The sequence below is a fragment of the Triticum urartu genome, chromosome 5 (genome assembly GCF_003073215.2).
Source record: "Triticum urartu cultivar G1812 chromosome 5, Tu2.1, whole genome shotgun sequence".
Taxonomy (NCBI): Eukaryota; Viridiplantae; Streptophyta; class Magnoliopsida; order Poales; family Poaceae; genus Triticum; species Triticum urartu.
In genome coordinates, this window is record NC_053026.1 from 195,034,597 (window position 1) to 195,106,685 (window position 72,089).

The following is a 72,089-nucleotide window of genomic DNA, read 5'->3' on the forward strand; positions in this document are numbered from 1 at the left end:
ACGTAACTACTCACAAAGCATATTCATAATCATAATCATAGGAGTATTAATTATCATTAAGGATCTGAAAATATAATCTTCCACCGGATTGTGACGCCCGGGTATTTGAGCTACAGTAAACCTCTGTTAATGATGCCACGTCACGATGGTTACTGTTGCTAATCTCGTGTTAGTTCGAAACTGATTCGAATTAAAAATTCAAATTCAAGATAAACGATAGAAGTTTTCAAAATATTAAACTAAAATGTTCGGAGTGTGCAGTTAAATGCCTAGGTAATTATAGTGCAACAAACACCCTTTTAGAACATGTCTAATTATATTAAAGTGAAATAAAACAAAAAAGGAAATAAATAAAAGGAAAAGACAAATCTAACAAAAAAAAGGGGCAGACCCTCCCCCCACTAGGCCATCTGTGGCCCAGCTAGCCAGCCCAACTGGGCAAAGGCCCAGCCGACTGGCCCAGCCGGCCACTCCCCACACTACCCCTTATCCTCTCCCTCCCGTAACCTAACCCAATCACTCCCCCACTCCCCTCCTCACGACGCGCCCCCTCCCCCCCGATCCAGATCGGATCGGGGATCGCGGCGCCAACCGCCGCCTCGCGACCAAACGTCGCCGCCGCCGAAGCTCCTCGCCGGATGGCCTCCCCGGAGCGCTCTCTCGCCGGTCTGCCTCGTCTACGTCGACGCCATCGTCTCCGACCACCACCCCGACCCCCGTTGCCACGAACCCTGCACCCCGCCGTGAGCCTTGCTCCCTCCCTCTCCCTTTTCCCACCGCGCTCACCGCGACCTGGGGCCATCCCGGTCGCGCCTGTACCTGCCGCACGCGCCGCCCGTTCCGCCGTGGCCTCTTCCTCCCCGCCTCGCCCGGCACGGCCAGCCGCCTCGCCTCCATCGATGCGCGTCGCCGCTTCCCTGCCACCGTCCTCGCCTCCAGCGCTTCGCGCTCGTCGGCGCTGACCGCACCCTCCATGGCACCGCACCGTCCCGCCCTACCACGCAGCAGCAGCTGCGGCTCCTCCTCCGTCGCCCACCCCGCTGCTCTACGCCACCCCCGGCCGCCTCCCCACTGCCCTGCCCGGCATGCTTCCTCGTCGCCGGTGGCCTCGCCTCTTGCCCCGGCAGCCTCATCCTGCCCTGCGGGCGAGTGCCCGCTCGGGGACGCCCGCATCCATCGCCCGTCGCCCGCGCCCGTTTGGCCCCTCTGGGCCACAGACACATGGGACCATCCCCAGAACGTTTAAAAAAAATATGAAATGAAAAAAAAGATTTATAAAAAAATTAAAAATAAATAAAATAATAAATAATAAAATTAATTAATTAATTAATTAATCAACTAATTAATTAACTTAATTAATTCTGATTAAATTAACCAATTAAGATTAATTAACCTAATGATTAATTAACCTAATGAGTAATTAACCTAATTAACTACTGTTAATTAGCTAATTAATTAGTATGACAGTGGGGCCCACCCCCTAATTAATTTTGATTAGTTTAATTAAACTGTTTAATTAAAATGTGACACTGACCAGTGGGACCCACTGGTCAGGTTGACCAGTCAACCCCCGTTGACTGCTGACGTCAGCATGACATCATGCTGATGTCATAAATCCATTTCGAATTAATTTAAATAATTAATTAAATTCCAGAAATTAATAAAATCTTTAGAAAATCATATAAAATAAACCGTAACTCGAATGAAAATAATTTATATATGAAAGTTGCTCAGAACGACGAGACGAGTCCGGACACGCAGCCCGTTCGTCCAACACGCATCCCTAGCATAGCAAACACGCAACTTTCCCCCTCCGGTTCATCTGTCCGAAAACGCGAAACACCGGGAATACGTTCCCGGATGTTTTCCCCCTTCACCGGTACCACCTCGTACCGCGTTAGGGCACTCCTAGCATCACACCTTGTCATGTCATGCATCGTCATGCCTTTGTTTGCATTATATTTATTGTTTCTTCTCCCTCTTCTCTCGCTAGACACCGAGACCGACGCCGCTACTACCCAGTACGACTACGATGTTGACGACCACTCTCTCTTGCCAGAGCAACCAGGCAAGCCCCCCCCTTGATCACCAGATATCACCTACTCTTCTCTATACTGCTTGCATTAGAGTAGTGTAGCATGTTACTGCTTCCCGTTAATCCTATTCTGATGCATAGCCTGTCATTGTTGCTACAACTGTTGATACCTTACTTGCAATCCTAATGCTTAGTACAAGATGCTAGTATGCCATCAGTGGCCCTACATTCTTGTCCGTCTGCCATGCTATACTATCGGGCCATGATCACTCGGGAGGTGGTCACGGGTATATAATTATATACATAATATATGATACATGTGGTGACTAAAGACGGGTCGGCTCGTAGGAGTACCCGCGAGTGATTCCGATGTTGGGGGCTGAAGGGGCAGGTGGCTCCATCCCGATAGAGGTGGGCCTGAGTTCCCGAAGGCCCCCGACTGTTACTTTGTGGCGGAGCGACAGGGCAGGTTGAGACCACCTAGGAGAGAGGTGGGTGACGGTGTCCTGGACTAGGGGGTACTCACCACATCGTCTCCCGATCTATTAGATTGGGCCGAGGACCCCCCGTGGCCGTATACTCATGGGCCAATTCGGACGACTGCCGCATACAAGGAAGATTCCACAAGACTTGGCGATCAAGACAAGGATTTCTCCCCACCGGTGTATTCGGCTAGGACTCTTGTTATCCTAGGCCTTCGGTGCATTATATAAACCGAGGCCAGGCTAGTCGATAGATATACAAAATATACAACAATCATACCATAGACTAGCTTCTAGGGTTTAGCCTCCTTGATCTCGTGGTAGATCTACTCTTGTACTACCCATATCATCAATATTAATCAAGCAGGATGTAGAGTTTTACCTCCATCAAGAGGGCCCGAACCTGGGTAAAACATCGTGTTCCCTGCCTCCTGTTACCATCCGGCCTAGACGCACAGTTCGGGACCCCCTACCCGAGATCCGCCGGTTTTGACACCGACATTGGTGCTTTCATTGAGAGTTCCGATGTGTGATCGACAAAAGGATTGATGGCTCGCCTGCAGATCAACTGCGACTTCGGCATCTTCGTCACTAGCTCGACTGGTCACCTTGGTTCGACCAAGAATTGCGCCCCGTGTTCGGATCACCATGTCCGGACGAGGGCCTTCATCAAACATCAACTCCGATCTCTATCAAGATCATGGAGAAATCATCTATGGAGCTCGGGGGCTCAACGTCAACATTGCCCTCAAGCGACCGTGCTGTTTTTCTGGACAGCGAACTTGTATCTGCCACCACCACCTCCTCGAGTATCGCTTTGGTGGAATTGTGCGGAATTGAGTCTACAACAAACCTGGAAAATTTCGTCGAGTTCCGATGGAGGAATCTCTAGCAATCCACGATATACCGGAGCCCTGTAAAATCTGGACGGGAATTTGGATGAGTTTAGGGAGTGGTGTCCAGCTTCTAGCTCGGACGTCCTTTGGAAGATCCAACCGTTGATCGGCTGCGTAATTCCTATATCTACCACCTCTCAAAATTTCAACTCGATCCGACCGTCCAAACTCCGGGAACCTTCTGATTAGTGCATCACTTTTCGGATCTGTTTTCTGCGCGAAAACGAATCCGACCCAAGTTCATCTTTTTTATGAACAGGATTTCGGACATCCCTTTTGAAGGAAGTTTTGTATGGGGTATTGTGTTTTGTGCCCGAACACATCCCACTAACTGTAAGATCTTTTGAACATGATCTTCAACATTATGCTGGTGTCAAACCAGTCCGGCAATATTACACGGTTGCCGACCTGCGCTAGACACGGCGTCACTTTGTTGAGCCGAGCTCAACTTCTTCGGATCATCATCTCGGCAGGCCGAACAAGAGCCCGGCATCGCGAAGGATAAATCATCACCAACATCGCAGCCCCACGGATTACACGGAGCGGGCATACCGGCATCACCGCACGATCGCTTCATCAAGCCGGCATCGACCACGTCACGACCTGCATCGACAGGGCCGCACTATTGCTTCTTCAAGCTGGTGTCCATCACGCCGACCTACTTCGACTCATCGGCTGACATCGAGGCTTCGACATCTCGGCTGGATCGGGGGCTTCGCCATCTCTTCATCAACCTACTCCGGACACTTCGACGTCACTAGCCGACCAGCTCCGTCACATTAGCTGGGCCGAGGGCTTTGCCTCGGCGAGTCAACCTTTACCAGCATTGCCATGCCGTCGTTTTATCACCCATCAGGCAATGGGTGTGCGGAGCGGGTCCCAATTTTAGGAATCACCTTCCTTCGGATTGCTACAACAAATAAACCAGGTGCTATTAATCCCAGTATTTTTTACTTGTTTGGGTTCATTTTTCCCAAGGAATTATTACTCTGGTTTGTCCATCATATATACACAGATCTATCAAATGGTGGCTGCATTAGCGACAGTCGCATGGTGGTTCGGTCAGTTTCCGTACATAGTCCGGCGAACGCCGCACTCGGAGCTCGGACCGACCTGCGAATTCAGGCTTTGCCACGCCTTTACCGCATCACGCCGACGCCCTGCATCGACTTGACTTCAGCGCCAGGCCATATTTCTTTTATTACTCACTTTGCATAAATTATTTATTATGCAACGATTTTTTTAATTATCATTATTACTATTATCTCTGGTTTGCACTATTTTTTGTGCATAGGAAAATGATCCGGGGATTTCGGCGTCACTCTGCCGGTCTGCATTGATCGTGCTATGTCACCACTTCAGCGTGTCAAGCTCTCCGCTCCGCCACCTCGGGACCGGCTTGAGGGATGGAACCTTGCCCCACATCAAGCTCGGACCGCGTCATCAATACCGAACACATTAACCAGCTAAGTCGCTTTCATGCTCAAAGCTTTAATTTCTAACTTGCGTTCGGTTCGACCAAGCATTATACTTTTTTGGAAAAAAGTTGCTTCTAAAAAATTTCCTTGTCCAAACTTTGTTTGTGACGCATAAATTCAAATACCCCATTTACTTGGGGGCTTCCTTTATGAAGTTTTTTCTGTTGCATATGATTATACTTGTACGGCTTCGTTCCTTGTTCGTGTATTACGCCACAATATGCACCACATTGACTTAAGCGATTTGCAAGCTGGGTTGCCTCGCTCCCGTGTTTACCCCTACGTTCCCGATTGTTCGGCTAGGGAGTAAAGGGAGCACCTCTGCGATTGTCACGATCGGGTCACCCGAGCCGGACCTCAGACTAGGTGAAGCCGAAAGCTAGCGCTCTTATAGTTATTCAATGATGGTCGGCACACAACGGAACTCATGAGTACAAAAAATCTATTGCACAAGTCTCATAATAACAATGAGCACCGAAGAAAGGTATCGGTGGGGGTACTATTTTCTTCGAAGATGCTTCTTACTCTTCGCAGTAATATAGCATAAGTTCCCTGAGTGCCCTTTGTCTGTTACAGCCTTATGGCCTGATTGCCTGGTTATTGGAAACACCATCGATATTCTCGACCGATGGAGTACATAACACTTTTCGGTCCTTAACCAAAGAGGGAGAAGCCGACGGTCGGTTAAGACGCATTTAAAGTTCGGTTGAACATAGATATGATATAAGTACTTCGGTACATGCAATCATTCTTCTACCCAATTCACTTGGGGGCTCTTAAGTTTATTTGAGCCATTTTATAATAAGTGTTCTTCTTCTCAGTCGTTGCAAAGTTCTATTATTATTATTTCTCATTCCTTTTTTCGATGCGAGTGTGCATTCACTAGCTGGGGAGCCTAATTTCTCTCTCAAAGCCACTAGAGTTTAGTTTGCTAAACTGGCCTAATGAGAAGTACTCCGCCCTCGGGATAGGAGGTTGAAGCCGTAGGCTGACCCGCTCGAAGTCTTGAGATAGGATGTGTCATGTTAAAGGACGGCAGAAGCACTTCTTTTTTCTAAGACCAATTTTCGGATTGGCACCGAACACTTGATCTTGTTCGGACGTCATGTTTTTACTGACGTTTCTTGGTTTTCCAAGCTTTTTGGCACTTTTAAACTATTTGTGTTTTTCCAGCATTAGTCTCGCAGTGCAACGCCGGACACCTTTAGGGATTCGGCAAAAACATTCTCAGATATTGCTATATATGCATCGGTTTCGAATTGTGTCTTCGGTCAATAGTTGGGTTGCCCGGCTCCTGCACTTGCTTCCTACGTTCCGTTTTGTACGGCTAGGCGTGCAAAGGGAGAACCACTGCGATTGTGCTTCCAGCTCACATGGTTAAGCACCTTAGTGGAGAAAGCCGAAAACTGACTGTCACAATAAGCGTAAACTGGTCAGCGATCCGATGACTATGACAGGCCATTCATAACATTGGCCGAAGTGTTTACGGCTTGACCTCGACTGTCGCCGAACACTACCGGGGGCTATTAACTGGCCTCCCAAACTAAATCCTCGATATTTTGCTCTTACGTTCGAGCTGAGGTTTCATGATCATGCTTAGCATGACAACCCAAAGAAAGGAACCGATAGCGGGACTATTTTCTTTGGAATACATTTCTTCTGTTAAACAGTAATATAACATATCTCTCTGTGTACCTTTGTTTATAAAACCGTGTGGCCAAATTGCCTTGTTTGTCGTAAATCTTTGCCCTCATAAAGGCTTTATAAAGTAGGACAAACACTCCTCGGCTACTAGCCAAGGAGGTGGAAGCCGATGGTCGGTCAACAAAGTTTTGTACAATGCGGATCCGAGCATTAATGATGTAAAGTACTTGGATACATAGAGTCATTACACATAATTTGTGATTTTACTATGGATATTGATCCTTAATTCGGCGACCCGTGCCCGCATTAAGGCTCGGGGGCTACTGGGCTTCGGGCTTATTATTTACAAATATTAAAGGGGCACATCGATCCCCTGATCTGGTGTTGCCACCCGACCAGTGTCTCGGGGGCTACTGCATTGCTTGTCCAATGCAGAAAATTTTATGTGCAATATAGTTTTTGAGGAGATTTTGATCCTCAGGTTGGTCGGCCGCACCCAACCTGAGTCTTGAGGACTGAGCACGCCGCTTTTGTGTCCCGAAGTATTCTGCCGAGCTAGGACTTAATCCTCAGGCCGATTTTGCAAATCAACCTGAGTCTCAGCGGCTACTGGGATCAGCGGTCTTATGTCATCCTTCATGTGCATCTCGGGTTTTAGACCGATACACACCTTGAGGGCTACTGACTACATATCTCGGCAGAGAATAAATTGCACCAATAAAAAATATTGACAAAAAATCGGCCCATAGTCGGGGTGGTGCACCACCTCGGAAGCAGTCCGACATAAAGCTCGGGCGCTAGTGGCTGGCTCCATAGAGGGCATTTCCGGCATTAAGCTCGGCTAAACTCCTTCAACTTTTTTGAACCAAGGTGATATGACACCTCGGATATAGTCTGGCATTGGAGCCTGGACACAGTCCGGCGTTGGAGCTCGGATATACAGTCCGACATTGGAGCTCGGATACATAGTCCGGCATTGGAGCTCGGATAAATTCCAGCGCTAGAGCTGGGAAGCGGTCCGGTGTTGGTGCTCGGCTGCAAAAGATACCTCGAATGCAGTCCGGCGTTGGAGCTCGGACGCAAGAGGACCCTGCCTCCCGGGAACAACTTCAAACCCGAGGTGTGGCATAAAAATAAACAAGGCATTGATAAAGGCCGGAAACTTAAAGGGGCTCCTCGGATACCCGACGTGTAAACTCGTCGAATGCATTTCGGCGATCCTCAAGATCGAAGATAAAGAAGATTTGTTGAACCAGTTTTCAAGACCGGCAACCGAAGATGAAGAACAGTTCGGAAGAATCGAGGAGCGTCCCTAACTTGAAGACTGGTTCAGGGGGCTACTGACGGTGTCCTGTACTAGGGGGTACTCACCACGTCGTCTCCCGATCTATTAGATTGGGCCGAGGACCCCCGTGGCCGTATACTCATGGGCCAGTTCGGACGGCTGCCGCATACAAGGAAGATTCCACAAGACTTGGCGATCAAGACAAGGACTTCTCCCCACTGGCGTATTCGGCTAGGACTCTTGTTATCCTAGGCCTCCGGTGCATTATATAAACCGAGGCCAGGCTAGTCAATAGATATACAACATATACAACAATCATACCGTAGGCTAGCTTCTAGGGTTTAGCCTCCTTGATCTCGTGGTAGATCTACTCTTGTACTACCCATATCATCAATATTAACCAAGCAGGACGTAGGGTTTTACCTCCATCAAGAGGGCCTGAACCTGGGTAAAACATCGTGTTCCCTGCCTCCTGTTACCATCCGGCCTAGACGCACAGTTCGGGACCCCCTACCCGAGATCCGCCGGTTTTGACACCGACAGTGGGCCTGGCCCTGGTCGACGTTCGCGGTTATTTCAAAATAACACATTTAACGAGATCTTGGTATTTGATCTGAGTCTGGCTACTGGCCTATACACACTAACCATCTACGCGGGGACAGTTATGGGCACTCGACGTCGTGGTATCAGCCGAAGCCTTCGTGACGTCAGCAACTGAGCGGCGCGCGCCGGATTGGACTGGAACACCTGCTAGGCTAGGTCTGCTTTCGGCCGCCCACGCAACGTGCAGGTGTGCTAAGGGCGATGGGCCCAGACCCCTGGGCGCTTAGGTTTAGACCGGCGTGCTGACCTCTCTATTGGTCTAGGTGGGGCTGCGACGTGTTGATCTTCCGAGGCCGGGCATGACCAAGGAAAGTGTGTCCGGCCAAATGGGATCGAGCATGTTGGGTTATGTGGTGCACCCCTGCAGGGAATTTAAACTATTCGAATAGCCGTGATCTTCGGTAACAGGACGACTTGGAGTTGTACCTTGACCTTATGACAACTAGGACCGGATACTTAATAAAACACACCCTTCCAAGTGCCAGATACAACCGGTGATCGCTCTCTCACAGGGCGACGAGGGGAGGATCATCGGTTAGGGTTATGCTATGCGATGCTACTTGGAGGACTTCAGTCTACTCTCTTCTACATGCTGCAAGACGGAGGCTGCCAGAAGCGTAGTCTTCGACAGGATTAGCTATCCCCCTCTTATTCTGGCATTCTGCAGTTCAGTCCACCGATATGGCCTTTACACATATACCCATGCATATGTAGTGTAGCTCCTTGCTTGCGAGTACTTTGGATGAGTACTCACGGTTGCTTTCTCCTTCTTTTCCCCCTATCCCTTCTACCTGGTTGTCGCAACCAGATGTTGGAGCCCAGGAGCCAGACGCCACCGTCGACGACGACGACTACTACTCGGGAGGTGCCTTCTACTACGTGCAACCCGCTGACGACGACTAGGAGTAGTTTAGGAGGATCCCAGGCAGGAGGCCTGCGCCTCTTTCGATCTGTATCCCAGTTTGTGCTAGCCTTCTTAAGGCAAACTTGTTTAACTTATGTATGTACTCAGATATTGTTGCTTCCGCTGACTCGTCTATGATCGAGCTCTTGTATTCGAGCCCTCGAGGCCCCTGGCTTGTAATATGATGCTTGTATGACTTATTTTATTTGTAGAGTTGTGTTGTGATATCTTCCCGTGAGTCCCTGATCTTGATCGTACATGTTTGCGTGTATGATTAGTGTACGATTAAATCGGGGGCGTCACAAGTTGGTATCAGAGCCGACTGCCTGTAGGAATCCCCTTTCCAACTCCTTGGCCGAAGTTGAGTCTAGTCGATGAAAACTGTTTTTCTAACATGGTTGTGCGGCCCATGGGCCCACGTCACCATCTGGGTGGTATTAGGATCTTTTACTCCTCGATCCTTACTCTGATCTCTCTTCTATTCGGGTTAAATAATTTTGCTAAAATCTAACTTTAGGTTCTCGAAAATACTTCCTCCCGGAGAGCCCCATTTAGGCCAGATGATCGCCTGCTGCACCAGAAAATTTCGTAGTTACTCTCTGCTACTCTTTCCAGACTTTGTGCCCATCGCCTTTGCAAATTCCCTACCACTGTTATATCATTATGGATAACTACATCCACTTGCCCTTTCAAATCCCATTGGTCTTGTTATTACAAGATACACCGAAAATTCTCTGTATTGTTCCGAGAATATTTTGTGCCTACTGCCTTGCAGTTCCTTGCCACCTGAATACCCCTACGGATAATATCTCGCCCTTATCGAGTATCCGCTCATCCCCAGTTGTTCATGTGTTTCACAATGGTCATCAAAATACTATTCGATACTCCAAAAATCCTTAGTAGCTTATTGCTCTGCAATACTTGTCTGCTTGCATGATGGATGCTTTCCATATGTCTGGCAATATTCGTTAGTATCCTTAGGCACCGTCATTTTGATCCCTTTGATTCAACATGAGTGCGAATGCACGCAATCATCAGTTGATCCTTTTAAATTATCTTTCTGGCTCAGACGTCATTTTTGAACATGAGCTTGTTCTCGACCAATCGGATTGCCACCGATTGTACCCTTAAGTCTACGCAACTTATCCATCCTTAATCAGAGCGTTTGCTTTTGATCCCTTGATCAAAAATCATAATTCTTTTGCATTTGAGCTTTGAGTTAGTCGGTTGTTTCTATAATCTGATCTCCTTGCATCCTTTCTTCAATTGATTGTGTGCCGATGCTCACATCAGCTCCGCTATGGACCGTCAGATCCTTTATTGGATTATTATTCGACAGTGTCCTCCTTATTCAATAACCTCGTGATCCTTTCCCCTGATACATAATGCTTTTGGTAAATTGTATCCTCTGTTTTCTCAACCATGCTCTGTTTTCGAGCTAGTGATATTTACGATTGAAGCTTGTGGTATATGTTTCCACGATACCCTAACGGGTTGAACCTATGCCTTTATTAATCTGTGTGAACCCAAAAGATTTCACGGGTCATACTCCTCTGGTAATTCACCAGGTAGGTTTTGACACTGAAATCATTTTTATCTAGAGCAGTGAATGAAAGGTTATGCATTGAAGAAGTGGGAGTCGACCTTGAACTTGTGTTCATGCCCATGGACACGATGTATACCCTATCATGGAAGCTTCTAGTAATAATAACTATCCTCGTTGATATAATATCATTTGGTATCTGTGAATTGATCCTTGCAATCGTGGTTCCGACCATATGTTCTTCTTTGATCCCATTTCTCGGGCATGTTTAAGCACTTGTCTTGTGTGGACCAATACACCAGTCCAACCTTTACTTTGATCTACTGTCGAGTATTACACCCTGGTATCTCGGGAATATCATGGGACATCATAACTTCTTATGGGTTCTTCATAAACTATTATCACTCGCCGGATCCAATTGTTCCTAGGTTCTGGGTTGTCGTCAACCGAGAACACCGAATAATGAATCGAGTCCGCACTCTGATTCAATAACTCTTAAGTAAATGTTGTTGCTTACGAGTTAATAAACATTTAAGTCATTCCTAGCCTGATCGGCTATATCATCATTGTGCTAAATTTTAACTGTGCTACCTGGTCCTTCTTCACGGAGCACAATTCTCGACGATGAGCTAAGCTTACGTCGATTTTCCTCATCATATCATTTCTCCCTGAACAGCAAACTTGATTTCGAGTTTGTGTCATACCCATGGTTCCAATAACCATTCGCTTCATCATTCCTTTCACTTGATGTCATCGCCGATCGATTACATCTTCGTGGAGCCTCTCGACTAAATTTGTTGTGGTCATCAAACAACATTTTGATTCCTTCCAGAATATCAACCAAATGGATGATGACAGGTAACCATCCTTGTCCCTCGATGATTTGTGTTATCACCGACAACATTATTGCTTTCCCTCCAACACAAACTTGTTCGTGTTTTGTGTTATACCTGGAGACCCGTGCTATCCAGCAATTATTCTTCGATACCTTGGAGTATTACCATCTTTTATGTCAAGAATGTTGTGAGAATTTCACCACCTCCTAAGAATTCTTGATATAGGTAATACTTATCACCATCACCATTCTTTCTTGGTCCCCGTGTTGGATCTAACCGGGATACCAATAGGTGAACGGTGCTGTTTGGATTCTGCCCTTCTAGCAATCCTATTGCTTTGAAGTTAATGGTCGAACATTCATTCTTGGACTATTGATCACTGAATCACCATTCTAACATTTGATCATGCTACCTAAGGCCCTACTTTGGGCACCCTTTTCCACTAATGTTTAATTGTGTATGTTTTTTTCCTTGAGCATACATCATTATATCATTTGATCCGACAAATGTTATCTCCTTGTTCACATAACTGTGGAAATCCATCTTTTTGGATACCTCGTTGTATTATCGCTGAGTCCATCAGCCACCTCCTCATCCTCTCCTTGGCTTAATGATGAATCCCTTCGTGTATCCAGAGTCTGACCTTTGATTGAAGACCATGCAATGCTATCTCGAAGCATGTCTGTGGTACTCTGATTTTAAACAAGAACATTTGAAGCCTAATGCTAAATGTTACTTTCTCAATTATCCAAACACCGTTGTATGGGTAATGTCATGAAAATTCTCTCCCGTACCTAAAGAGTTTTCTACATTATATCCTGTCATGGATATCATGCTCTACCTGTCCTTGGGAAGGATATACCTTTGAAATATGTGTTTAAACCCATTTTCCTTTCCATTGTTCTGTTTAATCTGATAATCATATTTGCCTTTCCATTGGTTGGTTTAACGCGTCTTGTGATCTATATGATCTAAGCGGTAATATTCTCCTGCTTATGTAAACACCTCGGTGTACAATTCGGTCAGCAAGACCCTGTTACTATTGTTGATGACATTTCGGTAGCCACCGATGGACGAGAACCTTGCCTATTGGCCCGCCTCGTTCAACGAGCAGGAAAATGGTTCTCTTCGTCCCTCGCCCTTGGTATCGATGTTGTTGCCGACATAGCTTACATGCTATCCTCTGACATGCCTTGCTTACATGATCTTGCAGGATGTCACTGCCCTTCCTACTTTAACCCACATGGTGGGCCCATAACCCACAGTTCCACAGGATCGAAACCTGACTCTCCTGTACACCCCATGTTCCTAAAGTTATTCCTCGTGCGTGGCCTTGTATGTAATTCACAGACCACCGTCCTAGTGATCTATTCTGGTAACAGACGCAATACTCAATCTCGTTTCTCTGGACCCCTTTCGCGTGTTGTTTTAGACATCGAACGATTGCCTATCCGTTTGAAACTTCTCATGGTACCTTCGTACCTTACTCTTGATGTATTTTATATGTTCAACTCGAGATAAAATCTTATGTTCATTCATGGGTTATCCCCAGATTGTTTCCCTCATAAGCATTCTGTCGTAGCCAAGTTGCCCCTTACCTATTCGTAAGTACATTGGAGTTCCCGAAGAAAAGGACGACTTCACCATGATGACCTGAAGCGGAGAAATGAAAACATCAACGTAATGGATCGACCATTTCGAGAAGAGAAAGCAAGACCGAGAAGACTCGTTAGAATTTCGTAACCAGATCTTTCCCCCTTACTCCCCTCTTAAATCTCGGGACGAGATTTCTTGTAGTGGAGGAGAATTGTGACGCCCGGGTATTTGAGCTACAGTAAACCTCTGTTAATGATGCACGTCACGATGGTTACTGTTGCTAATCTCGTGTTAGTTCGAAAGCGATTCGAATTAAAAATTCAAATTCAAGATAAACGATAGAAGTTTTCAAAATATTAAACTAAAATGTTCGAAGTGTGCAGTTAAATGCCTAGGTAATTATAGTGCAACAAACACCCATCTAGAAAATGTCTAATTATATTAAAGTGAAATAAAACAGAAAAGGAAATAAATAAAAGGAAAAGACAAATCTAACAAAAAAAGGGGCAGACCCTCCCCCCACTGGGCCATCTGTGGCCCAGCTAGCCAGCCCAACTGGGCAAAGGCCCAGCCGACTGGCCCAGCCGGCCACTCCCCACACTACCCCTTATCCTCTCCCTCCCGTAACCTAACCCAATCACTCCCCCACTCCCCTCCCCACGACGCGCCCCTCCCCCCGATCCAGATCGGATCGGGGCTCGCAGCGCCAACCGCCGCCTCGCGACTGAACGTCGCCGCCGCCGAAGCTCCTCGCCGGATGGCCTCCCCGGAGCGCTCCCTCGCCGGTCTGCCTCGTCTACATCGACGCCATCGTCTCCGACCACCACCCCGACCCCCGCTGCCACGAACCCTGCACCCCGCCATGAGCCTTGCTCCCTCCCCCTTCCTGCGCCCACCGCGACCTAGGGCCATCCCGGTCGCTCCTGTACCTGCCGCACGCGCCGCCCGTTCCGCCGTGGCCTCTTCCTCCCCGCCTCGCCCGGCACGGCCAGCCGCCTCGCCTCCATCGATGCACGTCGCCGCTTCCCTGCCACTGTCCTCGCCTCCAGCGCTTCGCGCTCGTCGGTGCTGACCGCACCCTCCATGGCACCGCACCGTCCCGCCCCACCACGCAGCAGCAGCTGTGGCTCCTCCTCCGCCGCCCACCCGCTGCTCTGCGCCACCCGCGGTCGCCTCCCCACTGCCCTGCCCGGCATGCTTCCTCGTCGCCGGTGGCCTCGCCTCTTGCCCCGGCGGCCTCGTCCTGCCCTGCGGGCGAGTGCCCGCTCGGGTACGCCCACATCCATCGCCCGTCGCCCATGCCCGTTTGGCCCCTCTGGGCCACAGACACATGGGACCATCCCCAGAACGTTTTAAAAAAATGAAATGAAAAAAAGACTTATATAAAAAATAATTAAAAATAAATAAAATAATAAATAATAAAATTAATTACTTAATTACTTAATTAATTAACTTAATTAATTCTGGTTAAATTAACCAATTAAGATAAATTAACCTAATGATTAATTAACCTAATTAACTACTGTTAATTAGCTAATTAATTAGTATGACAGTGGGGCCCACCCCCTAATTAATTTTGATTAGTTTAATTAAACTGTTTAATTAAAATGTGACATTGATCAGTGGGACCCACTGGTCAGGTTGACCAGTCAACCCCCGTTGACTACTGACGCCATCATGACATCATGCTGATGTCATAAATCCATTTCGAATTAATTTAAATAATTAATTAAATTCCAGAAATTAATAAAATCTTTAGAAAATCATATAAAATAAACCGTAACTCGGATGAAAATAATTTATATATGAAAGTTGCTCAGAACGACGAGACGAGTCCGAACACGCAGCCCATTCATCCGCGACGCATCCCTAGCACAACAAACACGCAACTTTCCCCCTCCGGTTCATCTATCCGAAAACGCGAAACACCGGGAATACATTCCCGGATGTTTTCCCCCTTCACCGGTACCACCTCGTACCGCGTTAGGGCACTCCTAGCATCACGCCTTGTCATGTCATGCATCGTCATGCCTTTGTTTGCATTATATTTATTGTTTCTTCCCCCTCTTCTCTCGCTAGACACCGAGACCGACGCCGCTGCTACCCGGTACGACTACGGTGTTGACGACCACTCTCTCTTGCCAGAGCAACCAGGCAAGCCCCCCCTTGATCACCAGATATCGCCTACTCTTCTCTATACTGCTTGCATTAGAGTAGTGTAGCATGTTACTGCTTCCCGTTAATCCTATTCTGATGCATAGCCTGTCATTGTTGCTACAACTGTTGATACCTTACTTGCAATCCTAATGCTTAGTACAAGATGCTAGTATGCCATCAGTGGCCCTACATTCTTGTCCGTCTGCCATGCTATACTATCGGGCCATGATCACTCGGGAGGTGGTCACGGGTATATAATTATATACATAATATATGATACATGTGGTGACTAAAGACGGGTCGGCTCGTAGGAGTACCCGCGAGTGATTCCGATGTTGGGGGCTGAAGGGGCAGGTGGCTCCATCCCGATAGAGGTGGGCCTGAGTTCCCGAAGGCCCCCGACTGTTACTTTGTGGCGGAACGACATGGCAGGTTGAGACCACCTAGGAGAGAGGTGGGCCTGGCCCTGGTCGGCGTTCGCGGTTATTTCAAAATAACACGTTTAACGAGATCTTGGTATTTGATCTGAGTCTGGCTACTGGCCTATACGCACTAACCATCTACGCGGGGACAATTATGGGCACTCGACGTCGTGGTATCAGCCGAAGCCTTCGTGACGCCAGCAACTGAGCGGCGCGCGCCGGATTGGACTGGAACGCCTGCTAGGCTAGGTCTGCTTCCGGCCGCCCACGCAACGTGCAGGTGTGCTAAGGGCGATGGGACCAGACCCCTGGGCGCTTAGGTTTAGACCGGTGTGCTGACCTCTCTATTGGTCTAGGTGGGGCTGCGACGTGTTGATCTTCCGAGGCCGGGCATGACGCAGGAAAGTGTGTCCGGCCAAATGGGATCGAGCGTGTTGGGTTATGTGGTGCACCCCTGCAGGGAAGTTAAACTATTCGAATAGCCGTGATCTTCGGTAACAGGACGACTTGGAGTTGTACCTTGACCTTATGACAACTAGAACCGGATACTTAATAAAACACACCCTTCCAAGTGCCAGATACAACCGGTGATCGCTCTCTCACAGGGCGACGAGGGGAGGATCATCGGTTAGGGTTATGCTATGCGATGCTACTTGGAGGACTTCACTCTACTCTCTTCTACATGCTGCAAGACGGAGGCTGCCAGAAGCGTAGTCTTCGACAGGATTAGCTATCCCCCTCTTATTCTGGCATTCTGCAGTTCAGTCCACCGATATGGCCTTTACACATATACCCATGCATATGTAGTGTAGCTCCTTGCTTGCGAGTACTTTGGATGAGTACTCACGGTTGCTTTCTCCTTCTTTCCCCCCTATCCCTTCTACCTGGTTGTCGCAACCAGATGTTGGAGCCCAGGAGCCAGACGCCACCGTCGACGACGATTACTACTACTCGGGAGGTGCCTTCTACTACATGCAGCCCGCTGATGACGACCAGGAGTAGTTTAGGAGGATCCCAGGCAGGAGGCCTGCGCCTCTTTCGATCTGTATCCCAGTTTGTGCTAGCCTTCTTAAGGCAAACTTGTTTAACTTATGTCTGTACTCAGATATTGTTGCTTCCGCTGACTCGTCTATGATCGAGCTCTTGTATTTGAGCCCTCGAGGCCCCTGGCTTGTAATATGATGCTTGTATGACTTATTTTATTTGTAGAGTTGTGTTGTGATATCTTCCTGTGAGTCCCTGATCTTGATCGTACACGTTTGCGTGTATGATTAGTGTACGATTAAATCGGGGGCGTCACACGGATAAACCAACTAGCATCAACTACAAGGAGTAATCAACACTACTAGCAACCCGCAGGTACCAATCTGAGGTTTTGGGACCAAGATAGAATACAAGAGATGAACTAGGGTTTGAGAGGAGATGGTGCTGGTGAAGAAGTTGATGGAGATTGACCCTCCCTCGATGAGAGGATCAATGGTGATGACGATGACGACAATTTCCCCTTCTCGAAGGGATATTTCCCCGGCAGAACAGCTCCGCCGGAGCCCTAGATTGGTTCTGCCCAGGTTCCGCCTCGAGGCAGCGGTGCTTCGTCCCGAATGGGCACCAGAGGCCTGCCAGGGGGGCCAAAAAGGTCGTGGGCGCGCCCAGGGGGTAGGGCGCGCCCTCCACCCTTGTGGCTGGCTGGTGGCCCCCCCCTCTGGTTCTTTCTTCGCCCATTATTTTTTATATATTCCAAAAATAAGCTCCATGAAGTTTCAGGACTTTTGGGGTTGTGCAAAATAGGTTTCTAATATTTGCTCCTTTTCCAGTCCGGAATTCCAGCTGCCGGCATTCTCCCTCTTCATGTAAACCTTGTAAAATAAGGGAGAATAGGTATAAGTATTGTGATATAATGTGTAATAACAACCCATAATGCAATAAATATCAATATAAAAGCATGATGAAAACTGGACGTATCAACTCCGCCAAGCTTAGACCTCACTTGTCCTCAAGCGAAAGCCGATATCGATAAATATGTCCACATGATTAGAGATAGAGGTGTCAATAAAAATAAAATACGGACATGAAGGCATCATGATCATCTTTAAAACAGCAACATATATTGTCATATAATTTCTTATGCTAAAGTAACAATTCGTTCACAAGGTAAAGTATGAATCAGAAACTTCATTGAAAACTAAAAAACTATTATCTCAGTCATTGAAGCAATTGCAATTTATCATAACATCGGAAAGAGTAAAATAAGAGCTTTTCAACATGTCCACATACTCAACTATCATATAATCTTTCACAATTGCTAACGCTCACGCGATACTTATGGATACAAAGTTTCAATCGGACACAGAGAAAGATAGGGGCTTATAGTTTCACCTCCAAACCTTTTACCTCAAGGGTAATGTCAACAATAATACTCTATGAAAACGTACATCGAGTGGATATATATCCGGATCTCTCCAACACATAGAACTTGCCAAGAGAAAAAGTGTAAAAAGGAAAGGTGATTATCACCATGACTCTTGTATAAGGGTAGAAGATAAAAAGTAAAAGATAAGCCCTTCGCAGAGGGAAGCCGAGGTTGTCGTGCGCTTTTATGGTTGGATGCATAAAATCTTAATGCAAAAGATTGTCACTTTATATTGCCACTTGTGATAAGGACCTTTATTATGCAGTCCGTCGCTTTTATTTCTTCCATATCACAAGTTCGTATAAAGCTTATTTTCTTCACACTAATAGATCATACATATTTAGAGAGAGCAATTTTTATTGCTTGCACCGATGACAACTTACTCGAAGGATCTTACTCAATGCATAGGTAGGTATGGTGGACTCTCATGGCAAAACAGGGTTTAGGGATATTCGGAAGCACAAGTAGTATCTCTACTTGGTGCAAAGAATTTGGCTAGCATGAGGGGGAAAGGCAAGCTCAACATGTTGGATGATTCAAAACAATATAACTTCTATTCGGATGTAAGAAAACATAACTCATTATGTTGAATTCGCAAAAGAATTTCAATGCTTTGATTGAAGAAAAATTGCTTAAGATTGATGAGTTGGCTAGGAATGTGGATAGAATTTATCTTGATGTTGATTCTTTGAAACTTAGTTCTATGACACCTAAGCGTGATATCAATGAGTCTCTCAAAGCCATGAGAATTTCCATTGATGAGTGCAAAGAAAGAACCACTAGGATGCGTGCTAAAAAATATTGCTTTGTAAAATCGTGTTCTTCTAGTTTTCATGATAATAATGATGAAGATCTAAAATTGATTGATGTGTCTCCTATTAAGTCATTGTTTGCCAATATGAATCTTGATAAATATGGGACTGGATATGAGTCAACTTTAGTTAGAAGGCATCCCAATGATTCAGAGTTTTTAGATCTTGATGCAAAAATTGATAAAAGTGGGATTGAAGAGGTCAAAAATTTACATAGAAATGAACCCACTATTTTGGATTTCAAAGAATTTAATTATGATAATTTCTATTTCATAGATTGTATTTCCTTGTTGCAATCCGTGTTAAATTCTCCTCATGCTTATGATCAAAAAAAGCTTTCACCGAACATATTGTTGATGCTTTAATGCAATCTTATGAAGAAAAACTTGAATTAGAAGTTTCTATCCCTAGAAAACTTTATGATGAGTGGGAACCTACTATTAAAATTAAGATTAAAGATCATGAATGCTATGCTTTATGTGATTTAGGTGCTAGTGTTTCCACGATTCCAAAAACTGTGTGTGATGTGCTAGGTTTTCGTGAATTTGATGATTGTTCTTTAAATTTGCATCTTGCGGATTTCACCATTAAGAAACCTATGAGAAGAATTAATGATGTTCTTATTATTGCAAATAGGAATTATGTGCCCATAGATTTTATTGTTCTTGATATAGATTGCACTCCTACTTGTCCTATTATTCTTGGTAGACATTTCCTTTGAACGATTGGTGTAATTATTGATATGAAATAAGGAAATATTAGATTCCAGTTTCCATTAAGGAAAGGCATGGAACACTTTGCTAGGAAGAAAATTAAATTACCTTATGAATATATTATGAGAGCCACTTATGGATTGCATACCAAAGATGACAATACCTATATCTATTCTTGTTTTTATGCCTAGCTAGGGGCGTTAAACGATAGCGCTTGTTGGGAGGCAGCCCAATTTTATTTTTGTTCCTTGCTTTTTGTTCCTGTTTAGTAATAAATAAATCATATATCCTCTGTTATGATTGTGTTTTTATGCTTTAATTAGTGTTTGTGCCAAGTAAAGCCTTTAGGATTTTTTTGGATGATTGTTGTTTGATCCTGCTGAAAAAAACAGAAAGTATGCGCTCACGAGAATAATTTTCATTTCTTACCAGAGAGAGATAAAATACCAATTCCAACTGCAGTAGATTAATATACAAATTACCCTGGTCTTCCTAATTTTGTAGAATTTTTGGAGTTACAGAAGTATTTCGAAACCTACAGTTTACTACAGACTATTCTGTTTTTGACAGATTCTGTTTTTCGTGTGTTGTTTGCTTATTTTGATGAATCTATGGCTAGTATCGGGGGGTATGAACCATAGAGAGGTTGGAATACAGTAGGTTTACCACCAATATAAATAAAGAATGAGTTCATTACAGTACCTTAAAGTGGTGATTTGGTTTCTTATACTAACGGAGCTCATGAGATTTTCTGTTGAGTTTTGTGTTGTGAAGTTTTCAAGTTTTGGGGTAAAGATTTGAAGGATTTTGGACCAAGGAGTGGCAAGAGCCTAAGCTTGGGGATGCCCAAGGCACCCCAAGGTAAAATTGAAGGACAACCAAAATCCTAAGCTTGGGGGTGCCCCGTAAGGCATCCCCTTTTCGTCTTCGTCTATCGGTAACTTTATTTGAAGTTATATTTTTATTCACCACATGATATGTGTTTTGCTTGGAGCGTCTTGTATGATTTGAGTCTTTGATTTTTAGTTTACCACAATCATCCTTACTGCACACACCTTTTGGGAGAGACACACATGAATCGGAATTTATTAGAATACTCTATGTGCTTCACTTATATCTTTTGAGCTAGATAATTTTGCTCTAGTGGTTCACTTATATTTTTTAAGCACGGTGGTGGTTTTTATTTTGTAAAATTTATTGATCTCTCATGCTTCACTTATATTATTTTGAGAGTCTTTTAGAACAGCATGGTAATTTGCTTTGGCTATAAAACTAGTCCTAATATGATAGGCATGCAAGATGGGTATGATAAAAACTTTCATAGAGTGCATTGAATACTATGATTCTTGATAGATGTTTTGAGATATAAAGGTGGTAATATTAGAGTCATGCTAGTTGGGAAATTGTGAAATTGAGAAATACTTGTGTTAAAGTTGGCAAGTCCCGTAGCATGCACGTATGGTAAACGTTGTGTGACAAATTTGAAGCATGTGGTATTCTTTGAGTTCTTTCCTTATGATTGGCGGTCGGGGCCGAGCGATGGTATTTTCCTACCAATCTATCCCTCTAGGGGCATGCGTAGTAGTACTTTGCTTCGAGGGCTAATAAACTTTTGCAATAAGTATATGAGTTCTTTATGACTAATGTGAGTCCATGGATCATACGCACTCTTACTTTTCTCACCTTGAGAGTTGGTGCAAACTTCGCCGGTGCATCCAAACCCCGTGATACGATACACTCTATCACACATAAGCCTCCTTATATCTTCCTCAAAACAGCCACCATACCTACCTATTATGGCATTTCCATAGCCATTCCGAGATATATTGTCATGCAACTTTCCACCGTTCTGTTTATTATGACACACTTCATCATTGTCATATTGCTTTGCATGATCATGCAGTTGACATCGTATTTGTGGCAAAGCCACCTTCATAATTCTTTCATACATGTCGCTCTTGATTCATCGCATATCCCGGTGCACCGCCGGAGGCATTTACATAGAGTCATATTTTTGTTCTAGTATCGAGTTGTAACATTGAGTTATGAGTAAATAAAAGTGTGATGATCATCATTACTAGAGCATTGTCCCATGTGAGGAAAGTGAAATAAAAAAAGAGGCCAAAGAACCCCAAATAAAAAGAGAGAGGCCAAAGAAGCCCAAACAAAAAGATGAGAGAAAAAGAGAGAAGGGACAATGTTACTATCCTTTTTCCACACTTGTGCTTCAAAATAGAACCATGGTCTTCATGATAGAGAGTTTCTTATTTTGTCAGTTGCATATAGTAGTGGGGATTTTTTATTACAGAACTTGGCTTGTATATTCCAATGATGGGCTTCCTCAAAATGCCCTAGGTCTTCGTGAGAAAGCAAGTTGGATGCACACCCACTTAGTTTCTTTTGATGAGCTTTCATACACTTATAGCTCTAGTGCATCCCTTGCATGGCAATCCCTACTCCTCGCATTGCCATCAATTGATGGGCATCTCCATAACCCGTTGATTAGCCGCGTCAATGTGAGACTTTCTCCTTTTTGTCTTCTCACATAACCCCCATCATCATATGCTATTCCACCTATAGTGCTATATCCATGGCTTGCGCTCATGTATTGTGTAAGGGTTGAAAAGGCTGAAGCGCGTTAAAAAGTATGAACCAATTGCTCGGCTTGTCATCGGGGTTATGCATGATGGGAGCATTTTGTGTGACGAAAATGAAGCATGGCCAAACTATATGATTTTTGTAGGGATAAGCTTTCTTTGGCTATGTTATTTTGATAAGACATAATTGCTTGGTTAGCATGCTTGAAGTATTACTATTTTTATGTCAATATTAAACTTTCATCTTGAATTTTTTGATCCGAACATTCATGCCACAATAAAGAGAATTACATTGAAAATTATGTTAGGGAGCATTCCACATCAAAAATTCTATTTTTATCATTTACATACTCGAGGACGAGCAGGAATTAAGCTTGGGGATGCTTGATACGTCTCCAACGTATCTATAATTTTTTTATTGTTCCATGCTATAATATTATCTGTTTTGGATGTTTAATGGGCTTTATTATACCTTTTGATATTATTTTTGGGACTAACCTATTAATTGAAAGCCCAGTCCAAATTGCAGTTTTTTTTGCCTATTTCAGTGTTTCATAGAAAAGGAATATCAAACGGAATGAAACCTCCGTGAGGATCGTTTTTGGAACAAACGCAATCCATGAGACTTGGAGTGGACGTCAAGAAAGCAGCGAGGAAGCCACGAGGCAGGGGGCGCGCCCAGGGGGGCCAAGCACGCCCCCACCCTCATGAGCCCCTCGTAGCTCCACCGACCTACTTCTTTTGCCTATATATACTCTTATACCCTAAAACCTTCGGGGAGAGCCACGAAACACCTTTTCCACTGCCGCAACCTTCTGTACTCGTGATATCCCATCTTGGGGCCTTTTCTGGCGATTTACCAGAGGGGGATTCGATCACGGAGGGCTTTTACATCAACACCATAGCCTCTCCAATGATGTGTGAGTAGTTTACCACAGACCTCCGGGTCCATAGTTATTAGCTAGATGGCTTCTTCTCTCTCTTTGGATCTCAATACAAAGTTCTCCTCGATCTTCTTGGAGATCTATTCGATGTAACTCTTTTTGCGGTGTGTTTGCCGAGATCCGATGAATTGTGGGTTTATGAACTTGATTATCTATGAATATTATTTGATTCTTCTATGAATTCTTATATGCATGATTTGATATCTTTGCAACTCTCTTCGAATTATCGGTTTAGTTTGGCCTACTAGATTGATCTTTCTTGGAATGGGAGAAGTGCTTAGCTTTGGGTTCAATCTTGCGGTGCTCGATCCCAGTGACAGAAAGGGAAACGAGACGTATTGTATTGTTGCCATCGAGGATAAAAAGATGGAGTTTATATCATATTGCTTGTGTTTATCCCTCTACATTATGTCATCTTGCCTAATGCGTTACTCTGTTCTTATGAACTTAATACTCTAGATGCATGCTGGATAGCGGTCGATGTGTGGAGTAATAGTAGTAGATGCAGAATCGTTTCGGTCTACTTGACACGGACGTGATGCCTATAGTCATGATCATTGCCTTAGATATCATCATAACTATGCACTTTTCTATCAATTGCTCAGCAGTAATTTGTTCACCCACCATAATACATGCTATCTTGAGAGAAGCCACTAGTGAAACCTATGGCCCCCGGGTCTACTTTATATCATATAAGTTTCCAATCTACAATTCTAGTTAATATTTATTTTGCAATATTTATTTTCCAATATATACCACAAAAATACCAAAACTATTTATCTTATTATCTCTATCAGATATCACTTTCGTTAGTGACCGTGAAGGGATTGTGTCGGTGTCAAAACCGGCGGATCTCGGGTAGGGGGTCCCGAACTGTGCGTCTAGGCGGATGGTACCAGGAGGTAGGGGACACGATGTTTACCCAGGTTCGGGCCCTCTTGATGGAGGTAATACCCTACGTCCTGCTCGATTGTTCTTGATAATATGAGTAGTACAAGAGTTGATCTACCACGAGATCGAAGAGGCTAAACCCTAGAAGCTAGCCTATGGTATGATTGTTGTTGTTCGTCCTACGGACTAAACCCTCCAGTTTATATAGACACCAGAGGGGGCTAGGGTTACACAGAGTCGGTTACAAGGAAGGAGATCTACATATCCGTACTGCCAAGCTTGCCTTCCACGCCAAGGAGAGTCCCATCCGGACACGGGACGAAGTCTTCAATCTTGTATCTTCATAGTCCAACAGTCTAGCCAAAGGATATAGTCCGGCTGTCCGGATACCCCCGAATCCAGGACTCCCTCAGTAGCCCCTGAACCAGGCTTCAATGACGATGAGTCCGGCGTGCAGATTGTCTTTGGCGTTGCAAGGCGGGTTCCTCCTCCGAATATTCCATAGAAGATTTTGAACACGAGGATCGTGTCCGGCTCTGCAAAACAAGTTCCACGTACAACCGTAGAGAGAATAATGTTTTCACAAATCTAATTTGCCGACGCATTTCGCAGTGTCACATCACACCATAGCCAGGTCACCATTCGAATCGTTTTTCACAACTAACCTTAGTGTGTTTCGCGAGGCGGTTTCCTTGGCACGTCTTGTCGAAGCAGAGATTGTGTCCCCTTATTGCGGGATTCCCATCAATACGGACGTGGGTAACCCAACCGCGCCATCAATTATGGCGCTTGGGGGATAAGCGAGTTTTACCAGGCTGGTGGGGGCACATAGTTTAGTCCGCCCTTATAAAGGGATAAGGGTTCACCTTTTTCTACCCACGCCTTCTTCCTCCTTGCTCATCCATTCTCGCGCACTCGAGCTCCAGCGCCTAAGTCCACATCCTTCTCCTCAACCCTCTCCAAACATGTCCGGAGCGGGAGGCAAGTGGATGGTCTCCTCTGTCATGGAGGGAGACATCAAAAAGTTGTGCGGGGCCGGATACTTAGCCGCGGATATCGCGCACCGATTGCCAGCCACGGGGCAGATCGTCCCTACCCCGGAACCTCACGAAAGGGTGATTTTCCTCTCCCACTTCGTCCGCGGACTGGGGTTTCCTCTCCATCCATTCGTCCGCGGCCTTATGTTCTATTATGGGCTGGACTTCCATGATCTGGCCCCGAATTTGATCCTCAACATCTCGGCGTTCATCGTCGTATGCGAGGCTTTCCTCCGCATCCGACCCCACTTTGGCCTGTGGCTGAAGACCTTCAATGTCAAACCGAAGGTAGTAGGCGGCCAACAAGCGGAATGTGGTGGAGCCATGGTGGTAAAAATGCCCAACTTTACATGGCTCGAGGGCTCCTACGTGGAGACCATAAAGGGGTGGCAATCGGGATGGTTCTACATCACCGAGCCGCGCGACACCAACTAGGTAGCGGCCCCCGAGTTTCGATCCGGAATCCCCATGTGGCTCACTTCCTGGAAGGAGAAGGGCCTGTCCTGGGGCTCATCGGTGGAGCTGGACGGACTCCAGAAGTGTACCCGGAACATGATAGGCAAGAAACTCAAGCTTGTCAACATAGTCCAGGTCATGCTCTTCCGACGGATCCTCTCATGTCAACAACGGGCTTTCAACTTATGGGAGTTCGACCCGGCCCAGCACCAGACTCTACGCGAGCTCTTCGACACGGCGCATAAGGACGTCTGGAAGTTACTGTTCAAGGGCGCCGAGGTCCCCCCTCCCCTTACCGAGGACCGCGGGCTAAGCGCGAAGCGCCCTGTGAATCCGGTAAGTTCTGTACATCTAGTAAGGTATTTATTTCCCATAGCTTAACCATGTGCGGGGTCTGAGCTCCCATGCCTTCAACAGGACTGGGTGGAGACATCGGTGCAGATTGACTGCCTGGCCCTTCTGCCCGAAGACCCTGCAGACGCTCTCCTGACGGAGATGCGGACTCCGGCTCCTTATGAGGTGCCGGAGAAGATCAAGAAGAAGGCCACGGGAACCCAAAAGAGTTCCCTGTGCCATGTGGTGTCGGACTCATCGTCCGATAACTCTGAGACGCACTCCTCCCGTGAAAACGAGGAGGGGGAAAATGAAGGTTCTCCCCCTCCAGCCGGGGGAGACAGGAAAAGGAAGGCCGCCCCAACCGGAGAGTCCGAAGGGTCCAAGAAGGGACGAACTATCCTTCCGGACTGTTCCACCACCGCCGCCAACAGCGAAGACGAGTGGTTACTCAGGGCCAAGCCCCTGGCGAAGTCATAAGTATTCGGATACCAGAGTAACTCATAGCATACTTTTATTGCACTGCTTCTCCTAACGTCGAATATGATCATGCAGTCCGCCCCGAGCCCGTATCGACGTATCCTCGTTGGACGGTTCCTTGGACTCGTCGGATATGAATAGTGATACACTTCCAACCGCCTCCTCTGCACGCCCTACAGACAATGTCGAGGTATTGTCTCAAGGGGCACCGAGTCGGTGGGAGATAGTCCCGGAGGCGCCTCAAGGCGACCTTCCGGACTCTAGGCGCAAAGGGAGCAAGACTCCCCAGGGCTCCAAGTTCGGCCCTCAGCCGAACACCGCGCCGGAACCTCCAGTGGTTCCGGACTTTGGCAGGCGGCCCCCTTCCAAGAGGGGCAAGCCGTCCGTGCCGGTGACTTTTGTCCATCCAGAGGCACTGGACAACCTGCTGGGAGTGCTTCACGGCGCTTCCATCGATGAAGAGCACCGCACTATTATGAGTGCGGTGATCAAGAAGGTTCAGTCCGCCAAGAGCGGACTGACTGAAGCATGTGCCAGCCTTCTAACAGGCTTTGAGGTAAATGTTTAAAATATAGGAAAATATTACCGCATAGACAGTAGCCCCTGATGCTTTGTTTGGTGTTCACAAAGAAAAGCCAAATAGAGGATCAAATAATATCTGCAGGAGTCTAATACAATTATGTCTATATGCGTATGCAGACTTCGCTGCTGACCTCTGCCACACTGACTGCGGAGGTCTCCACACTGAAGCAGAACCTCGAGCGGTCCGAGAAAGAGCTCGGCCTTGACAAGAGGCAGCTCGAGGAGAACAAAGGTAAGTAATACCTTGTCTATATATATAAAGATGTGGTTGCAAAATGATAGGATCATCATGGATGTGCCAGGGGCCACGACCGAAGTGGCGACCCTGAAGCAAGCGCTATCCGAGGCCAAAAACAATGCGGGCAAGGAGCGCACCGAGCGGGAAAAACAAGAGGCACGGGTGGGAGAGGTGCAACAAGAGCTCCAGGCTCTCGTGAAGAAGCACGAGACTTTGGAGCTTTACTTGAGGACGCGAGAGTCTGAGCTTGCCGCGGCCCTTGAGAGCACGAAGCATGCCAAGGCTCAAGCCCAAAAGACCCTCCAGGAAATTGAGGCAATGAGGAAGATAGCGGCGGGTAAGACATTCATTATGCAAAGCAAGCATGCGAAAGTAAATTACTTGTTACTTACCCGAGTCCGGAGCTCTCCAGGAGCATTCTCAGATTTGCTCCGCAGCGTGTCGGATGCCGCAAAGTACTACCAGCCAAGGAGGGAAGCTCGACGGAGAAGTTGTTTTGGTCTCAGTATACTGGGACCGAACACCCGATACCTGTGAGCGACCAGCTGAAGCAACTGGTCGAGCTGCACAAGGCGGCCGAACAGGCCATGAGGGGCCTTATAGTCCGATGTGGCCTGCGACTCCCTTCCCAACAGCTACTTCGGCCTGGTGAGGCGGCTTGTGGATGCCTGCCCATGGCTGGAAGTCATAAAGTGGTCCATCTGCATCGAAGGTGCGCGCCGGGCTTTTGCCCATGCGAAGGTGCACTGGGCCAAGATGGACGCCAAGAAGCTGGTGAAGGAGGGGCCACCGCAGGGCAAGGAGCATCACCACCCTGAAATGTATTATGAGGGTGTCCTCAAGGGTGCCCGTCTTGTGGCGGACGAGTGTGCGAAGGATGTAATTTTTGAATGAACTTGCTCGTGTGATCCTGTGTTATGAAAACTTGTTCATGTGCGCTATGCAACGCTTGTTTGAATTTAAAATATTACCTTCTGTGCAGCTGTTTATCAAATCTGAGAGATGGCCAGTCGTCGGCTTCTGCCCCCATGCCACGAGTGCCGGGGTGTTCGGGATAAATCTGAGCACTCTTTTTCCCATTGTTGGGTCCTTCGAGGGAGGTGCTCAGCGCAACGAACAAGGCAATCATACTATAATGCTTTATCACTCTCACTTAGCCATAGAAGTCTACAATTTTAAATTTTGGCGAAGCCCCTAGTATTCGGAAGGCCGAATTTGGGGCACTATACATGCCTAAGCCGGACAAAGCCGACTCCTCACCCTAAGCGGCATAAGTATTTAGGGACTCGAGACCTCTTGAACAGCGACCAGCTCTCGCCTTATCATGACAGTCAGTTTTAGCTTTCTCTACTGAAGTGCTTGCCCAGATGAACCGGGGCACAATCGCAGTAGTTCTCCCAGTGCTACCTTAGCCGATATAGCGGAACGTAAGGTACCAAAACATGGGAGCCGGGCAAACCCAACTATTGACCCAAGACATGATTCGGAGCTGATGCATATAATGCTATAAGTTCGGGGTGCCGCACTGTCGAAAGTGTTCGGACTTCTCACACCGTATTATGGGGTACGCTTAAGCCCCTAGCATATTAGCTGTAGCAGAGTGTACGGGTGCTGAATGTCATGAATGAACATATATATATATAAGGAATAGAGAATGCGGTAATAGTCTAGTGCTATGCATTGTTTATTCAAAAAGGTGCGTCGAAGCAGAATGATACAAGTAGTGCGATAAGCAAAAAGTAGGACTATTTGACATGTCCCATCCAAGGACAAGCTGAGGAATGGTATTTAAAGCAGGTATTTCACTCATTATCAAAGACCACCTGGGAGTTCCATGGTGCGATGTAGCTTTCTGCCTCCTTAGTTGTTGTATCGTGTGTCCGGCAATCGTACTGCCGGACGAGGTTTCCAGAGAGTAAAGTCCTGAAAGAGAGAAAAAAAATAACAAGGCGGGAAGCCCCTAGTGCGGTTGACCCGCGTTTTGGGGCACGTCGTAGTCGTGCCCCCCCCCCACCTATGCCCATGGTACTTTCAATGCGTAATTATGTACGCGTGGCACAGATTTCACCGTTTGGCTGGGACTGGGGTGGGGGCCGCATTGCTATGCGAGCTCAGAATGTGCCAGGCGGTCTTCTTGCAGATTACTCTGGGCTCACTTAACGGTGTTCGGGTGTTTAATCACCGAACCGGTGGATTTCCTGAAGAGGCTGCTTTGTGCTTCTGCTGCGAGGGCCGCAGTGTGCTCCTCCGTGCGGAGAGAGCGCTCTGTGTTTCCATTGACTGTGATGACCCCCCGAGGTCCTGGCATCTTGAGCTTGAGGTATGCATAATGCGGTACCACATTGAATCTCGCAAATGCGGTTCGCCCGAGCAGTGCATGATAGCCACTGCGGAACGGGACTATATCGAAGATTAACTCCTCGCTTCGGAAGTTATCTGGGGATCCGAAGACCACTTCTAGTGTGACTGAGCCTGTGCAATGGGCCTCTACACCTGGTATGACGCCTTTGAAGGTCGTTTTTGTGGGTTTGATCCTTGAGGGGTCTATACCCATTTTGCACACTGTGTCCTGATAAAGCAGGTTCAGGCTGCTGCCGCCGTCCATAAGGACTCGAGTGAGGTGAAATCCATCGATGATTGGGTCTAGGACCAGTGCGGTGAATCCGCCATGACGCATACTAGTGGGGTGGTCCCTGCAGTCGAAGGTGATCGGATAGGAGGACCATGGGTTGAACTTTGGGGCGACTGGCTCCAACGCATATACGTCCCTTAGCGCACGCTTCCGCTCCCTCTTGGGGATGTGGGTTGCGTATATCATGTTCACCGTCCACACTTGTGGGGGAAATTCTTCTGTCCTCCAGTGTTCGGCGGCCGGGGCTCCTCCTCGTCATCGCTATGTAACCCCTTATCTTTGTTTTCGGCATTTAACTTGCCGGCCTGCTTGAACACCCAACAATCCCTGTTGGTGTGGTTGGCTGGCTTGTCGGGGGTGCCGTGTATTTGACACGAGCGATCGAGTATACGGTCCAGACTGGACAGGCCCGGAGTGCTTCTTTTGAATGGCTTTTTCCGCTGACCGGGTTTAGAGCCTCTGAATCCTGCATTGACTGCCGTATCCTCGGTATTGTCGCTGCTGATGCGGCGCTTGTGTTTGTTGCGACGTGACCTGCCATTGCTATCCTTGGTATCTGAAGTACCATGGTTCTTTGATATGTTATTGCTGCGAGCCAGCCAGCTGTCCTCTCCCGCGCAAAAGCAGGTCATGAGTGTCGTGAGGGCTGCCATAGATTTTGGCTTTTCCTGGCCAAGGTGCCGGGCGAGAAACTCGTCACGGATGTTGTGCTTAAAAGATGCTAGGGCCTCTACATCCGGACAGTCGACGATTTGATTTTTCTTTGTCAGGAACCGTGTTCAGAATTTCCTGGCCGATTCTTCTGGCTGCTGAATTATGTGGCTCAAGTCATCGGCATCTGGTGGTCGCACATAAGTGCCCTGGAAGTTGTCGAGGAATGCGGCTTCCAGATCTTCCCAACAACCAATGGATTCTGGTGGCAGGCTGTTGAGCCAATGCCGAGCTGGTCCTTTGAGTTTGAGTGGGAGGTATTTGATGGCGTGTAGATCGTCACCGCGGGCCATGTGGATGTGCAGGAGGAAGTCCTCAATCCATTCCGCAGGATCTGTTGTGTCGTCGTATGATTCGATATTTACGGGTTTGAAACCCTCTGGGATTTGGTGATCCATTACTTCGTTTGTGAAGCATAGGGGGTGTGCGGCGCCTCTGTACTAGGCTATATCACGACGCAGCTCAAATGAGTCTTGTCCGCTGTGTTCGGCCCGGCCGGATTTACTTTTACTGTATCCGGCGTGACGGTTATCGTCTCGCGTAGTGGCGCGCCCTCGTGATCCGTAGATCGATCTTGCATGTTTTGCTTTGTCCTCCGATACGTCTCGCAGGTCTAGCGCATTTCCCCATGCCTTGACATTTTTATTTGAGTGGCGTCGGGGTGCGGGCTGAGCTTTTGGCTGAAATGCCTCTCTATCGTGGCCACAAGGTGGCCGATCAGCCGCGTCATACGCTGGAGATGTAGGTTTTAATGCTTCCTCCTCTAGTCGGGGTAGCAACATGCGCTTTGGGTAACTCTTGGAGGGGCGTTCGAGTTCATATTCCTCGCCCGCAAGGACTTCAGTCCATCTGTCAGCTAGCAAATCTTGATCAGCTAGAAGCTGCTATTGCTTTTTCTTAAGGCTATTTGCCGTGGCTATAAGCCGACGCTTGAAGCGCTCTTGCTCGACGGGATCCTCAGGCACGACAAATTCGTCATCGTCGAGGCTTGCCTCGTCTTCGGAGGGAGGCGTGTAATTATCATCCTCCGCCTCTCCATCTGCCGCTCTCTCGGGAGGGCTGGCTTCTCCATCCTCCTGCTCTAAATCTTGCTAGAGGGGATTGTTGTCATCTTCGGCACTGTCCGGAGTGCTATTATCTCCTGTGCTGGTATCACCGCTTTTGCCTTGGCGAGACTTAGAGCGGCGCCGCTGACGTCGGCGCTTGGGTTGCTTCTTGGAGGGGTCATCCTCCGCTGTCCCGTCGCCACTGCCTTCTTTGGGTGTGTCCACCATATATATATCATATGATGAGGTGGCTGTCCAGTGCCCTGTGGGTAGTGGTTCGTGTTCGTCTCCTGCATCGTCGTCCATATCGTCGATGTCTTCGGAGTCGAAGTCGAGCATGTCGGTCGAATTGTCGACAGTTGCTACTAAGTGGGTGGTGGGTGGGCGGCAAATTTCTTCGTCATCCGCATCCCAATCCTGCCGGACATAGTTTGGCCAGGACTCTCCTGACAAGGAGAGAGACCTTAATGAGTTCAATATGTCGCCAAAGGGCGAGTGCTGAAAGATATCCGCGGAGGTGAACTCCATGATCGGCGCCCAGTCGGATTCGATAGGCACGGGCGCAGGCGGTTCAGAGTCCGTGGCCGGGGAAGAATCCGGCAGTTCGGCGTCACGGCTCCCATGAAGGGTAAGGTCGGTATTTGGCTCGATCGCCGCTGAAGATGCAGCCTCTGTGGCGGGGTCTATCCACCCATCCTTGGATGGCGCAACTGGCTCTGAATTGAGGGTCGGAGCGGTCGCCGGTGTGATTTCCCAAACACTGTCCGATGGTGGAGCTAAATCATGCTCATCGTGACCGTGCGGCGCACTCGGCAAGGGCTCGAATCCGTCGAAGATCAAGTCTCCGCGGATGTCGGTCGTGTAGTTTAAGCTTCCAAACCTGACCTGGTGGCCAGGGGCGTAACTCTCGATATGCTCCAGATGGCCAAGCGAGTTAGCCCGCAGTGCGAAGCCGCCGAATACAAAGATCTGTCCGGGGAGAAACGTCTCACCCTGGACTGCATCACTATTGATGATCAAAGGAGCCATCAAGCCTAACGATGACGACACAGAGGAACTCTCAATGAAAGCACCAATGTCGGTGTCAAAACCGGCGGATCTCGGGCAGGGGGTCCCGAACTTGGCGTCTAGGCGGATGGTAACAGGAGGCAGGGGACACGATGTTTACCCAGGTTCGGGCCCTCTTGATGGAGGTAATACCCTACGTCCTGCTCGATTGTTCTTGATAATATGAGTAGTACAAGAGTTGATCTACCACGAGATCGAAGAGGCTAAACCCTAGAAGCTAGCCTATGGTATGATTGTTGTTGTTCGTCCTACGGACTAAACCCTCCGGTTTATATAGACACCGGAGGGGGCTAGGGTTACACAGAGTCGGTTACAAGGAAGGATATCTACATATCCGTACTTCCAAGCTCGCCTTCCACGCCAAGGAGAGTCCCATCCGGACACGGGACGAAGTCTTCAATCTTGTATCTTCATAGTCCAACAGTCCGGCCAAAGGATATAGTCCGGCTGTCCGGATACCCCCGAATCCAGGACTCCCTCAGATTGAAAACCCCTTTATCGCGTTGGTTGCGAGGTTCTCGTTTTTTTGTGCAGGTACTAGGTGACTTGAGTGTAGTATCCTACTGGATTGATACCTTGGTTCTCAAAAACCTAGGGAAATACTTATGCTACTTTGCTGCATCACCCTTTGCTCTTCAAGGGAAAACCAACGCATGCTCAAGAGGTAGCAGCAACCAACATGATAGAGAGGTTCGAGGACATAATGGTGAATAAGGAGGAGGCATGTTTGAAGCGCAATAAAGTTAAGGAGGAAAAGAAGATCCAGAGGTTTGACAAATTCATGAAGGCGCATGACAAGAAGATCAAGCTTTGGGAGAGGAAGATTGATGTTAAGATATTGACCAAGAAGATGTCAAACTTGAATCCTGATGCAGCAAAGATTGTGCAAGCGTATCATGCTAGTATGTTGAAGCGCCACATGGACGCTTTGAGGCAGCCAACTAAAGAGCGAAGAATTTGGCATGGACAACCGGATTGGGAGGCAAAAATTAACGCCTTTTGCATGAACAGCCAGACTGACATCTTTTGAGATCATTTTATAATAACTTTATGAACATTCAATGCTTTTTTGTTGTTGTAGGATCGAAAGTATGTCTAGAGGGGGTGATTAGACTACTTGACCAAATAAAAGCTTAACCTTTTCCCAATTTTAGTTCTTGGCAGATTTTAGCTATTTTAGGACAAGTCAAGCAATCATCACATAATTCAAGCAAGCATGCAAAGAGTATATTGGCAGCGGAAAGTAAAGCATGCAACTTGCAAGAATGTAAAGGGAAGGGTTTGGAGAATTCAAACGCAATATGAGACACGGATGTTTTTCCCGTGGTTCGGATAGGTGGTGCTATCCTACATCCACGTTGATGGAGACTTCAACCCACAAAGGGTAACGGTTGCGAGAGTCCACACAGGGCTCCACCCACAAAGGGTAATGGTTGCGCGAGTCCACACAGGGCTCCACCCACGAAGGGTCCACGAAGAAGCAACCACCCACAAAGGGTCCACGAAGAAGCAACCTTGTCTATCCCACCATGGCCATCGCCCACACAGCACTTGCCTCACTAGCAGTAGATCTTCACGAAGTAGGCGATCTCCTTGCCCTTACAAACTTCTTGGTTCAACTCCACAATCTTGTCGGAGGCTCCCAAGTGACACCTAGCCAATCTAGGAGACACCACTCTCCAAGAAGTAACAAATGGTGTGTAGGTAATGAACTCCTTGCTCTTGTGCTTCAAATGATAGTCTCCCCAACACTCAACTCTCTCTCATAGGATTTGGATTTGGTGGAAAGAAGACTTGAGTGGAAAGCAACTTGGGAAGGCTAGAGATCAAGATTCATATGGTAGGAATGGAATATCTTGGTCTCAACACATGAGTAGGTGGTTCTCTCTCAGAACATACGAGTTGGAATGGTGTATGTGTTCTGATGGCTCTCTCCTCGGATGAAGAGGAGGTGGAGGGGTATATATAGCCTCCACACAAAATCCAACCGTTACACAGTTTTCCAATCTCGGTGGGACCGAATCACAAACTCGGTCGGACCGAAAATGTAAACCTAGTGACCGTTAGAGATTTTCGGTGGGACTGACATGCAACTCGGTAGGACCGATATGGTTAGGGTTTGGGCATAACGTAATCTCGGTGAGACCGATTACACAAACTCGGTGAGACCGAATTTGGTAATTAGCTAACCAGAGAGTTGGTCAGGCAAACTCGGTGGGACCGATTTGCTCTTTCGGTGAGACCGAAAAGTTACAAAGGGGAAACATTGAATTTACATTGCAATCTCGGTGGGACCGATTCGCTCTTTCGGTGAGACCGAAAAGTTACAAAAGGGAAACAGAGAGTTTGCAATCCCATCTCGGTGAGACCGAGATCCCTATCGGTAGAACCGAATTGCTAGGGTTTGGCAGTGGCTAATGACAAGTGAAACTCGGTGGCGCCGGATAGGAAGAATCGGTAGGACCGAGTTTGGCTTAGGGTTTAGGTCAAATGTGGATATGGGAAAGTAGTTGAGGGTTTTTGGAGCATATCACTAAGCACATGAAGCAAGAGGCTCATTAAGCAACACCTCATCCCTCCTTGATAGTATTGGCTTTTCCTAAAGACTCAATGTGATCTTGGATCACTAAAATATAAAATGAAGAGTCTTGAGCTTTTGAGCTTGAGCCAATCCTTTTTCCTTAGCATTTTGAGGGTTCCACTTTCACATCCATGCCATGCCAATCATTGAGCTTTCCTGAAATAATCATCTTGGAATAGCATTAGCTCAATGAGCTATATGTTGTTATGAATTACCAAAACCACCTAGGGATAGTTGCACTTTCAGTTGTGATTGCATATGTTTGCATCTAGTTATACATATACTAAATTGATATCGATCTACATATGCATGTCAAATGAAGGTGACCAGACCCAGAGCAGACATTTGGTGCACCGGTCTGGATGGCGGCCCCGTATCAGCTTCCCCAAACACGTTCGAACATTTCCACGGATGTTTGGTGTGTTCACTTTGATGTATGGCATTGGAGACCCCCTTAGCAACCACTCCTGCTGTGATCATAACAAAAGAACTTGCTTTGCCTATGAACAACATGTAGTTATCGCTTCGTCCATGATTGCTTGTATCTGCGTTGGTAATTCCCCGAAGAGGAGAGGATGATGCAGCACAACAAAGGTAAGTATTTCCCTTAGTTATGAAACCAAGGTTATCAATCCAGTAGGAGAAACAAGCAACACTATGAAACAACACCTGCACACAAACAACAAAAACTTGCAAACCAACGCGTAAGAGGGGTTGTCAATCCCTCCTCGTTATTGAGATAGATTAAATTGTATGAGATTTGATAAATAGATCTAGCAAAAACACAAAATAAAATAAATAAAGAAAAAGTGCAGCAGGGTATTTTTGGGTTTTAATATGATAGGAAATAGACCCGGGGGCCGTAGATTTCACTAGAGGCTTCTCTTGAGAAAATAGCATATGGTGGGTAAACAAATTACTCATGGGCAATTAATAGAAAAGCAAATAATTATGACGATATCCAAGGCAATGATCATGGATATAGGCATCACGTCCAAGATTAGTAGACCGACTCCTGCCTGCATCTACTACTATTACTCCGCACATCGATCGCTATCCAACATGCATCTATTGCATTAAGTTCATGGAAAAACAGAGTAATGCAATAAGAACGATGACATGATGTAGACAAGATCTATTCATGTAGGAATAGACCCCATCTTGTTATCCTTAATAGCAACGATACATGCATGTCATGTCTCTTTTTGTCACTAAGATTGAGCACCGCAAGATTGAACCCATCACAAAGCACCTCTTCCCATTGCAAGAAAAATCAATCTAGTTGGCCAAACCAAACCAAAATTTCAGAGAAGAAATACAAGGCCTTGGATATCGTCATAATTATTTGCTTTTATATTAATTGCCCATGAGTAATTTGTTTACCCACCATATGCTATTTTCTCAAGAGAAGCCTCTAGTGAAATCTACGGCCCCCGGGTCTATTTCCTATCATGCATAAAAGAGTTCAGCAAAGACTCAAATAATATTCATGGATAGATTTGATCATAAACTCACAACTCATCAGATCCCAACAAACACACCGCAAAAAGTCATTACATCAAATAGATCTCCAAGAACATTGAGGAGAACATTGTATTGAAGATCAAAAAGAGAGAAGAAGCCATCTAGCTACTACCTACGGACCGGTAGGTCTGTGATAAAATACTCACGCATCATCGGAGGGGCAAGGGTGATGATGAAGAACCCCTTCGTGATCGTTGACCCCTCCTACAGTGTGCCGGAAAAGGCCTCTAGATTGGATCTCGTGGTTCTAGAACTTGCGGCGGCTGGAATTGTGTTTCGTTGACTCCCCTAGGGTTTGTCGGATTTTAGAGTATTTATAAAGGCAGAGGTCTGTGGAGGGGATGCCTGTGGGCTCCACTACCCACCAGGGCGCGCCTGGTGGCCCTGGTGCCTAGTGGGCCCCACAAGCTCCCTCTGGTGCACTTCTTAGGCCTTCCGGGTGTCTTCTGGGAAGAAAAAAAATTCTCCAAAAAGTTTCATGGCATTTGGACTCCATTGGGTATTGATATTCTATGAAGTAAAAAAATAAGCAAAAAACAACAACTAACATTGGGCACTATGTCAATAGGTTACTCCCAAAAAATGATATAAAATTGCTAGTAAATGAGTATAAAACATCCAAGATTGATACTTTAATAGAATGGAATAATAAAAAATTATAGATACGTTGGAGATGTATCCGTACGCTCTCAGAAACTGCTCCAGAGAGGTGATCGGGAGGAGATTTTCTTGCCTTCTCTCAACATCGACGATGCTATGGGTCCTCGTCCTCTCCATCAGCCATTCCCGCGGCCAAACATGGTAGACACCCTGACGATTTTCTCTCCGGTATGAAGATAGGATGTGCGTAGTTTGCTTTTCAGAGGTGCTGCATCAATGGTGGGGCGACGTCATTGCAAAATAATCCGCTTCTCCTCTTCCCCATCTCAGTAGTGCTCTAATGGGCGGTGCCGAGAAGCAGGTGGCTTTGTCTTCTTGCCAGTCTCTAGATCCAAGAGATTTGTGTCTGGTGGTCGGCGCATGACAATCTCCCGGGTGGCATAGATCGGTTGTTGCGTTTGTGCCTGGTGTCTTGTAGTGGGGGTGTGTGGACGGTGGCAAGCCTCTTCTTCGACCGCACTGTATGAAGTTGATGGCACTGGGATATAACGGACAAGGGGAAGACCCAGGTCGACATGCCACAAAACCTTAGTCTTGTCGCTTATGGCAGTTTGGTTCATTGGCTCAAAAAGCATCCTCGTATGCGAAGGTGCTCCTCCAAATCTATGTATGACAACAATTCCCCTCTTTCTCCAGCGTTGCCTCGGCAACGGAGGACAATGTCAGGTGACATTTCAGCGTGGCACAAGATTCCGATGAATTGAAATTATTGTTTTATTTCTTGCGGAGTCTTTGGTGCAATATTGTAAAACATCTATATATGTGCTCTTCTAGTGACCATGTGTGCACTCTTTGTAATCCGTTCGTGTAATGAAATATATGTGGTTACTTCTCATAAAAAACTTGCTTTGCCTAGCCTTTAGCCATGAGTGACGAGTAGATGGTAGAACATTAAGTTCGTGGCATGACCAATGCCAACCACCTTCATAGCGCGGTAACTTCAAAATTATCTAGTTCAACGTACCACCTCAGCCCCATACATGCTTTTAGAGGAGTCGACAACCGAGTGGTACGATCCGGTCAGACATGAGGAAGGATTCCTCTATGAAGCGAGACCGACGACATACATTGCTCCTGAAAATCTCATGTCCTGAGCAGCGACAAACACTGACACGAAGTGATGCCATTGAGCCTCGCCGGTGAGACGGGAAATGGCCAACATGTCCATCAGCCACATCGGGACTCCGTGAACAACTCAGGTGGTGTTCCCGTGCAGGGATGATGCCATGGCGCCGTTGCTGTATGGCGTGGCTAGCTGGGCATATGGTTTCCTCCAGTGCTCGAGGAAGGGCATGGGTGAGGACCATGACAACACCAATATAGGAGGATATGTCGCCATCATGTGTCGATGGTGTCTGCATCGGCTAACAAAGCATGGATTTCGCCCTAATGTATGCCCGACAAACATGAATACCATCAGAGCAAAGGGATGGCAATGGGAAGGGTATGGGAGGGTACATCCCCCATCTGCCCAGACCCACAGAAACTTTCTATGCCCACTCACTTCAATACCCATGGCCACAAATTAACACCCATACCCATACCCATCGGGTATCCTATACCCAATGGGTATTCAGTGGGTACAATATATAACATTTACATTTTGAAAAATAGAGAAATGAGTCGAAAATTCAATTGATGATGCCAAGCGGTCTAGCAACGACGATACCTCCTTCGGTGGCTGGCCTCTTGGGCGCGACAAGGGAGTATGAGCAGCGGTTGGTGGAGTTCCGACACAATGAAAGGCAACGATGGGAACTGGGGATCGCTAGATTGAGGGTTGCAATACAGTCTGACGGTGAAGAGTCAAGATTTCATTATTACGATGAGTCACATAGGATGTAGGAGGAGTGCTGAGCTGGTGGTTGCAGGCTGATGAGCTATGGCTGGTTTAGGGAATAAGGGATTTCAGTTTGGGCCATAAGAGTTGGATGTTGACCACACATATCATACAAGTTATTTTCATTTATTAATTTTCCTGAGTATCCATTGGGTTACTCATAGGCGTAATTTTATACCCATACCTTACCCATATATTTTACGGGTATGGATACTCATTACCTGTGAGTACCAAATCTTGCCAAGTTTTGCCCATGCCCGTCATTGTTGGACAGGGTACTCGTGTGTACCCATACCAATGGGCAAAACTGCCATCCCTCGACAGTCTAGAAATGATGAAGTGTGTCATCATCCAGGTCCACTACCCTAGAGAGGGAGTTGCCATATATTATTACTTCAACAATGTGTGTGGTATCATTTAATTTTTGGCTTCAATTGTATTATTAGTTTAATATTTGAAGTAATAATATAAAAAGCAAAAACTAAAAATATTCATGTTTCGTATAACGAATCACATTGAAATATTCTCGCAACAACGGTATCATCTAGTTAGTATAATGGCAACCAAAAAAGTTTCAGCTCTTAATGATTGATGATTAACAAATAAATAAACCACACCAAACCGAAGAAAAGGAAGGGAGAAATTAAAGATTCAAAACGAAGCGAAAACGTGCTACTACCTTGTTTGGTTGCCACTGTCCTCTGTCCTGAGCTGATTGACCATTTAAGGTGTGTACTAACCGCAATTAAAATGCAAAAGTACAAGAAAACAAATAGCAGGTGAAAAGTGTCGCACGGAGACACCACCGTGACCGTGAGTGAAGGCATAATAAATCTTGGCCCTTTTTTTTGGCTGAATCATGGTGCTAACTAACGGGTACAGTAGAATGTGCCAGCTAGGTTGGGTAATAGGCGGCAGTAAGGGCATGTACAATGGGGGCAGCACCTAGCTGCTGCCCGGTCCATCCACGTAGGTAAAAAAGTGTGAGGCACTTGGTTTGATTTTTAATACCCCAACGCATCAGCCTGAGGCTACACCTCACTGGGACCCACATCATCTCTATCCTCAGAACTACTCCCGTTCATCTCGCCTCCCCTGCGCATCTTCTTCCCCAATCTTCCTCAAATCCATACCAAATAAATGGAAATAAACCTTTACGCCTGATTTTTTTTACTCAATCGACCTCTGCTAGCACTAGCAGAGTGGCATTGGGCATGCGTAGCTGCGGCCTTGAGCTCGCGCCGCCGGCCATGGCCCTTTTCCAATCTCACGGTGTCCTCCATGGATGTGCCACCGAGCTCATGCTGGTGGTGCCGGCTTTGGCCACGTTTCCGAGCTCGGCATCATCGTCGCCGCTCTCTGGCCGGCACACGGAGGAGCACTTCGGGCGGAACGGTCGCCTCATGTATTTCCGCCTCGACCGCTCCATGTTCCCAGATCTGGAACTCGTGCTTCTGTTCTCGAGCTGCCATGGCCATGGTCGTGTCCTGCAGCGCCGGGTGCGTCGCTTCCTGCATCGTCCGCGGGTAGAGCCAACTTCTCCCATCCTTTTCACAGGCACTCTCTTGCTTTTTTCCATCTTTTCTTGCTTTTCTCTCGAGGAAGCCGGCTCTTCTGCAGGAGTCACCTGTCGTCTGCAGGCGACCGCTTTTACGCCACGATGGCATCCGAGCCTAGTTGGCCTGTGGAGCAGCACCCCTGGGGCTAACCGTTGGCCATGCCCTAATGAGGCTCACCTGCTGCAGCTGCAGACTCTGCACAAGATCACGGTCCATCAATAATGACTCAAATCTGAGTCCAAGAAACTGAGGGTCCGTTTTGACCGCCTCGTCGAGGGAATTTGAAGAAATTTCACGCGAATAGGTTCGATCAAATGGTACAGATACATTTTTTTTACCTGCAAAAGAAATAAAGCTATACTACTAAAGTTGAGACATTTATTTTGGGATGGAGAATGTAGTAGAAGTGAGAATGCCCCTCGATGACAAGTGAGAATGTGATTATAAGCGATGAGAATTCATGGTTCGAGACGGAACTAGGCTGGGAATGTGGTCAACTCAGAGAAAATATGTACTAGTACTACTAGCATCTGTGAAGTGAGAACGCCCCTCGATGACAAGCGAGAATGTGATTCATGCATCTGCGAAACCGGGCACTTGATCCCAGAAGGATTATAAAACCAGTGTATCGTTCTGTTGACTTTGCTAGCATTAATTTTTCCTTTGACAAGTGATGACTCTGATTTTTATATCCTGTGGGGAAAAAGAACCTGTTCCCCGTATGACTGATTAAGCAAAAACGGACCAGTGGCCTGAAAATAAGGAAGGCAAGATCCCTGAAAATAATAGACAGCAATACTTTAGCTTTCAAGTTTCAGCAACAGCAACAGGCAGCAACATAAAACAAATGCTAGTAGGAGTACTGCAGATCAGTTTGTTGGTTTCTTCTTATGGGATATCAGACAATGCGGGGCTTCCGACAGACTGGTATCCTTGGCAGAAAAGTAGTAGTAATAGCATAACTTCAGTTCTTTGACGCACAATTTATTCTTTATTGCCGGCACATTTGTGTTTGAGCGACATATAACCTTTATGTTAATTCCTAAAAAATTGTATCCAAAAAAGCCAAATACCAGCAAAGGGGGCCTTTCTTGACTTTCTGTTCTAACCAGCTGACGAGTTTTATTGTTTCAGACAGTTTGGCCGACACTTTAAACTTCAAATACTACTCTGCAGCTATGTCCAAGGTCTTCTCAGCAAACAAAAACCAATAGGAAGTTAACAAATGCATGCAAATCCGATCGGATGTCCAGAGGTTGCTCCCTGATTTGGAAATGAGCTCGTCTTCTTCGATGCTTCCATGCTTAGGGAATTTTGTTTAGAAAATGTTGTGGTCGATGGAAACGGTCCCACGGCATGTGCAACCTCCAGCTGCTCAAAACAGTTTCCACGGCATGTGTAAGATCAGGGCCTTCAGTAAAATATGAGGGCAAGCTGAACATTTGCTTTGGACCATTTCTACAAACTAAGATGATTTTTTAATTAAACTAATTCATTGACATCAGAGCCTAAGCCTGCGTTGGCAAGCAATGGTGCTGCAGAGCTTTAACCTTTTTCCCCCTCGCAATAGCTACAGATTTAACTATAGAGCCTAAAAGGGAGGTAGCACATGTGCAAAGCATTCGTTTGAACTCAAATCTGGAAGTTTCCAAGAGAAAATCTTGTGCCTGCGAAAGGAGATAAAACGCTCTTAGTTTGGCCAGAGAAGATGGGGCTTGCACCACTACTGTTTCCTATGGCTGTGGCTACAAATGAAGTTAGTTGTCGAGCATCCAAAAGGAAAATATTAGTTGGCAACGGAAGGCCAAAAGTTTAAAGTAGCGTATAGCAGTGCTCGTTGTCTACGGGTTCGGCGACAACATGTTCGGCTCCTTGGGAATTTAGTAGCAAATCCAAAAGTTCAGTTCCTCTTGTCGGCAGAGGAACAGAACTCTTGCAGATCAAACTTCAGTAGCAATCACTAAGCAGAGAACCGTTCCGTTTTCGTTATTTGTAAGGATGGATCAAACTGGAGTAGCAAATCCAAAAGTTTTAAGCGTATAGCAGTAGCAATCACTAAACTCTTGAAGATCAAACTTCAGTAGTAATCACTAAGATGCTGGCTCCTGGTGGTCTCTGATAGCATAAGCCATGACGCATACGTGTGCGCGTGTCCGGGCGCGTAGGCATGCTTGCGTGCGTTTTGTGTATGAGTCCGGTAAGTAGTTCTGTAAGTAGCTAGCAGTCGACCTGTGTGCTTGCCGCGTGCAGGCGGGGCTGGAGAAGCCAGCAGGAAGATCGGATCAGCATGTTGCATGCATGGGCAGATAAGGACAATTCCTTGAGGGCTGCGTTAGCTGCAGTTTCGTACGTGCGAGGAGGTAGGAGTGGCGTCCGAGTCTTGTGGATCATGGGCTGCATGTAGCAACTAGCTAGGCTATTTAAGTTGTATTAGTTGGACTGTATATGTACGGCTGCGAGTTAAGAAAGATAAACGACGCATCGTGCGCCGACTGGCAAAACTTTCCGTGTCTCTACTTCACTCGTCGTCTCTTTTCTCCTACCTCTGTCCATGAATGAGCTGAGAGAGAGCTGCAACAACAGTCTCTCGTTGAAACTCATGGCAGAGAAGGTGATGGCGACACTATCACTGAAGGTGCCATCGCCAAGTTTGCTGATTTTATTCCACGGGCAGCTCCCTCGTATCGCTGCCAGTGCTCTCTGTGCTCTCTTCCGGCTGGACTGCGAGCTGGCCACGGCGGTTGAAGACACGCTACTCCAGCACGGTGGAGCCGATGGACGGACCACGAGCTCGATGCCGTGGCTGAAGTCTGAGCGTCACCGTGGTAGTACTGCTTGGATTGAGCTCTCCTTGTTCTGATGTTACTGCAACTATTTTGGCTGGTAAGAGCATCTCTGGCGGATCACCTAAAAGCTCATAGTGAAGTAAATTTTCTACTTTACTAAACTGCACTTAGCCAATCCTTTAAATTCTATAAGCGAGTAAACCCAAAAATCCTCCCACAGCGCCAAAATATACTCGGTGCCTATGTGGCCGAGTAAAACTCATCCCACCACTTTCTGCCGCGCGGCTGCGTCCTTCTCGCCGCCGCCGTCGCCATCGATGACCGCCTCCGTCACAGGGATGGATAGCCAAGACCCTTTTGCCACCCTACTGGCCACCGCCGCTGGCTTGTCGCTATCGGAAGCCATCCCCCGCCGCCGCCTGCATCAAAAAGAGATTGGGAATGAAAAATCTTCACCGGCCACAAACACCGGCTCCCATCGCGACAAAGGCCACTGGGGTGGCCACTATCTTTTCGACGACGGTTGGCCGCCCTCCCGCTGCTCCCGCCGACAGCAAGAGAGCTAGAAAACTGACGGCCGCGACGTCGGCCCTCGCCGAGGCAACGAAGAAGAAGAAGGCCACTCCACCCCCACCCCCCCGCCCCGCCCCGGTCCATGTCCGGCGCCTCATGCGGCGACTCCAGCCACTGCTCCAGCGCGTCCGTCCGCTGCAGCCGGCAAAAAGGGCCGCGACCACCAAGTGCCAACAAGGTAAAAAAAACTTCTTTTTTCATTTCGGCCGATGAATTTAACGGTGATTGTGGCCAATGATGATGGAATTTGTTGGCTTTGTTGTCGGAGTGTCATTGGTACGCGCCGGTGCTATACAAACGGTTTTTAACCCTTTCCGCGGCGGTATTTGGAACCGTCGCCTAGTGAGTGACGGCTACAGGGGAGGTCCTTCCCACACGACTCAGAAATCGTCAGAGATATGCGTTCCTGGCACACACGCTCGGCAAAATAAGGTCGTGTGCGACCGGCGAGCGCTCAAATATGGAAATACGTACAGTAAAGCTAAAAAATACAATTATACAGGCGAAATTGTTTCCGGTTGCAAGTACATCCCACACAATCAGTTCTTGCTGAGCGTTTCCGTTCATATGTACATCCCACATAGTCGCTCCAAGAAAAACGTTTCCGTTCACAGGTACATCACACACAATTTTTCGCGTTAAATCATTTGTGATAGCGTTGCCATTGCACATGATATTAACAATTTTATTGTTTGCGTTATTGAATGCATCACACACGGTCCGTAGAAGAAACTATGTGGCAAAGGCTGTCCATCGCATATAGTTTTTTGTGGTAAACGTTTGCGCAAGGTGGCCTAACGCAAACAGGTTTTAAGAGAAAGTTGTGTGTGATTGTTTATTGATCCAACACAGTTTATTCCTAGAAACTTTGTACATTGCCTGAGGTTATCGCCCACGGTATTTTTTAAATAACCGTTTGCAATAGCAAAACCCAATTAGCAGGCTAATTGCCCTATTATTAATAATTCATTTATTAATCTAATTGACATTTATATTAAGCATATAATATATTTCATTTCCATATTAAGGAAGCATAATTTCATAATTATAATATATCAGAGTACAACATGATATAGCTTCAGCACTCAGCTACCCCATTACACAACTGCACTAGCACCAAGTTTCACATGCAACATGTAGAACCTTTCGAAATTATCATCATAGACGGTATATAGACAGATGCATCTCATCTGGAAAACTGCTGAAGCGGAAGGCGAATATTGAGCCTTCATTCATGCTGAAGGTCTTTGCAACTTTAGGGCAGTGCCTGTGGATGATTGACCATACATCCTTCGTCCTCTTAAGGAACACTTCAATATTGAACCATGGATGCTGTATGAAAACCTTTCCCGCCTGCTGACTATAGAGGTGGTTTGAAAGGTAATCATCAGTGAACTGCTTTGGAAAGGCCTGAAAACAAGTATATGCATAAATATTTTATCTATATTGAAAGTGGGGCAAAGGAATAAAAAAGGCAAGGTATAATACTTAGTACCATCTTGTAGTGAATTGATATCTTCTTCATTGTGTACACAAAGATTTTGTTGTTTTTTGTCGCTAATTTCTTTATCCTAACAATCTTTCCGAGTTTCTTGATTTGATTGATATTCATGGACAACTCATTTCTCAATATGCACAAAGAGTCGAACAATGGGTCAAAACCTCTGACAGCAGGACCTACATGTGCAAAACCAAATTGTTAAAAACCTAAATATTAGAATGGTTCCTACAATTGCACAATAATGTGTTATTAGACAACGGACCATGCACGTGCTAACCTCGATTGTAAACCTCAGTGCTTCCCATTGTTTCCCTGCAACACATATAAGGTAGTTAGTCATCAGGTTAAGTAAGGGTTCATATGCTATCAGTAAAATATGTTGATGAAAAATAATCACATTGCAGATTCATCAGATTAATTCAAGCCACATGGAAAACCCATTTATCCAAACCAGGCATGATTAAGAACTAGGAAATATAGCACTTGTATATGTTTCTCATGTATGAAGTGCAGCCAAATTCAATTTATTCCTCGCATGCACAACAATGCAAAATTCTACCCACGACAATTGGACATCACATTGCAGAATTGAACCAAGCAGTTAACTAAACACCACAACAAATGAACCAAACATTAACTAAGCATCACATTGCACAATATAACATACTCCTAATAGAAGATCAGACAGTTAACCAAACCAAGCATGCTTAACAACTTAGAAATATAGCAATTGTATTTGTTTCTCATGTATTTACTACAACCAAATTCAATTTATTCCTCACATGGTATACAATAACAGAATGCACCCACAACTATTGAACATCGCATTGCAGAATTGAACCAAACAGTTAACTAAACACCACAACACAAATGAACCAAACATTAACTGAGCACCACATTGCACAATATATAACCAAACCAAGCATACTTGACAACTTGGAAATATAGCAATTGTATTTGTTTCTCATGTATTTTATAATAATAAATTCGATTTATTTCTCACATGGAAGACAATACAAAATTGCAGCCTGAAGAATTGAACATCACATTTGCAGAATTGAACCAAGCAGGTAACTGAAGACGACAACTAATTAACAAAATAGTTAATAAGTGACCACCACACTACATGACATATAGAACATATACACTAGAGTAACAGATTGTATGGTAAAATTAGATAGCACAATTCACTAGAATTTGTGAAGGAAAGACAGGGGCAGCACACACAACGGGTAAAACAAGCATGCTTAACCGGCGTAGCTAGCAAATGGCAAGGTGCTCCTCCAAGATCCGGGGGTCGACACGAATGGCAGCCATCGCGACCTCATCCGCGCATGCGGCTGCGATTTGCTTCTCCGCTGCCAAATGCTCCTTGAGATCATGGCTATACTACGTGCACCATGGCTTAGGCGCGGCGCTTATTTGGTGGAAGGGTCGGTGGCTTGGGTGGAAGATGTCACGCTCGCGCCGGCAGTCGGGGCATGTAGGATGTGGAAGGAGGAGGAGGATGGGGGTCGGGTGTGGATCACCCACCTGGATAGACGATACCGAGCAGCGTGAAGGTGGGTCGTCGGCGAGGAGGCGGCGCTGCAAGCAAGGAGTTAAGGTTTCAACTTGGAAAGGAATGCATAAACAGAGGAAATGTGGCTTTTGGTAAGGGGGGGGGAGGTAGATATTTCTGCGGAAGCCGAAAATTTGGAAACGCTTCAGCGAAAAAACTGGCGCGCAAAGTGTTATCAGACACGGTCCCTTATTCAGAACTATGTACGATATGTGAACATCGCAAACGATTTAGATAGCTTAACCCATGTGTGATGAGTTTGAACGTCAAAAATTTTGGTTCGAATTTCCATGGCTACAGTGGTCATCCACGTTATTGCATAATTTGGGTACACAAAGGAGACTACAACACGCCCACACTTCTTAATCGAGCAAGTTCAGCAATTAAACAGAGCTAGCTGACCTAAACATTACTCTAACAAATTAAAGACCAACGCTCTTAATTAAACAAAACAAAGATTACTACTACCGCTGGTGCTCGTCGATCTCCGCCGCCGCGTCCATGTCCATCTCGCGTCCGACGGTCTCCTAGGAAGGGGCTTCATGGCATCCATCACACCATACTTGGCAAGAATCTCGCCATCCGCGTCCGCCATCTCTTTGGAAAAGGCCGCCATGAGCTAGGCGTGGGCGGCCGCGATCTAGGCTTGGACGGGCTCCGTCGTCGCAATGTATGCGGCGAAGGAATGAACGGCTACTCGAATGCTCTCGGCGACTGCCAGCTCTTCAGCCGTGGGTTGCCGACCGTTGTCGGAGAAGCTTCATTCGGTTTGTGCGGTGACCGCCACGAGCTGGGCGTGGGTGGCCTCGACATGGTCGTGGGCGGTCTCGACATGGGCTAAGGCCACCGCTGCGGAACGGACAACTGCTGTGGCGCTCTCGTCAGTTGCTATCTCTGAGGCAGATGTTGCTGCCGCCACCTGAGAAGCAACAGTGGCCGTTTGGGCTGCCTTGGCCGCCCGGTCGCAGATTGCGGCCGCGCTCATGCACATTGTTAGCACGCGCATGGCGGCTGCGGCCGTGCTCGCCGGAGTGGGCCACCGAAGTTGCCCTCACGACGCGGGTCCACGTGCCCATCTTTCACCGGTGACGATTGAATAGTGAAATGATATTTGGGGAGCGAGCTAGTATGCTTGAGATGCCGGTTGTGGACTGTAGCCAATGCACCTTCTCGCGTAAGCCATAAGCGTACTATACACCGATGGTGCTTCAGGATATTTTGTGCTGCATCTCACATGGTTGGTGATAATAAATTGTGTGCGATCTACTTGATTTTTCATCTTGATTTGAATTATATAATGGGGTCACAACGGCAATGGACGGTGTTTGAATTGCTAGACCTTTTATCTGCAGTGAACATGCAACTATATGTGTGTCGTAAAAGAATTGGAATTATTCAGGGTTCGTTTGAACATTTTATACATTAAATTAGTTTTCTAGCAATTTCAGGGGCACAATTCAAAATTAAACTACATGCACATGGTCCGGTGCATCAACATGGGTTGTAAAATCATATATGTGTCCATGGGTTTATGCTTATGTCCCATGCAAGAAATGAGGATGAAATTCGAACACCACGACACTGTGGCTCTCCGGCAAACGTCGACGTACTTGCTTTTGTAATTCTAGTAAATTCAAAATTCGTCCAAAATTCATGAAACTTGGCATGCTATCATGTAGTGGCATCAAGATGTCGTGGTAAAAAATTTCTCCCATTTGGGTCATGTTTGGGTATATACTTCTCATAAACCAGAGGTTCTCACAACAAGTGTGATGGTTTCGGTAGGGAACGTTTCACCTTTCTGGACGAAACAATATCCGTTGCCTCTTCTCGGTTTTAAACTTTTTCCTAGTGTCAACATAGAACAACAGAAGTGGTGTTTCAATTTTTAGGATTTTTCGGGGTTCGCTTGGACATTTTTATACATTAACTGAGTTTCCTATGCATTCATGTGCATAATTTAAATTTGAACTACACGCACATGCTCTAATGCATATAAATTAGTTAAAAGTTCAAATTTGTGTCCTTGATTGCCTTCTTAGGTCCCAACAAGAAATGAGAATGAATGTCAAACACCCTGCACCGTCACTCGACCGGAAACATTGATATACCTGGTTTTTAAATTCTAGTAAATCTAAAGCTCGTCTGAAATTCATGAAACTTGCCATGCTGTCATGGAGCGGCATCAACATGCTGTGGTCATTTTTTTGTCCCATTTGGGACAGGTTTGCGAATATGCTTCTCACGAACCAGAACTTCTCACAACAAGTCTGATGGTTCCGGTAGGGAACATTTCACCTTTTTGGATGAAACGATATCCGTTGCCTCTTCTCGATTTCTAATTTTTTTTCCTACTGTCAACATAGCAACAGGAGCGTTGTGTCAATTTTTGTAATTTTTTGGGGTTCGTTACGACATTTTTATGCATTAATTGAGTTTTCAATGCATTTATGTGCATAATTCAAATTTGAACTACATGCACATGCTTCAGTGCATATAATTGGTTGAAAAAATCAAATTTGTATCCTTGGGTGCATGCTTAGGTCCCATGCAGGAAATATGAATGAATTTCAAACACCAGGGCACCGTTGATTGCCGACAAAACGTTGAGATACTTTATTTTTAAATTCTAGTAAATCCAAAACTCGTCTGAAATTCACGAAACTTGGCATGCTATCATGGAATGGCACCCGACATGCTGTGGTATTTTTCGTGTCCATTTTGAGAGAAGGCGCACTCGAATAATGAAAGCCAACAAAGGCATTTTGAAAAAATAGCTGCCACTTTAATATCTCAAACATTTATATAATTCAAACCGTGTGCGTTCTGTTAACAATTCACGTGACACCATGTGTCTTGGTTTTAATGGCTGTAGGAGGTGCCGTGCGAACAGCTGCTTGACCATGACTGAACCGGAGGCGTGCGAGCGCAGTCCAGTGCACAGGCTGACCGAGAGGCGTGCAAGCTGTCCTCGAATGCCCAGACTCATGATACGTCTCCGTCGTATCTACTTTTCCAAACACTTTTGCCCTTATTTTGGACTCTAACTTGTATGATTTGAATGGAACTAACCCGGACTGACGCGGTTTTCAGCAGAATTACCATGGTGTTGTTTTATGTGCAGAAAACAAATATTCTTGGAATGACCTGAAACTCCACGGAACATCTTAGAAAAAACAATAAAAAATCCTCGCCAAAGATGAAGACTAGGGGGCCCACACCCTTCTCACGAAGGTGGGGGCGCGCCCCCTGGAAACCCTCCGACGCCAACTCCAACTCTATATATTTGCTTTCGGAGAGAAAAAAATCAAGGAGAAGAAATCATCGTGTTTTACGATACGGAGCCGCCGCCAAGCCCTAAAACCTCTCGGGAGGGCTGATCTGGAGTCCGTTCGGGGCTTCAGAGAGGGGGATTCGTCGCCGTCGTCATCATCAACCATCCTCCATCACCAATTTCATGATGCTCACCGCCGTGCGTGAGTAATTCCATCGTAGGCTTGCTGAACGGTGATGGGTTTGATGAGATTTATCATGTAATCGAGTTAGTTTTGTTAGGGTTTGATTCCTAGTATCCATTATGTTCTGAGATTGATGTTGCTATGACTTTGCTATGCTTAATGCTTGTCACTAGGGCCCGAGTGCCATGATTTCAGATCTGAACCTATTATGTTTTCATGAATATATGTGAGTTCTTGATCCTATCTTACAAGTCTATAGTCACCTACTATGTGTTACGATCCGGCAACCCCGAAGTGACAATAATCGGGACCACTCCCGGTGATGACCGTGGTTTGAGGAGTTCATGTATTCACTATGTGCTAATGCTTTGTTCCGGTTCTCTATTAAAAGGAGTCCTTAATATCCCCAAGTTTCCAATAGGACCCCGCTGCCACAGGAGGGTAGGACAAAAGATGTCATGCAAGTTCTTTTCCATAAGCACGTATGACTATATACGGAATACATGCCTACATTACGTTGATGAATTGGAGCTAGTTCTGTGTCACCCTAGGTTATGACTGTTACATGATGAACTGCATCCGGCATAATTATCCATCACTGATCCGGTGCCTACGAGTTTTCCATATACTGGTTTACGCTTATTTACTTTCCCGCTGCTACTGTTACAATCACTACAAAATACCAAAAACATCACTTTTGCTGTCTTTACTTTTGTTGCCGTTACCACCACTATCATATTACTTTGCTACTAAACACTTTGCTGCAGATACTAAGTTTCCAGGTGTGGTTGAATTGACAACTCAACTGCTAATACTTGAGAATATTCTTTGGCTCCCCTTGTGTCGAATCAATAAATTTGGGTTGAATACTCTACCCTCGAAAGCTGTTGCGATCCCCTATACTTGTGGGTTATCAGCTCACCGGGAAGCGTGCGAGCTGTATGCTGAGCAGGCTCACCGAGAAGCGAGCCCTTTGACTTCCATGGCCGCCGTACTTCCTCTCCATGCCCGCCCCCCTCAACGGCATGGGACGCCGCCGTCGAACGCTACCTCTCAGCGCTGCCAGCTTCCGTCCTCCCACGCCCCGTCCGTCGATCCCGGGACGACATGATGTTTGATTTACAAGTGAGGAACATTTTGTGCTTCATTGAAGACTTCAACAACGCCGTCCCGGAGGATGACAACGACAACGACGGCGCGGCACGCCGCCTCCGCCGAAAATAGTTTTTTCCTTGGGTTTAATACTGTATCTCGATCATATGAATATAAATTCGCAGTATGACTGAATGAAAGATATGGTTTGAGTGAACTTGTGTTTTTCTCTCTTAATGTACAGACTTGTCAAACGATTTTCTTTTGGAAAAAATTCAATAGTTTTTATATATAAAACACTCATCACAAACGTTTTAGTTAGAACACCCGTATGCAAACCGGGAGCTCCTCAGGAAGCCAAGGGAAAATGTGTCGAGCAGGATTTTTGCGGCTCTTGATCGCAAATGTTTTAGATAGAACACCGTATGCAAAATGAGAGCAGGATTTGTGCATCTCTTCAACACAAACGGTTCTTTTGGATGACCCGTGTGCAACCACTTACAAACAATTTGGTAAGATTTGTATCTGTCTTATTGGGTATGTTGCCATTTGTCAAACTGGAAAGATTGACATTTGTTGATTTAGTAACATTGCCATTTGTCAACCTTGTAACACTGTGATTTGTCAAAATATGAATCTAAAAATCACTAGCAGTATCTAATTTTTGCAACTAAAATTCAGTAATTAAGCATAGATTTCATTCATAGATTAAGCAGTCGTTCTTAATTTATACAAACAGTTCAACTCGATAGCTGAACCGATCAAACTTTTCCCCAATTGTTGCCATCCAGGTACTGAAATAGCTAGTTCAACTATATATAATAGCTAATTTTAAGTACGTTGTACAGTTCCACCACATCTATAGTTAGATGAACTGAACAAAATAGCCCCTAAATACTACTACTACAAAGGGGCTTTGTACTACTTCCGGCTGCCTCTCCTCTGCCGAGCACGCTCAGTAAGAAGCAGAGGAGGAGCCTACCGACGAGCTAGACAACTGCAATACGGTGCATGCCGCTGCTGCAGCTTCAGCGACGCCCACCTCGAACGCCCTCTGCCGCTCTAGACGACCCCTCTCAAAGCGGTGGTTCTCCTCATAGATCTCCCGATTCCTCGCCTCTGAGGCGGCATGTGCCGCAGCCACGACGGCGGTAAGGCTCTTTGCGTGCTCGACGAGGCGCTCCTCCTCCCGCAGGAACTCGGTGTAGTGTGCAAGGTCGCTGATGCACGTGCGGGGATCCACCTTCGCCTCTCGCCTTCGGGCGGCGGTGGTAGAGCGGGTGATGACCCCCGCGGTCGATGGTGGGCTGGTGCTCACGGTGACCGACGATGGAGTGGCGGCCACAACCACCACCTCCCACCTTCGGGCCGCGGTGGCGGAGCTGCTGATGGCCATGGTGGCCGGTAGTGGGGTGATGGCCACGACGGCCACCTCCCGCCTTTGGGCCGCGACGGCAGAGTGGGAGATGGCCCTGGCTTTCGACGGTGGTGTGGCGGCAATGGCGGTGGAGCGTGTGGCGGGTGTTCCGCGCACACCCAACAGGAACGCCACACGCACTACACTACGCCGGGGACTGCACCGCCGCCGCGGTGTAGCCTCCCAGCTGGAGTTGTCCTCTGATGATGGCGGAGTGGCTGAGCGACGATGACGGACCAGTGCCATTGGCGATTGTGGGAGAAGTAGACAAGATAAGCTATAGGGAGGGAGGGGAAAATGCGCGGCAGGACTCGCCGGTCGTGAGGGTTTATATAGCAGGCCGGTAAGCATTGGGATTTGGGGGGATTTCACCGAGTCGGGTGATATTGTCTCCGTCGTATCTATAATTTTTGATTGTTCCATGCTAATATTCTACAACTTTCATACACTTTTGGCAACTTTTTATACTATTTTTGGGACTAACATATTAATCCAATGCCCAGTGCCAGTTCCTGTTTGTTGCATGTTTTTTGTTTCATAGAAAATCCATATCAAACGGAGTCCAAACGGGATAAAAACTTACGGAGACTTTTTTTGGAATATATGTGATTTTTAGGAAGAAGAATCAATGCGAGAAGATGCCCGAGGGGGCCATGAGGCAGGGAGGCGCGCACCAGGGGGTCAGGCGCGCCCTGGACCCTAGTGGCCACCCCGTAAGGCGGTTGGTGCCCTTCTTTCGCCGCAAGAAAACCAATATCCGGATAGAAATCATGTTAAAATTTCAGCCCAATCGAAGTTACGGATCTCTGGGAATATAAGAAACGATGAAAGGACAGAAAAACACAGAAACAGAGAGAGACAGAGAGATAGATCCAATCTCGGAGGGGCTCTTGATCCAGTAAAAGTTTCCCTTTTGAGATAAGCGGTGTCGCACATAACAAGCATGCTCATCTAAAGATTTGCCCTCAACTAAGCTAGTTGGGGTTTCAGCACGAGCACATAGCGATCGAAAATGATCCAAGTAAAAAGCTTCAGGAGTGTGATAGATTTTGAGTGGTTCTTCAACCATTGGTGTAGTAGGTACAACTAATATTTTTGGTATTTTGCATTTCCTACCCATAACAAAAGATATGAAACAAGAGCACAAAATAAAAACTAGTTAGTGATCAAGCAAACAAGCACACACGAGAATATTCACCCCACGCTATAACTCCCTGGCAACGGCGCCAGAAAAAGGTCTTGATAACCCACAAGTATAGGAGATCAATTATAGCCTCTTTCTATAAGTAAGAGCGTCGAACCCAATGAGGAGCTAAAGGTAGAAAAAATATTCCCTCAAGTTCTATCGACCACCGATACAACTCTACGCACGCTTAACGTTCGCTTTACCTAGAACAAATATGAAACTAGAAGTACTTTGTAGGTGTAACAGGATAGGTTTGCAAGAATACAAAGAGCACGTAAATAAAAACTAGGGGCTGTTTTAGGTAAAGAAGTAATAAAGTTAGTATAACGAGTGTGGAAAAGTGGTGGTAGGTGTAGCGACCAGACCTCAAACAGTCTGATCTCTGTGCATCAGTGTCATCCCTGGATCGGTAATGTTGAAACGCACATTACTTGAGGATTTATAATAGAGTAGCAATCACACACTTATTACATCGAATGTCTCAAAAGAGAATTATTACAATAAATATGTCTTAAGGCCATCTAATACAATAATATCAGAAGGCTTGGAAGATAAAGTGAGTCCATCAACTCCAACGGCATCACTGAGTGAAAGACCATGACCTAAGGCTCCTTACTCGTCATTTGAAAAGTCTGCAACATGATACGTTGCAGCCCGAAAACGGGTCAGGACATGGAATATGCTCGCAATGTAACACAACAGAGTAATGAACATAATAAAGCTATCACTACATGCATATATGGTTGATGGAGGCTGTATGGTTAATAGGTTTTGAGAAAAGCCAATTTTCCCTAGTGCAAAGGAATATATTTTATTTAACTACAAAGTTGGTTGCAAACATTGAGAAGGTAACCCCCCTCTCAATCCCAATTAAAAGTAATCATTAACTCAATCAAATTATATTAAAGAGTGATGAGATCCACATGATAATCCAAAACCCATATACTCAAGATGTCCATAACCGGGAACACGGCTAACCATGATTAGTTTGTACACTCTGCAGAGGTTTGTGCACTTTTCCCCACAAGACCCGATCTCCTCCGTTGGATTTCTCGCACTACATAATGTTTGAGAAACGGATGACCGAGACATAGTCTTTCCGAAGAGGTCCCCTTAACCGATAGATAGGCCGGTACACCTACAATCCCCTACATATGCTAGCCCATCATGGAAAGGTTTCCCACAACTTAATCAACTATGCCAGAGCCCATAATGGCATGTGGCTGCACACGGAAGTTTCCAGTATGAATAATCTTATGATCCCTTTGAGCCTCGGTGGCGGTCCATAGGAAAATCACACGGTACCCCGGGATTTCCAAAAAAATAGAGGCAATCACTGGAATTCCCCAGGTGCCTCAATCCACCCAGATGTGTATTAAAGTTGCCATCTTAAGTTGAACCATTAATTAACAATCTCACATCTGTCATGGATACACTCAAACCCAATCCACGTCTATGAGCATAGCATAGCATAACATAATAAGCAACATAGAAGTAACTCCCAGGGTTTGATAATAAACAGGTGAATAGGTACTACCTCATCTACTTCCCAAACCCACAATTTAAAATCAGATCCTAACCATGCAATTGTTTGAGGATTAATCTAATGCAATAAAAACTGGGTAGTGAAGAGGTATGATCAAAGTCTTACTTGCCTTGCTGATGATCCGTGAAACCTAGAGACTCGATGTAGCACGCTTCGCACTCCGGGTACTCTATCGCAATCAAACAAGCGTACAATAAGCAATCAAGCAAGGGCACGGGTAAAACTCAAATAAAAAGTCTAACCAGAAAGTTCAACTTAAGAACTCCGGTTTGCAAAAAGAATCAACTCAAACGAAGCAACGAAACTCAAACGACGAAAGAAACAAGCTTCATTTACTAATCTAGACTAAAGTCAAATTTTACAGTAGCAAAAACTTGTTTAAGTTGGTTAAATGGGAAGAGGGTTTCGAGATGAAACTGTAGGCGCTTGAATCGCCTGATTCTGATAAACGAGCGAAAAGTTATACTAGAACGAAAATCAGATCAGAAATCACGATCGAAAATAATCGCGGAAAATCCGAGAAAAGAAAAACTTACGAACAAGCTAACGAATGAACGTTCGCTGTCTGCGGCTAAATGGTGACAACCGTTCGTTAAAACGAACGTAAAAACGGGCGTTTGCTAAATAACTAAAATGAAAAAAATAAACCGAACTGGATCTAAAAAAATGGATCTAAGGTTTCGAAAAAAAAACGGTTTTCTCATGAAAACCGAGGCGGCTACCTCGGGTCCGGCGAGGTCCGGTGACGGCGGGGCGGCTCCGGTGCGGCGGCGGCAGCGGCGGGGCACGGCGGCGCGGGCGGCGACAGTAGCGCGCGAGGCGAGCCGTCGGCGGCGGATCGGTGGCGGCGCAACTAGGGTTAGGGTTTGGGCGGTGGCGCAGTTTGGGCTGCGGTGGGCTCGGCGGCGCAGCTTAAAAAGGCCCCCCCAGGCAGAGTCCTGCTCGGATATGGCCCGGAGTCGGTTCACTTTTTTTTAAAATAATTCCGACGTGCAGAAAAAGAAAGAAAAGAAATACTAAATGGACTCCAAAAATCCCGAAATAAATTTTCCCCGTCCTCTAAAAATAAGCCAGACAAGGTGAACATTTATTTGGGCCTAAAATGCAATTTTGAAAAACACATATTTTTCCTAATTCAAATAAAATAGCGATAAAACTCCGAATAAAAATATTATTTGATTTTAATATTAAATTTTCGACATTTCTCTATTTTGAGGAAGTCATTTTATCCTCTCTCTTTTATTTCTATAAAATAAATATTTGAAGAGAAAATAATTAAAATCAAACGATCCTCTTTTCAAAATTCGAGAAAAACTCGAATATGAAAATAATAAAATCCCCAACTCTCTCCGTAGGTCCTTGAGTTGCGTAGAATTTCTAGGATCAAGCCAAAATGTAATAAAATATGATATGCAATGATGATCTAATGTATAACATTCCAAATTGAAAATTTGGGATGTTACAAACCTACCCCCCTTAAGATGAATCTCGCCCTCTAGATTTGGGTTGGCTAAAAAATAAGTGTGGATGGTCTTTGCGTAGGTCTTCCTCTCGTTCCGAGGTGGCTTCATCCTCGGTATGGTGGCTCCACTGAACTTTACAGAACTTGATAACCTTGCTGTGTGTAACTCGGCTGGCAAACTCGAGAATCTTGACTGGCTTCTCCTCGTAAGTCAAGTCGGTACCCAACTATATCGCTTCTAGTGGCACTGTATCTCTCAGAGGGATATCAGCCATCTCTGCGTGGCACTTCTTCAACTGAGAAACGTGGAACACATCGTGAACTCCTGACAATCCTTCAGGTAATTCCAACTTGTAAGAAATTTCTCCCATACGTTCCAATACTTTGTATGGTCCCACAAATCGTGGTGCTAACTTTCCCTTTAACTCCCAAGCACTTAACTCCTCGGAGTGGTGATACCCGAAGATACACTCTGTCTCCAACTTCGTAAGCTATCTCCTTGCGTTTAGAATCCGCATAGCTATTCTGCCTGGACTGGGCTACCTTGGGTCTATCACGAATCAGTTTAACCTTCTCTTCCGATTCTTTAATCAAATCTGGTCCAAACAACTGTCGGTCTCCAACTTCATCCCACAACAACGGTGTTCTGCACCTCCTTCTGTACAATGCTTCGAAAGGGGCCATCTTCAAACTGGCTTGGTAACTGTTGTTGTATGAGAACTCTGTGTAAGGCAAATTTTCGTCCCAACTAGATCCATAATCTAGCGCACAAGCTCTCAACATGTCCTCCAGAATCTGATTGACTCTCTCTGTCTGTCCATTCGTCTGCGGGTGAAAAGCTGTATTGAACTCTAGCCTGGTTCCCAAAGTTTCATGCAACTGATTCCAAAACTTTGAGTAAACCGGGTTCCTCTATCTGATACAATTGTTCTCGGAACTCTATGCAAACATACGATCCTGGTCATGTATATCTTTGCCAACTTAGCACTGGTGTAAGTGGTCTTCACTGGGATGAAATGAGCTACTTTCGTCAAGCGATCGACTACAACCCATATCGAGTCATAGCCTGAACGAGTCTTGGGTAATCCCGTGATAAAATCCATGCCTAGGTTATCCCACTTCCATTTGGGTATCGGCAATGGTTGCAGCAATCCTGCTGACTTCTGATGCTCTGCCTTCACTCTCTGACATACATCACAAAGTGCTACATACTCCGCAATATCCTTCTTCATTCCGGTCCACCAGAACCTATCCTTCAGATCCAGATACATCTTGGTATTTCCTGGATGAATCGAATATGGTGAGTCATGGGCCTCCTGCAAAATCAACTTCTTGATCTCCTGATCATTTGGTACATATACGCGGTCCTCAAACCATAGGGTATCATGTTCATCCTCCCGAAATCCCTTGGCTTTTCCTTTGCTCATCCTTTCCTTTATCTCGACAATCTCCTTGTACGTCTTCTGCGCTTCTCTGATCTTATCCATCAAAGTAGACTGAATCTCCAAAGCTGCTACATAACCTCTCGGAACTATCTCCAAACATAGCTCACGAAGGTCTTCTGCTAACTCCTTGGGTAACTCTCCTGTCATGAGTGTATTGACATGACTCTTGCGGCTCAACGCATCGGCTACTACGTTAGCCTTTCCGGGATGATAGTGCAACTTTATATCATAATCCTTTATGAGTTCCAACCATCTCCTCTGCCTGAGATTCAACTCCTTCTGTGTGATGATATACTTCAAGCTCTTGTGATCCGTGTATACCTCACAATGGTTTCCGATGAGAAAATGTCTCCAAATCTTCAATGCATGCACTATGACTGCTAACTCCAAATCATGCGTAGCATAATTTAACTCATGGGTTTTAAGATGTCGTGAGGCATATGAAACAACTCTTCCTTCCTGCATAAGCACTGCTCCAAGTCCTCGACGAGAGGCGTCGCAATACACTTCATAATCCTTGTGTTGATCTGGCAGAATCAACACTGGTGATGTAACCAAACAATTCTTCAATTCCTGAAAATTGGCCTCACATTCCTCAGTCCATTTGAATTTGGCGTCCTTCTTTAACAACTCCGTCATAGGCTTTGCAATCTTCGAGAAATTCTCAATGAACCTCCGGTAGTATCCTGCGAGTCCAAGAAAACTCCGGATCTCTCCAACGGACGTGGGTGCCTCCCAATTAGTGACAGTGATGACTTTGTTGGGGTCTACTGCTATTCCTTCTCCGGATATAACATGTCCAAGGAATCCAACTTCCTTCAACCAAAACTCACACTTGCTGAACTTGGCGTATAGCTGATGTTCTCTGAGCTTCCCAAGTACCAAACGCAAGTGCTCCTTATGCTCCTCTTCATTCTTCGAGTAGACCAGAATATCATCTATGAACACTACGACGAACTTATCCAAAAACTCCATAAACACCTTGTTCATCATGTTCATAAAATAGGCAGGTGCGTTATTCAGGACAAATGACATAACGGTATACTCATATAGCCCGTACCTTGTGGTAAAAGCTGTCTTAGGTATATCCTGCTCTCGAATCTTCAACTGGTGGTACCCTGATCGCATATTCATCTTGGAAAACACCTTAGCTCCTTGCAGCTGATCAAACAAATCATTGATCTGCTGCAGTGGGTACTTGTTCTTGATCGTTACTTCATTCAATCCACGATAATCAACAACGATCCTTAACGATCCATCCTTCTTCTCCACCAGAAGTACTGGTGATCCCCAAGGTGACGAACTTGGGCAAATATATCCTTTATCTAGTAACTCCTTAATCTGCTTCTTAATTTCCTCTAAATCCTGTGCGGGCATCCTGTATGGTCTCTTAGATATTGGCCCTGTGCCTGGCAAAAGCTCAATCAAAAACTCGATGTCTCTATCCGGTGGCATGCCTGGCAACTCTTCTGGAAATACATCCGGGAAATCCTTTACCACTGGTACTTCCTCCTGTACAACTCCTGTTAAGGTATTTACTTGAGTCCTAATCGACACATGCCGGGATACATACTTGATCCTTCTTCCTTCTGGGGTGGTGAGCAAAATCGACTTACTAGCGCAATAGATGTTTCCTCCATACATCGATAACCAATCCATACCCAGAATCACATCCAAACCTTGTGACTCCAGAATTATCAGATCTGAGGAGAAAACGTGCCTACCTATGGCCAACGGTATCTGAAACCATCCTTGGCTTGGCATATACTCTGCTCCTGGCGAGCTTACTAACATAGGTGTACTAAGAACTTTGGTGGGCAGTTTATACTTATCCACAAATCCCCTTGCTATGTATGAATGTGATGCACCGGTATCGAAAAGTACGACTACAATAAAAGACTTAACCAAAAACTTACCTATTACTGCATCTGGCTGGGCTTCAATCTCCTCCACGTTAACGTGGTTCACTTGTCCCCTGTTGAAAGGGTTGGGCTTCTTCCCAGAGCTTCCATTGCCGTTTCCGTTCTTAGCTTCAGGACATTCATTGGCGTAATGTCCGGTCTTCTGGCACTTGTAGCAAGTAACGTGGCTTAGATCTTTCTTGGTGGGCATTGTTGGGTTGGAACGGTTCTGTCCGTTGCTTCCTCCATTACCATTCTTGGAGCCACTATGGTTGTGAGAGCTTCCTCCATTGTGAGTGTGGCCTCCATGGTTATGCACAAGTCCTCTCGAGTTCGGGGTGAAACGGGGTCTCTGCTGAGCTCCAGAATTATATTTCCCTTGTCCATACTTCCTCTTGCGGTTATCTATCTGCTGCTGCTTCCCTTCAATCATGACAGCTCTATCTACCAACTGTTGGTAGTTATTAAAGGTTGCTACCATCAACTGCATGCTCAGCTCATCATTCAGTCCTTCCAAAAACTTCTCCTGCTTAGTTGCATCCGTAGCAACGTCATCTGGGGCATAACGTGCTAGCTTGCTAAAGTCATCCACATACTGGCTAACGGTGCGTCCTCCTTGGCGTAAGTTGCGAAACTCACGCTTCTTTATGGCCATAGCTCCTGCTGATACATGGGCAGTGCGAAAAGCCTGCTGGAACTGGTCCCATGTAACAGTGGCTATAGGATACGTGACAGTGTAATTCTCCCACCATGAGGCTGCTGGTCCATCCAACTGGTGCTCGGCAAAACGCACCCTCTTAGCATCTGTGCATCCTGCAGTGGTTAACTCCCTTCCAATCCTGCGGAGCCAATCATCTGCCACTATCGGCTCGGTGCTACTGGAAAACACCGGCGGCTGCAACCTCAGAAAACAGGCTAAATTGTCAACTGGGGGTGGTGGTGGTGGGTTGTTGTTGTTGTTGCCTTGGTTCTGAACTAACAACTACATCAGGGTATTCTGCTGCTGGATCAACTGAGTGAGTTCCGGTGGAAGGGTAAATCTGGGGTCACGTCTCGGAGGCATTTGAGGGTTTAGAGGGAAGAGAATAGAATAGAGTGAGGTCTAGTGAGAAAACAATACCCATATGCACATGAGACAAACACAATCATATCACTCAATCAATCAAGCAAGGGCATAAAATCGGTCTAGAACTTATCGTTACAAAGTGCTTGGACTATACTATTTACATGGTAGACTACTACTACTACTACTACTGTTTTGGTGGTCAACTAGAAATATTGTTTGGTCGAAGACTCCATGATATCCGCTCCAGCTTCATCAACATAATCATCATCACTATCGCCGGGGTCCGAGTCGGTGTCGTCGATGATGATGTAGTTTTCCAGGCAAGTGGAACTGTCATCTTATCCTCCTGGCGCGGGGTCTCCCATGAATACTCCTAGCTTCCTTGTCAAGTCGTCATTCTTCTCCACTAGTATGACGATTTCTTCCTCATAATCTTCGCGAGTTGCCTTGAGTTCTTCCTCAAGCTCCGTGATCCTTGTCATCGCCTTCTTCAGATCTATCATGCCCGCACATCTGATTTTCCTGGCGGCGAATATGCTGGTTTAACTCCTGGATGAAAGCGACAATTGATCTATCCTTCCTGGTGCTGATCATCTCCCATTGCTCATCTCGGCGCGCACAAATCTGGTAGATAGTATCCTTGAGATCCTTGTGGTAAACTTCTCCAATGCGTCCCATGGTGATGTGAGCTGCCATACTCTTTCCTAGACTCCAGGTTGGTGCATCAAAGGAAAACTCTATGGGCTCAGTGACTGGCGTGAATGTCCTTCCTGGAACTTGAACTCGAATCATCCATCGCTCCTCTTCTGGTAAAGTGGCGTTATAATTCCCGGTGAAGCTTGGTATTCCGATGTTCAGGTACCTAGTGACTTCCTTCAAGTGGTGTCCAAAAGGTGTGTCTTCATCTGGTTGTGCAAACTTGTTCCTTGCGTCCGCCAGCCTGAAGAGTAGAAAATGGAGAGAAGTCAGAAATGAGAATAGAGTAGTGATCTAGGGCTTTAGCTTAGTGGTCGTGTCCTACAGTCAGCGTGTGCTCTGATACCATCTTGTAGTGACCAGATCTCAAACAGTCTGATCTCTGTGCATTAGTGTCATCCCTGGATCGGTAATGCTGACACACACAGTACTTGAGGATTTATAACAGAGTAGCAATGACACACTTATTACATTGAATGTCTCAAAAGAGAACATATTACAATAAATATGGCTTAAGGCCATCTAATACAATAACAACGGAAGGCTTGGAAGATAAAGTGAGTTCATCAACTCCAACGACATCATTGAGTGAAAGACCACGACCTAAGGCTCCTTACTCGTCATCTGAAAAGTCTACAACATGATACGTTGTAGCCCGAAAACGGGTCAGCACATGGAATATGCTGGCCATGTAACACAAGAGAGTAATGAACAGAACAAAGCTATCACTACATGCATATATGGCTGGTGGAGGCTGTATGGTTAATAGGTTTTGCGAAAAGCCAATTTTTCCCTATTGCAAAGGAATATATTTTATTTAACTACAAAGTTGGTTGAAAACATTGAGAAGGTAAACCCCCTCTCAATCCCAATTAAAAGTAATCATTAACCCAATCAAATTATATTAAAGAGTGATGAGATCCACATGATAATCCAAAAACCAGACACTCAAGATGTCCATAACTGGGGACACGGCTAACCATGATTAGTTTGTACACTCTGCAGAGGTTTGTGCACTTTTCCCCACAAGACTCGATCTCCTCCGTTGGATTTCTCGCACTACATAATGTTTGAGAAACAGATGACCGAGACACAGTCTTTCCGAAGGGGTCCCCTTAACCGATAGATAGGCCGGTACACCTACAATCCCCTACATCTGCTAGCCCATCATGGAAAGGTTTCCCACAACTTACTCAACTATGCCAGAGGCCATAATGGCATGTGGCTGGACACGGAAGTTTCCAGTATGAATAATCTTATGATCCCTTTGAGCCTGGGTGGCGGTCCATAGGAAAATCACACGGTACCCCGAGATTCCAAAAAAAAAATACAGGCAATCACTGGAATTCCCCAGGTGCCTCAGTCCACCCTGATGTGCATTAAAGTTGCCACCTTAAGTTGAACCATTAATTAACAATCTCACATCTGTCATGGATACACTCAAACCCAATCCACATCTATGAGCATAGCATAGCATAACATAATAAGCAACGTAGAAGTAACTCCCAGGGTTTGATAATAAAACAGGTGAATAGGTACTACCTCATCTACTTCCCAAACCCATAATTTAAAATCAGATCCTAACCATGCAATTTTTTGAGGATTGATCTAATGCAATAAAAACTGGGTAGTGAAGAGGTATGATCAAAGTGTTACTTGCCTTGCTGATGATCCGTGAAACCCAGAGACTCGATGTAGCACGCTTCGCACTCCGGGTACTCTATCGCAATCAAACAAGCATACAATAAGCAATCAAGCAAGGGAACGGGTAAAACTCAAATAAAAAGTCTAACCAGAAAGTTCAACTTAAGAACTCTGGTTTGCAAAAAGAATCAACTCAAACGAAGCAACGAAACTCAAACGACAAAAGGAACAAGCTTCGTTTACTAATATGGACTAAAGTAAAATTTTACAGTAGCAAAAACTTGTTTAAGTTGGTTAAAGGGAAAGAGGGTTTCGAGACGAAACTCTAGGCGCTTGAATCGCCCGATTCCGATAAACGAGCGAAAAGTTATACTAGAACGAAAATCGGATCAGAAATCGCGATCGAAAATAATCGCGGAAAATCCGAGAAAAGAAAAACTGACGAACAGGCTAACGGACGAGCGTTCGCTGTGTGCGGCTAAACGGTGAAAACCGTTCGTTAAAACGAAAGTAAACACGGGCGTTCGCTAAATAACTAAAATGAAAAAAATAACCGAACCGGATCTAAAAAAGGGACCTAGGGTTTCGAAAAAAAACCAAACGGTTTTCTCATGAAAACCGGGGTGGCTACCTCGGGTCCGGCGGGGTCCGACGAGGTCTGGCGATGGTGTTGCGGCTCCGGTGCGGCGGCAGGCGGCGGCGGCAGCAGCGCGCGAGGCGAGGCGACGACGGCGAATCGGCAGGAGAGCGGCTAGGGTTAGGGTTTGGTCGGCGGCGCGGTTTGGGTTGCGATGGGCTCGGCGGCACAGCTTAAAAAGGCCCCCCGGGCGGAGTCCTGCTCGGGTACGGCCCGAAGTCGGTTCACTTTTTTTTAAATAATTCCGACGTGCGGAAAAAGAAAGAAAATAAATACTAAACGGACTCCAAAAATCCCGAAATAAATTTTCCCCGTCATATTAAAACAAACCGGACAAGGTGAACATTTATTTGGGCCTAAAATTCAATTTTGGAAAACGCATATTTTTCCTAATTCAAATAAAATAGCGATAAAACTCCGAATAAAAATCTTATTTGATTTTAATATTAAATCTTCGATATTTCTCTATTTTGAGGAAGTCATTTTATCCTCTCTCTTTTATTTTTATAAAAGAAATATTCGAAGAGAAAATAATTAAAATCAAACGATCCTCTTTTCAAAATTTGAGAAAAACTCGAATATGAAAATAATGAAATCCCGAACTCTCTCCGTAGGTCCTTGAGTTGCGTAGAATTTCTAGGATCAAGCCAAAATGCAATAAAATATGATATGCAATGATGATCTAATGTATAACATTCCAAATTGGAAATTTGGGATGTTACAGTAGGAGTTGCGAAATTGTCCCTAAGCAATTGACTACTTTACTAGACCGATAGCAAGTTTTATGTGGGAGAGGCCACTTCTAGCATGTCATGCGTGACTGGAATTCTACGCCCTTATGATTGAAACTATTATCAAGCATCCACAACTACTAACGTTCATTAAGGTAAAACCCAACCATAGCATTAAGATATATTGGTCCCCCTTCAATCCCGTATGCATCAATTTCTATGCTAGGTTGAAGCTTCTCTCACTCTTGCCCTCCAATACATAGTCCTATCAACATACAACTAACCCTATGGTGTGATCCACGCGCGCGCTCATATGATGGGCACCAAAGGACAACAACATAACCACAAGAAAATTAAACCAATCATAGCAATTCAACAATTACAGATAGGACAACGAAAATATACTCAGACATCATAGGATGGCAACACATTATTGGATAATAATATGAAACATAAAGCACCATGTTCAAGTAGAGAGTACAGCGGGTTGCAGGAGAGTGGACCGCTGTAGATAGATGGGGGAAGGTGATGAAGATGTTGGTGAATATGATGGATGTGTTGGTGTAGATCGCCGTCACACGATGATGGCCCCGGCGGCGTTCCGACGCCACCGAGAGAGAGGGCGAGAGGGCCCCCCTTCTTATTCTTCTTCCTTGACCTTCTCCCTAGATGGGAGAAGGGTTTCCCCTCTGGTCCATGGCCTCCATGGCGGCGGAGGGGCGACCCTTCTCCCATCTAGGGAGAAGGTCATGGAAGAAGAATAAGAAGGGGGCCCCACTCCCCCTCTCTCCCGGTGGCGCCGGAACGCCGCCGTGGCCATCATCGTGTGACAGCGATCTACACAAACACCTCCGTCATCTTCACCAACATCTTCATCACCTTCCCCCATCTATCTACAGCGGTCCACTCTCCCGCAACCCGATGTATCCTCTACTTGAACATGGTGCTTTATGTTTCATAATATTATCCAATGATGTGTTGCCATCCTATGATGTCTGAATAGATTTTCATTGTCCTATCGGTAATTGGTGAATTGCTATGATTGGTTTAATTTGTTTGTGGTTATGTTGCTGTCCTTTGGTGCCCATCATATGAGCGCGCGTGGATCACACCATAGGGTTAGTTGTATGTTGATAGGACTATGTATTGGAGGGCAAGAGTGACAGAAGCTTCAACCTAGCATAGAAATTGATGCATACAGGATTGAAGGGGGACCAATATATCTTAATGCTATGGTTGGGTTTTACCTTAGTGAACATTAGTAGTTGCGGATGCTTGCTAATAGTTCCAATCATAACTGAATAGAATTCCAAGTTAGGGATGACATGCTAGCAGTGGCCTCTCCCACATAAAACTTGCTATCGGTCTAGTAAAGTAGTCAATTGCTTAGGGACAATTTCACAACTCCTACCACCACTTTTCCACACTGCTATACTAACTTTATTGCTTCTTTACCTAAAACAACCCCTAGTTCTTATTTACGTGCTCTTTATATTCTTGCAAACCTATCCCATTACACCTACAAAGTACTTCTAGCTTCATACTTATTCTAGGTAAAGCAAATGTTAAGCGTGCGTAGAGTTGTATCGGTGGTCGATAGAACTTGATGGAATATTTGTTCTACCTTTAGCTCCTCGTTGGGTTCGACACTCTGACTTATCGAAAGAGGCTACAATTGATCCCCTATACTTGTGGGTTATTAAGACCTTTTTCTGGCGCCGTTGCCGGGGAGTTATAGTGTGGGGTGAATATTCTCGTGTGTGCTTGTTTACTTTATCACTTAGTAGTTTTTATTTTGTGCTCTTGTTTTCTATCTTTAGTTATGGGTAGGAAATGCAAAATACCAAAAAAAATCTATGACACTCCTGAAGCTTTTTACTTGGATCATCTTCGATCCCTATGTGCTCGTGCTGAAACCCCAACTAGCTTAGTTGAGGGAAAATCTTTAGATGTGCATGGTTGTTATGTGCGACACTGCTTATCTCAAAATGGGAATCTTTTACTGGATCAAATTCATCGTTTGCGCTATGCTTGGAATTTATGTGAAATATATGATTTTACTTGTTGTTCTGAAGACCCTAAGAAACATCTTCCCTATGAATGTGAGTTTAGTGATAATGGAATCGTATCTTCGTATGCCAAGGGTGTTTATAATTACTATGATGTTCAACAAATTGAAGAATTTGTTGCTTTTAAGGGTGCTTATGAAATTGCTTCTTTGATTGGAAAGTATGATGCTACTCTTTACAAATCTGAAAATTTTGCCATACTTAAATATTGTTATGATAATTATGCTTCTAATGCCTATGTTAAACCATATATTGAAGACTCCTCCGCTGTCCAAGAAGAGACTAATATTTTGCAGGAGTCTATGGAAGAAGGAATTGATGAAACTGTGGGCTCATTGGATGAAAAAGATGACGAGGAGAGCGAAGAACAAAAGGAGGAAGAGCGGATTAACTACCCGTGCCCACCTTCTAATGAGAGTAACTCTTCAACTCATACATTGTTTAATTTCCCTTCGTGCTTACCGAAGGATGAATGCTATGATGATTGTTATGATCCCATTGATTCTTTTGAAATATCCCTTTTTGATGATGCTTGCTATGCTTGTGGCCAAGATGCCAATATGAATTATGCTTATGGAGATGAACTTGCTATAGTTTCTTATGTTAAACATGAAATTGATGCTATTGCACCCACGCATGATAGTCCTATTATCTTTTTGAATTCTCCCGACTACACTATATCGGAGAAGTTTGCCCTTATTAAGGATTATATTGACGGGTTGCGTTTTACTACTACACATGATGATTTTGATAGATATAATATGCATGTGATTGCTGCTCCTACTTGCGATTATCATGAGAGAGGAATTACATCTCCGCCTCTCTATGTTTCCCACATGATAAAATTGCAAGAAACTGTTTATACTATGCATTGGCATTTACTATGTGTGCATGAATTGTTCTTTTATGACATGCCGATGCATAGGAAGAGAGTTAGACTTCATTGTTGCATGATATATGTTACTTTGTGCTCACTACTAAATCACAAATCATTGTTAATTAAAATTGGCTTTGATATACCTTGGGATCTGGGTGGATCCATTACTTGAGCACTATATGCCTAGCTTAATGGCTTTAAAGAAAGCGCTGCCAGGGAGACAACCCGGAAGTTTTAGAGAGTCATTTATTTCTGTTGTGTGCTTTTATAAAGTTTAAAAATAAAAATAATGTGCCAAGATTTGCCTTTAGGATGTTTACGTTGCTTGTTGGTTTGTGCGGTGCAAAATAGAAACTTCGGCTATAGTGTGCAATTTTAAGTTTTTTACTGGAATGTCAAGCGGTTCTGAAAGTTTTTGCACTGTCTTTCTATACAAATTTTTTATTTTTCCTAATTGTTTCAGAATGTTTTGAGTACTAGAAGTATGGTGAATGTTCAGATTACTACAGACTGTCCTGTTTAAGACAGATTCTGTTTTTGATGCATAGTTTGCTTGTTTTGATGAAACTATCGATTTCTATCAGTGGATTAAGCCATGGAAAAGTTATATTATAGTAGCTACAGTGCGAAAACAAAATATGAATTGGTTTGTAACAGTACTTTGAGTAGTGATTTGCTTTATTATACTAACAACCTTACTGAGCTTTCTGTTGAGTTTTGTGTGGATGAAGTGTTCAAAGATCGAGGAGGTCTCGATGTGAGGAGAAGGAGGAGAGGCATGAGCTCAAGCTTGGGGATGCCCAAGGCACCCCAAGTAAATATTCAAGTAGACTCAAGTGTCTAAGCTTGGGGATGCCCCGTAAGGCATCCCATCTTTCTTCAACAAGTATCGGTATGTTTGCGGATTCGTTTCGTTCATGCGATATGTGCAAATCTTGCAGCATCTTTTGCATTTAGTTTTCACTTTTATTTTATGCACCATGCTGGTATGAGATAGTCCTTGGTTGATTTATAGAATGCTCATTGCACTTCACTTATATCTTTTGAGTATGGTTTTATAGAATGCTTCATGTGCTTCACTTATATCATTTGAAGTTTGGATTGCCTGTTTCTCTTCACTTAGAAAACCGCCATTTGTAGAATGCTCTTTTGATTCACTTATATTTGTTAGAGCATGGACATATCTTTTGTAGAAATAATAAAACTCTCTTGCTTCACTTATATCTATTTGGAGAGATGACAGGAATCGGTCATTCACATGGTTAGTCATAAAATCCTACATAAAACTTGTAGATCACTGAATATGATATGTTTGATTCCTTGCAATAGTTTTGCGATATAAAGGTGGTGATATTAGCGTCGTGCTAGTTGAGTAATTGTGAAACTGAGAAATACTTGTGTTGAGGCTTGGAAGTCCCATAGCATGCACGTATGGTAACCGTTGTGTGACAAATTTGAAGCATGAGGTGTTTCTTTGATTGCCTTCCTTATGAGTGGCGGTCGGGGACGAGCGATGGCCTTTTCCTACCAATCTATCCCCCTAGTAGCATGCGCGTAGTGCTTGGTTTTGATGACTTGTAGATTTTTGCAATAAGTATGTGAGTTCTTTATGACTAATGTTTAGTCCATGGATTATACACACTCTCACCCTTCCATCATTGCTAGCCTCTTCGGTACCGTGCATTGCCCTTTCTCACCTCGAGAGTTGGTGCAAACTTCGCCGGTGCATCCAAACCCCGTGATATGGTACGCTCTATCACACATAAGCCTCCTTATATCTTCCTCAAAACAGCCACCATACCTACCTATTATGGCATTTCCATAGCCATTCTGAGATATATTGCCATGCAACTTCCATCATCATCATGTACATGCCTTGAGCATTCATTGTCATATTGCTTTGCATGATCATAAGATAGATAGCATGATGTTTTCATGGCTTGCCTGTTTTTTGATGTCATTGATACACTAGATCATTGCACATCCCGGTACACCGCCAGAGACATTCATATAGAGTCACACTTTGTTCTAAACATCGAGTTGTAATATTGAGTTGTAAGTAAATAAAAGTGTGATGATCATCATTATTAGAGCATTGCCCCAGTGAGGAAAGGATGTTGGAGACTAAGATTCCCCCACAAGTCGGGATGAGACTCCGGACTTAAAAAAATAAAAGAGGCCAAAGAAGCCCAAAAAAAGAGGCCAAAGAATCCCACCAAAACAAAAAAACAAAAAAGAACTTTGTGAGAAAAAGAGAGAAGGGGCAATGTTACTATCCTTTTACCACACTTGTGCTTCAGAGTAGCACCATGTTCTTCATATAGAGAGTCTCTTGAGTTATCACTTTCATATACTAGTGAGAATTTTCATTATAGAACTTGGCTTGTATATTCCAATGATGGGCTTCCTCAAATGCCCTAGGTCTTCATGAGCAAGCAAGTTGGATGCACACCCACTTAGTTTTCAGTTTGATCTTTCATACACTTATAGCTCTTAGTGCATCTGTTGCATGGCAATCCCTACTCCTCGCATTGACATCAATTGATGGTTATCTCCATAGCCCTTTGATTATCCGCGTCGATGTGAGACTTCCTCCTTTTTTTGTCATGTCCACACAACCTCCATCATCATATTCTATTCCATGTATAGTGCTATGTCCATGGCTCGCGCTCATGTATTGCGTGAAAGTTGAAAAAGTTTGAGAATGCTAAGTATGAAACAATTGCTTGGCTTGTCATCGGGGTTGTGCATGATGGGAGCATTTTGTGTGATGAAGATGAAGCATAGCCAAACTATATGATTTTGTAGGGATGAGCTTTCTTTGGCTATGTTATTTTGAGAAGACATAATTGCTTGGTTGGTATGCTCGAAGTATTATTGTCTTAATGTCAAATGATAGACTATTGCTTTGAATCACTCGTGTCTTAATATTCATGCCATGATTAGATTACATGATCAAGTTTATGGTAGGTAGCATTCCACATCAAAAATTATCTTTTTTATCATTTACCTACTCGAGGACGAGCAGGAATTAAGTTTGGGGATGCTGATACGTCTCCGTCATATCTATAATTTTTGATTGTTCCATGCCAATATTCTACAACTTTCATATACTTTTGGCAACTTTTTATACTATTTTTGGAACTAACATATTGATCCAGTGCCCAGTGCCAATTCCTGCTTGTTGCATATTTTTTGTTTCATAGAAAATCCATATCAAACGGAATCCAAACAGGATAAAAACTTACAGAGATTTTTTTGGAATATATGTGATTTTTGGAAAGAATAATCAACGTGAGACGATGCCCGAGGGGGCCACAGGGCAGGGGGCGCCTCGCAAGGCGATTGGTGCCCTTCTTTCGCCCTAGGCCCTTGTGGACACCCCGCAAGGCGATTGGTGCCCTTCTTTCGCTGCAAGAAAGCCAATATCCAGATACAAATCATGT